The 65959-nt window shown below is 34.4% G+C and overlaps 2 protein-coding genes across 7 annotated transcripts; both read left to right on the forward strand.

Annotated features, from left to right (window-relative positions):
- Window positions 1–1151: 1151 nt before the first annotated feature.
- LOC111044737 (bromodomain-containing protein 7) lies at window positions 1152–26178 on the forward strand. Of its 4 annotated transcripts, none has more exons than XM_039422436.1 (14): window positions 1152–1294; window positions 3847–4168; window positions 5898–6042; window positions 9892–10154; window positions 10894–11091; window positions 11884–12017; window positions 15060–15174; window positions 16088–16271; window positions 17985–18120; window positions 18523–18782; window positions 21354–21512; window positions 23364–23533; window positions 24461–24663; window positions 25947–26178. In XM_039422436.1, exons 2-13 carry the CDS (start codon window positions 4010–4012, stop codon window positions 24650–24652), a joined length of 2115 nt encoding a protein of 704 aa, XP_039278370.1. In that variant the 5' UTR covers window positions 1152–1294; window positions 3847–4009; the 3' UTR covers window positions 24653–24663; window positions 25947–26178. The 4 variants fall into 4 exon arrangements, with proteins under 4 accessions (XP_039278370.1, XP_039278371.1, XP_022185646.1 ...); XM_039422437.1 differs by having other exon boundaries at window positions 1153–1294; window positions 3867–4168; XM_022329954.2 differs by lacking the exon at window positions 1152–1294 and adding an exon at window positions 1323–1609.
- A 43-nt stretch (window positions 26179–26221) lies between these two features.
- Window positions 26222–44172, forward strand: LOC111044735 (latent-transforming growth factor beta-binding protein 2). 3 transcript variants are annotated; one of them, XM_039422438.1, is made up of 7 exons: window positions 26222–26337; window positions 28176–28314; window positions 29777–29971; window positions 31263–31466; window positions 32687–32929; window positions 35725–35925; window positions 43846–44172. In XM_039422438.1, the coding sequence occupies exons 2-7, from the start codon at window positions 28215–28217 to the stop codon at window positions 44061–44063; spliced, it is 1161 nt and encodes a 386-aa protein (XP_039278372.1). In that variant the 5' UTR covers window positions 26222–26337; window positions 28176–28214; the 3' UTR covers window positions 44064–44172. The 3 variants fall into 3 exon arrangements, with proteins under 3 accessions (XP_039278372.1, XP_022185642.1, XP_022185644.1); XM_022329950.2 differs by lacking the exon at window positions 26222–26337 and adding an exon at window positions 26961–27638; XM_022329952.2 differs by lacking the exon at window positions 26222–26337 and adding an exon at window positions 27632–27723.
- The last annotated feature ends 21787 nt before the right edge of the window (window positions 44173–65959 follow it).

Genomic DNA, 65959 nt, shown 5'->3' on the forward strand with positions numbered 1-65959 from the left:
ACCATTTCGATAGAAACACACACACACACACACACACACACACACACACACACACACACACACACACACACACACACACACACACACACACACACACACACACACACACACACTTACATTAAGATTCAGGAAACTTTCCAGCAGAGTCCACCACCTCTGATCCACCGCAAGAAAGCCGCGCCGAACCGACGATGTCCCCCAACTAGCCTTAGCCCACAAACTACAGGCTGTTACAAGAAACGACTTGTTGTACATAGCAGTTCTGTGTGTTGGGACAGCCAGCGTTCCTCCATGACCAAAATCACCCAAATAGTGGTACTCTACTGCCAGATACTTAGGGGTTTTAGTTTTCAATATCTTATGCAGGAAGCACAAAGCATGATGTGATCTTCATGAGTTCAAGTCTGTTGAAGTATTCAGTTATGTCACGTCTCAGGTTGAAGATGAAGCGAACTAAGTAATTATGTGCACGCTGCATCCTCTGCAAAAGTTGAACTGTCATGTCAAGTGTCACAATGTCACAATTGCGTAGAACCTGGAGTTGAGTTTGCCTTGTATCTCCATTGGAAGACTGTTAAAGAATATTATAGCTTGTGTTGGGAAGCTGTTGCAAGTTCCAGCCAGTCTGCTGCGATGTATCTCCTGCTACTGAGGCAGCATGTCAGGTATTCTATTGATGTATATTACCTCTTCTGTGAAGAAACTCCCGGGTTTCCTCCATGTACATCACTGAGCGCAGTTTATACCTGCTGTACACAGTGAGGATTTCAAGACTCCTGAAGAGAGGCTGGCATCTATTCAATTATTGAAAAAAATAATTTCTTGCTTAATATAATATAATTTATAATTTTTTTAACGAGATTGAACAGTTAAAATCATATAAATGAGCCTGTATCAGCTACCACCTCTAGAAGTCATTGAAAATACAGAGGATCGGCAAAGTTTTTCTCCTTGCCACTATAACGTGAACCTTACTATAGTTTGCAAAATGCTCACCTGTAGCTCTCTAGCTCTAAGTTGGAATACTATCAAGAATATTGGAAACGGTCAAACTTTACAATGGAGAATTTGTTGATTCATCTCTGAAGTGACCAAAGAGGGTGGTCTGATGAGCTCTTGTTTAAAAAAGAGCATCGAACATCTCTTAGAAAATAAACTTTCTACTTCGAAAAAAGATCACTCAGAATCCAAAACATTTTTTGAAAATAAATAACTAGTTGAGTATGTTGACTGTCAAGACATCACTTGAGAATAATATTTTACAATATTATTATCGATTTTGAAATACTTATTGGTATGTTGGTATCAATATTTTCACTATCTTTCTTCTCACTTACTCGCATGTATGCTGTCATTCATATCTTTTTTCTCTTACATACAAGCTTCCCAAATTTTGTGTTGGGTTTGTTTGTTTGTTTTTGTTTTGCTTCGTGTTTTGTGTCCGAGTAAGAAATATATAATTTAGTTTTATTTATTCTTCAAATAAGGATTAGTACCTACCAATTTATGAAATTACATTGATATCAGGTAAATAACGTGGCGAATATTGGAGATGCATACGAAATGCTACCAAAGAAACACAAGAAGCATAAAAGAGAAAAGGGTGAAGGTAAGTCTTGGCATCATTTCTAAAGCTGCAGTCTAAATAACTTCTGTGGATGGATTATTATTATTGAATGTTGCATTCTTAAGATACAAATTAATTCCTATTAGTGAAAAAATACGTTTGGGCTTTGGTTGTGTGGTTTATGATTTTCCGTTACCAGTATACCAGTTGGCAGTTAGTGGATGCTCAAATGAATAACTTTTTTTAGTTAGGTTACCTGTACGGTAAACTGAAAGCCGGTTATTCTGTAATCTATTTATTAATTTTCCTTGGAATAAAAATTTTAAATTGAAATAAATAAAGATAGTTTTGAAAAAATTTGGTTTCAAGTAGAGAGGAGAAATTTCAGGCCTATAGTTTGGTTAGTCAGGTACCTTATTTACACGTTACTGTCTATCACTAGGAATAACATTTAAAATTTAATTAATATGAAATAATGTCCCAGTTAAATCTAATTAGCTAAGCTAAACCACAGTGTGCCATGTACCACAGTTCAGTTTTTAGGTTAGGTTATGCTAGGTCTTATGCATAATTATTATTATCAGTTTCTGCTATAATTGTTCACTTTTCTATCTTTATTAATGATTTTTCCATTATGATGTTTGGTCGCCACACTACGTTTTCAGATGTTAGTGTAATTCACGGTACTGTTCTAATAACTTTGAAGCACGTTGTTTCTTTAAAGTTATTCATGTTATAAATGAATTAATTCATCAGTCACACCTGTTGTATGGTATTTTGGAATGGGGGAGAGATACCAATATGAAGAAACTTTTTGTTTTACAAAAAAAGGCCATAAGGATCATTTGTAAAGTAGATAGTAGAGCACATTGTCGACCTCTGTTTAAAAAACTAAATATTATTACTGTTTATGCTATGTATGTGTTTGAATGTCTGATGTAGGCCTATACCAGAAAAAATCTATCCATCTTACCTATAAATAGTAATATTCACAATTCTTTTTACAAGACAAGCAGAAGCACTTAGATTATCACAGTGCAATTACCATTTAACTTTAAAAAGTTTTGTTGAATTTGGAAAGAAGTTATTTAATAAACTGCCTGCTTATATTAAAGAATGTGATATTAATAGTTTTATGGTTCCTGTTGAAAAGATTCTAATTCACTGCTGTCCATATGGTTATGAGGATTTTTGGTGATGTCTGTGTATTTTCTTAACTGTGATATAGCCTACCTGTTTTAAAAATGTTTCTTATATTATATAGAATTTGCTTATCTTTGTCTTATTTTTGTATATATTATGATGTGACTGTGACGACAATTAACTATTAATTGTTATATTTTAGAAATTTTTATTGAATTGTTGACTTTGTCTTGCATTTTTGTTAAAGTGTTCTGACAATAAATGAATCTTGAATCATCAACTGAAATGGATATTATAATAATTCATCAAATCAGTGTAATAGCTCATTCCCATCTCTTATCAACTTTGTCTGTGCCCGTTTTATGCAATGTACTCCACATTGAATGATGGATATAATATATTTCAAATTCTTCAACATAAATAGTCGTATTATCATCTGAAAAACTATAGATCCAGGCCATTCAGCTAACAAACTATAATTTGTAAAAAATAAGTTTCTAGGCGTATTGTATAAATTACAATTTTCTCATGTTAACACACATGTAGGCTAACTAATTATATTCAATGTGTTAGAGGTAATGCTAGAAACTATAAAAAAGAAACCAACCTCGAATGTATCCACAAGTCTTTGAGCACAGTATTATACAATATTGTTGTCTACGCTGATGAATTCTTTGGTTTTTGCTGACAGTCACTCATTTCACAAAAAAACATATTAAGATGATCTCCATTGTACTTTACTGACAGCCTGGGGCCATCTCGTGCTGCGCTTCCTCTAGCGTTGTCACGTTAAATATATTCACTCAGTCTTATGGGCTACAATGAGAAAGTTACAATCTTGCAACACCAGTAATTGGTCGACTGGAAGCTCAAGTCTTACTATCAAGTAATTTATTTAGGCTTTATTTTCAGTGTTGCAACTACTGAAGAGATCCCAGCATACAGAAACATTATTTTTTGCAAAATACATAATTAACAATAGGAGATTGGATTTATTCTTGCATAACTTTTAATAAAAAATATTGAAAACATTCAAGTTTCTCGTAAATCCAACATTTCATCATTTTATTTTGTTAGCCGAGGTTTTGTTTGCACATGCGGTTAGAATTAACATAGATTTTTCTTAATTTCAACAGATCTTGTCTGTTTCATAAAGATAAACAATTGAGCACGGAGAAGCCTGGTGGCCTGAAGTTGATACTGAAGGTTGGCGGCAGTGGTGTGTCGACGCCGGAACACAGCAACGATTCTGTGGCTTCGGGCTACGGACCCCCCCTACCCAGCGAAGACTCGTGTTCAATGCATTCGATGACGTCACTCGTGTCGCCCCATTCGAGGCCCGGCATGCTCGCCCTCGACCCCCTTGCTGCCGCCGAGCAGCGACTGCACAAGAAGGCCAAGAAGAAAAAGAAGAAGAAGGAGAAGGACCGCGAGAAGAAGAAGAAGCATCATCATAAAGTGAGCAAGCCTTCATTTTACAAAGCTTATCATTCAGGCTATCTATTAAAGCTTATCTATTCATTGAATAAAAGATATAAAAATAAATAATATTAGAGGCTGAATTTGTCATCATGAAGTAAGTGTTTATAAAAACTTGTTATTGTCATATTTTATTTACTCTTTCTTGTGAAATAAAAAACATTCTCTCTTCTATACAGTTTAAATTAATATTATGTATAGGCTGCAGAGAGACCAATAATCTACGCTTCTGTAAACGAACTTCTATTTAAAATGTATTGTTTTTAGTCCAGTCAAATTGTTCTTTTTTCAGGTAACAGCATCGAAAGAATTTTTCTCGATGGTTCTATATGTATTTTGGGGCGCTGAATTCGAATTTGAAATTTGCTGACACGCCAGAGGGCGGCTTCACCCCCAAAACCCCCAAAATTTCGAACTTTTTTCAATTTTCTCATTTTATTTCGTAAACCCCCAAACGTTCTCAAGAAAAATCATTCTCGACAAAATTAAAGAGAATAAAATTTGCAATAAATTGAGTGGTCGTGCAGGATTCTACCATTTTTGGTTCCGGAGCTACGAATTTTCAAAAAGGGGTTTTCAAAATTATGCGAACCTACCACTTCTACCCTATACAACTTGGATATTTTTCTAGTATAGATAAAAAACCACACATCACATGAAAGAACAATTCATTATGAACAGGATTCCTAAGGAATTTTCAAATTTAGTATTGGGGGAGGGGGAATACACCCAAAAATAGAAAATCATGTCCTACAGCCAAAATACAAATTTTCGCCTTTTCAAGGCCTTCTTAACAAAAAAATACATATTTCGGCTGAAATCATCTCACGAGGGTTATTTTCTATGAGAATCACCCGTTACAAACATTTAATTTAAGTATTTCCTATTTGAATATGCGAAAATTTTTTGATACGTTAATCATTTCCACAGTCTCGCATATTCAAAGTTGCGTAGCCTATCTTGTGAAACACTTCATATAAAAAATCGAAAAAGTAGTCAAGTTTGTGGAGAATTTTCTCCTCTTTCCGCTCCCTTAAATCGTTTTTCTGATCTCAATACCGTTCAAAAGTTACAGCTAATTGAAAAAATGATTATTTACATTTTCTCATTTTTTCTGTGATTTTACTGTTATACAAGAGTCTCTAAAACGAGTAAGATACATGATAGAAACTTGCGATTGGTCTCAAATGAAAGAGAATTACATGCTTTATAAGCTACGTTAAACTCATCTTGCGTGACTGTTCATTATCGAAAAACTGTCGAGACTGTGAAAATGAGGAAGATATCGCAAATTTCTTGATTTTTGGAATCAAACTTATCTTACCTCACGATTATACTTTTACAAAATTAATTTACCTCACATGAAAGAGGAGATTCTGTTCTTCAAATCATTTCGGGTTACCGAGATACACAGTTTTGAATATAGAAATTGGTCATTTTTCTTTGTAAATATGGGCTAAAATACACTAAAAAAGGTTTTTTTGTGTTTCATCAAATTTCAGTTATGATACATGATTTTTAACCTCCTTGATGAGCTGAGAAGAATGAGCTGTAGTACGAGGAGATCTGATCATTCTGTCAAAAGTTATAAGTGTTTGAAGTTTATTTCAAATATCACTGTTAGTAAGCTATGTTTTATTGGATGCTCTGTTGATAAATGAGCTTGAATACCACACAACTTTGCTTCATTTTCTTATCATCTTGACAGGAAAAGAGAAAGAGGCCGAGGGATGAATCGAGCCAGGAGGATGTTAGCCTGGGAGAAGAGTCACTGCCTGAACCTCCCAAGCGGTTGGCGTTCGGTCACGATATGAAAGTCAGCCAATCATCCCCCGGGCACAATGATTCTCTTGGTAAATACTGTATTAGTAAATTACAAATCTCTAGTATTCATCATTCTGTTCATCTTTCTTCGTTTATTTGTATTTACAAATTACCAGTATTTGTATATAAGTTTCACTTTCTATCTATCTTTCTAAACGAAGGTTTCACCTTTATTGGGAAAAAATTCGACTGATTCATTGTCAATATTGTAGAAGCATTCCATTATTGAATAAAAACACACATATGTTATCAAATTCCTCACAGTTTTATTCGGTACACGACTATGGTTTCGTGACCACACCGGTCACATTTTCAAGTTGAAATTTGACAACATAATTATGTGTCATTTATTTGGGAAAATATCAATACTAAATTAGAAGACTTGAAATGCTTTTTTTGAAATAGAGAAAAGTTTGTTTTATTTATTGATACAAATAACGATCATACAATGGTTAGGCGGGAAGAACAACAAGACTCATCCCACAAATGAATTTTGTTAGATTATCGACAAAAATGAGGTTATCCAAGACATAATCTACTTGCATGAAGGGATCCGATCTGATCCATCCTTGTTTGAAGTGAATAATGTATGTTTGTAGAGTGGAATAGAAAATCTTGCATCTGGATTCAATAATGTGAAATTCAAACCATAAATTTCAAAAACAATAATTATTGCCGTAAAACAAAATCAATTATTGTAATAGGCTTCGTCCATAATATTAAGCTGGCCTCTGACGAGCGTTCCAAAAAGCAGAATGCACGGTAGCGTGCCATTTGAACAACGTGAATGTTGGAACTTTGATGGCTGATTGAAATTTCTATCGGGAGAATATCGATCGCACCAAGCCAACCTCCAACTGACACTGCAACTCCTTTTGAATAGGGAGTTGGCATGGAACGTGAAGCGGCAGAACTATCGTGGACGTGGAAAGACACAGCAGCAGTTACTGCATTTTGCTGTCTTGAATTTGTTTTCCTACATAAACTAACTGTTTTCACATTGTGTACCCCACAAATACTTGAGTGACATAGGATGGAGTGATTATGAATTGACTCACATTTCCACGGTTTTGGACCATTGCAGCCTGGAGTGATCACTCGTCAGTGGCCAGCCTTGCAGTCATATTTATATAATTAGGGAACTAATAAGGGTTTTTTTAGAGAAGGAGAATTCCCGTGTTGGTTCTCGAGGCATTCGATAGGGATTAAAAGTTGACAGACTTCTGTGCAACCAAGTGTGAGGCTAGAACTTCTTTGTTGATTGCTTTCTTATTCGATATACTGTATTGGGGTTTTGGAAACGAGACGGGGCTGCCGAAAGAATAGACAAGTAGAAATCTTAGTGACCCTCCAGCGGTCGCCTATAGATATTGAATTTCGACATTTCTGTGGCCTATTGTTAATGAATCACAAGTTTTCCACACGGTGGAATATATTGGTGGACTATTCTGGTTAGTAAAGGCACCATCAGCTGTAAAACAACGGTAGCCTTCAGTGATTGGATAAACATACACATTACTATCGATGATATGTATAAATTTAGTTAAACTAAGACTATTTATTTAATGTAAATAATGAGACTAGCACCATGAACTCGCCATAGCTCTGAACAACATGGATAAACATAGATAATGAATTATGTTCATAAATGATTGATCGGATAGCGGAAATTTAGAAAAAAGAGTGTAGTAGTCAAGAACCTTATAATAATGAAAATAATTCATACTTTTTGTAATGAATTAATGTTTCAACTTGAAATGCGTTATATTTATCAAGCTGTGTACAGAGCTACGTCCTTATGAAGCTTGCGAACAAGTTGAGTTCCATCAAATGAACCGTTGGGCCTATACATTAAACGAATAAAATTACAAGTTCGTCTATGCAATCACGTATTTGGATTAAAGTGTAGAAAAAAACAAGTTACAAGTCTTCAATGTTTGATTCCATTACAAACTGCTTGTTAAATAATCACTTTTCACTGTTCAAAAGCTAATAGCTTTTATTTATATAAATACCTGACTGCTATGTCGCAATTAATTGTTGAAAAGTTACAAGTGTTAGAAGAGAAATAAGAGATGAGTTGGTGCTCGCTGCCAGTGTGGAGGGTTATACCAGTCTCCTGTTGGTGACGGCACTTATCTGAGGGTTAATTCCTGTTTTGGGAAGTACCCTTGTCACACGAAATAGGGAAAAATGTCTAGAGTATACTAGCTTATTTTCCTGACAATTAATCAAAGGATTAATTGTACTATATTTCCTCAGGATCAAGTAACTCGATGATGGGTTACTATTGACCTCTGAAATGAATATGATATTAGCAAATAAATAAGCTATAAGCAAGGTCGAACACAGGGTCACTAAGGAACAACATGTGATGACAAGTTGCATTTATTTAAATTTACTAAATCATATAAGAATATTGTTTGTTCAATAATAATTAATAAATGAATTTGATAATGAAGGGTTAAGCCCATAAACAATATAATTTGAACTTTAAAGAGTTCTTTCAAGTTAATAAATTTATTAAGGATGAGCATGTAGTGCTTTCACCCAAGGGTTGCCCGACTCAAGTTTGGACAGTGTAACGTCAGAATTTTTACAAACGATATACCAGTTTGTCTATGGAAAATTGAGTCGAAGAGATTTTGAAGTAATAATAATATTATAAATCACTCACATTTATATGGACCCATAATATACGCGCACTCCCTCATGAAGATTTGTTCACTGCATGGCTGGCATCTTTCGTCAGGCTGCGTGGCATCATATTAGGCTTCATTATTTGGCTCGCGATTTTAATAATTGATAACTCCTTTTAAACTGAGACTTGGTAATCAAATTAAATTCTAACGTTACGGGAACTCTACATTAATTGAAATTTAGCACTCTTACATAAATTTAACAATGAAACATTTAAAATGACAAAAAATAACAAATAGGAGTTACAAACGACTCTCCATTAGCGTGCTCAGTTAATCTCTCTCTTTCTTCCTTCTTCTCAGAAATTGAGAAGCTGGGTTTGGGGAAGAAAAGGTCACATGACCAGTTAATGACCAATCACTGGTCAAAAAAACAAATCTACCAATAGGATGGCTACAAATGAAGAAAAGTGCTCAGGTGTGCCATATAGAATAAAAAAATAATTTTACAAATAAAAAATGAGAAAACAAGCAAAACAAATATAGGGGAACAATGAGCAGATTTTTCAGCAGGTCAGAGTATACAAAAAACAATATAATAAAATTGAAAAATCAAAGCAAGCAGTCAACAACCAGAAACAGACATGCCGGTTATCAGCTGACTGATAAGGTAGCCGGCTCAGTTGCATCGAGAAACTAACCCTTATTGTAAACAAACATTCATTATGCTGTTATAGGTTATTTGAAAATCATTTACAACTGTTTGCGAATCTGGATCTTAATAAATGAATATATCATAGATTTTGTTGTTATTTCAACAGCCAATAAAGGTGGGTAGTCGTAATTTTTAGCTTATTAGTATAGAAAGTTGCTTATCAAAGCTGTTTGGCGAATCTCACCGTGACACCAGCTAGAAGTTTCTTCCAGCAAAGAGAAGGGGTCACTTATGAGAGTAATGAGGCGGAATCAGAGAACAATAGAGTACGGCAGTGAAGAGTTGAGGGATGAACCTTTTTGAGCCTCTATGGAATTATACCCAGAGGACAGATAGTGCGGTCCCGTCTCTTTCCATAACCTCTCTATTATATTTGAATTATGAAAAGACTGCTTCTCCAGTCATCTACTAACAACTCGCTTGAAATAATCTTATATGTTTTTGATTTCCTAATTTATCCCCCTGATTATAGTAATCCAGTTTTAATATGTTCATGTGTGATGTGAGCTACGTATTGTTTTGAGGTGGAGTGGGTAGCCCCGGCCGCGAACCCAGGCTTTGTGTGCAACTACTGCGAATGCGACAGGAGCAGAAGTCACCTCTCCAGAAACTTCTGGAACATTTACAACGCCAGCTGGAGAAGAAGGACCCGCAGCAGTTTTTTGCATGGCCTGTTACCGACCAAATCGCTCCCGGCTATTCGCAGATAATCCTACAACCGATGGACTTCAGCACGATGAAATCGAAAATAGACGACCAAAGCTATGCAACTCTTACTGAATATATTGTGAGTATTGTGGAGGTGTGAGAAGCGTACAAAATGTTTTTTTTTTCATTTATCGGTAAAGACACACATCATAGAATGTTGGGGAGAGAAAAACAGGCTCAGATAAAAATTTTACTTTCCCGATTTTTCATGAATAACATGTTTCATAATAAGTTGGGATTATGTTTTCAACTACAATAAATCTTGGTCAAATTTTCAGTTCCAGAATGTATCAACTAGAAATTTATATGGTTGACGAACTTAATTTTTATAAACTATTCAACATAATAATAAGTCAAGTAATAAATCAAGTTAATCAAATCGAGACAAACAACACTAACTTAAGCCCTGCTCTCAAATGAATTTTGTAAGAATGTTCTGAGTACAAAAGTACTCAAAACTTCGTCTTTTTAGCATTATTCATTTAAAACTTGCAGAACATAAATTAAAAGCAAAACCGTGCTATTTGCATCAGTCAACTCAAATTTCAGCCAATATGAAATTCAGATATGATTGAAATAATAACGTCATAGGTTTGGGTGCCAATATTCTTAACTACCATCTTTGATTTGCAATATAGTTTATCCTAGTTGGTTCCCTCATCGAGTATTTTTGAGTGTGTGAAATTAATTATGTTCAATGTAGCTAGTGGTTAGTCGTAGGGAGTATAACGCAGGGGCAAATACATTGATATTTGGATCAAATTGAACAGACTTTACATAATCCACTACAGAGTTTTAAGATTCGTTTTGTGTTGCAGGATGACTTCAAACTGATGTGCGGGAATGCAATGGTCTACAATCATCCAGACACAATCTACTACAAAGCAGCCAAAAGGCTCTTGCACGGCGGCATGAAGATTATGAATCTAGAAAAAATTAAACAGTTGGCCCCATCTTTAGCTTTCATGTCACAAATTCCCAGAGATCAGTTGGGATTTGATTTGGGAGAGTATAAGGTATGTCAGGCTCCAAAATTTAGCCATTTAACATCCAACATTTGAGGTAGCAGTAGCTACGGTTTCTCAATCGGTTTCTTCTAATTGTGTTTGGTATGCAATATGTTGAAGAAAATATTAAAAAAGTTTTAGGTGCTGTGTAATCACGGTCGGTCTTAAAATTTGTCAACATTATAAGTATTAAAAGACATGTTGCATTGGGATAGCAAGAAGATACTAATATATTGTGGAATCTATCCTAAAGAAATTACATGAAACTGTGCTGCCTGGAGGAAAGACGCTTAAGGAACATATTTCGATCTCTAGCGAACCCTTGCGTAACATCTCGCGTAACGTTCATGATCAGAGCGTGTGCGGAGCGTGTTCGAGGCGCGTATATCTGTACGCACCTTTAGACATGTCCAATTGCAGTGACTTATCAGTGTGAATTGTGCCATAAGCAACAATGTGAAGTATTGCGACTAAACGTGTCTGATCATGTCTTGTCTAGACTAACTGGTGTGCTACCTCCTTTTAGTTATTCTGCATCTGCACTTTATGTTGAAGCTGTGGTTTTCCTATTGGCTAAAAATAATTATTGTAGCAAAATGCAAGATCACACAAAAAGTAGGCTATTTTAAACCTGATTGTAATCTATCAACGTTGGATTTTAGTGTTCAGAAGTACCTCATATAACTAATTCCTCGTTAAAATGTATTTATCTTCAATACCCTTCAACGTATTCGTGAATTAGACTCAATGTTCTCCATTGATAGCATAATAATTGAAACTGATTGCATCTTCTTTTTTCAGATGAAAGAGGAACATCAAGAAATGGATATAGATATCAAAGAAGAAAGTCAAACAAACATTGTTGATAATGCAGAAGATATGGATCAAGACGGTCCATCTACGCCGATAAGAAAGGGCCCCAACTATCTACCAGAGTGAGTTCTGTATTTAATTATCACCGATAATTTAGCTGAGACATACTTGATACATTTACGGTGAATGTAATAGTCACATACAGGATATTTGGAAAATAATACGCATGAGTTATGTGACATTAATCCTCTTAAATATAAAAAAATATTATTGTTGGTCACCAGAACTTTCAAATATATATTTATCTTGAGAAATTTCAAGTTGAATAATAGTCTTTTTCTACAACTGCGCGTAAAAAGAGAATTTACATACTCAATTCTCCTCGTAGAACAGCTTATTTCTGAGGAGGATCTACTTTTTCGCTCGCTAACCATATGCGCACGCACAGTAGATTCTCTTTACGCTCGCTAATCATTTGCGCATGCGTAGAAGAGTTTCTTTACGCTCGCTAATCAGCTGATGGTAAGCAGCTAGCCAAAAGTAGGTCAGATCTTAACCTAAAAAGTCTGTGATTGTACCGCTTCTGCACTATGCAGCCATGTTGGATATAAGTGAAGACGAATTAATATTAACTCCGCCGATATAAGTAATTTAACAGGTTTGGGCAGTTGTAGAAAAACATTTGTATATAATTCGCTCGTAATGCTTCTTTATCTCTCTTGCAAAATTATCACGCTCCGCATCGCGTCTCGTGATAACTGTTTTGCGCGAGCGATTAAGTCGCGCATTACGCTCTTAATACATTCTTAAGTCTTCATTACATTATTAAGTCTATTACTAAGTCATTATTAAGTCTTCATACATTATTAAGTCTATTTCAAGTCTTCATTCAACGTTAGACTACTTTGTAAACTATCTCATAAAAACCTAGTGACGTGTACTTTGCAGGCTATCGCATAAAAACTGAAAGAGCCGTTTTCCGAGCTCGGGATTCAGCTAAATTCTAGACTTTAACTAGCTTTAAACTCTGGAATTGGTTTTCCGAATCAGAGCGTTAATGTAGTCGATGACTCTAATAAACCCTGGAGTTTAGAGATCACGTTAGACCCTCGAGTTTATAATTTCGCTTTCTGAGTAAAGGGCTTATAAGTCCAGAACTTGAATTCGATTCTCGTCTCTTTCCGAGTCAAGGATTTATCAAAAATTGAAAAGTCTTGAACTTTAAACGCCGTGATTTAAAATCCTTGACAGGGGTAGGTTTTAAAATTAAGTCTGGACTTGAACTGAGCAACTTATCTCAGTTATTGTTTTGGAGTAGATGAATAGCCAAATAAATGTCTTTGAATACGTAAATTATTTGGATTAGTACATCTAAATTCATAATTTATAGTTTACAATTCTATTTAAAAATAAATTTCTATCAGAATTATGCGTAAAAAACTAACCTTATTTTACGACTGTGACATAACCTAAAAATTGTCAAGAAAATTAATACAAGGATTGCCTTGTAATATTTATCTTCCAATGTGAATGTTTCTAATCAATGTCATATTCAACATAATAATAATAATAATATAACAACAATAAATTGTCATTCCAGTTTTTTTTTTTCAAAAGAAATACGTTTTCCAACTCAATAGCCTATAAAATTTTTATTCCAAAATCATTGGCAAGGATCAATAACAGCATAACATAAAATTAAATGTTTATTCATTCATGTTTCAAGAGGTTAGGTTTTGCTTTGAATAAGCCTACAAATAAATCGAGATGTATTTTTACAAAATAGTCTGAAGAGTATGCTCATTCGAATAAGCCCGCTTCAATCAGCTGTCGCTCATTGCCAAAATACAATATAATATTGTGAATCTCCCTCATGTTTACTGCGTTATAGTCCTGGACACAAATAAGTCGAGAACTTAATAGACCCCTGAGTTTAGAAGATAAACCCGTGACTCGATCTAGACCCGAGTGCTTATTTTAGTCCTGGGCTCTGTAAGAACTAGACCAGAACTTATAGATCCCAAGCTCGGAAACCGGCCCTAAGAGTTTAAAATAAATTTTCATGCTCGAATTAATAAAACTGTTTTATAGAATATGAAGAGATGAAGAAGACAAAATGTCACATCGTGATGCATTTAAAATGAAATTAAATGGATACTATTTTACTGTTTAAGGGCCGGTTTACGAGCTCGGGATCTATAAGTTCTGGACCTATAGAGTCCAGTACTAAAATAAGCACACGGACCTTAATCGACTTGGGTTATGGGTTTATCGTTCAAACTCCGGGGTCTATTAAGTTTTCGACTTATTTGAGTACAGGAAATGAAGAATAATCATGAGGGGAAATTCACAATATGTTGCTGTTGTATTGTTGGCATTATAGCAGAACAGAAAACAGTTGATTGCAGCGGGATAATTCATGAGCATGCTCTCCAAACTATTTTATAACAATTATTTTGTGAAAATACGTTTCAGTTTCTTTTTAGGCCTATTCAAAGCAAAACCTAACCTTTTGAAACATGAATAAAATAATAAAAATTTCATTTTACGTTATGCTATTATTGATCATTGATCCTTGCCAGTGATTTTGGAATAAAAATTTTAGTAGGCTCAGTTTAATTAAAATTTTAATTGTTTTTGCTCAGTTAAATCTAGAACTTAAATTTGAACCCTAACCCAGTAGAGGGTTTAAAATCCCGCTGTTTTAAGTTCTGGACTTGTCAATTTTTGATAAAAAATCTACTCGCAAAGAGACGAGAATCTAATTAAAGTCCTGGACTTATAAGCCCTTCACTCAGAATGCGAAATAATGAACTCCAGAGTCTAATTAGATCTCTAAACTCCAGGGTCTATTCAAGTCCTCGACTACGTTAACGCCCTGACTCGGAAAGCCAATTTTCTGACTCCTGAGTTTAAAGTCGGTTAAAGTCTAGAACTTAGCTAAATCCCGAGCTCGGAAACCGGCCCTTAGTGTACGTTTAAGTGTTGAATTTTGCATTAACGATTCATTACTGAACGTTTATAAATTTAATACGTTTATTAATTCGAATTGATAAACTTGCTATAAGGACTCGTTCATAAATTGAATTAAACTATTTAAAACACTGTTTATTATGTTCATCACTGGCTATTAATAATATAAGTTGTTAACTTGAATGTTGCAGTAGCAAATTCGAAGCTATTCCGGATGACCTGACCCCGGAGGAGATTCTTGAGCAAGCGCAGAAGGCATCGAAGATGGCCGCTGACAAGCTTTCGCTCAAAAAGCCCGATACCAAGGTCTCAACTGATTATTTTGCTTTATGTTGGTCGATTTTTTTTCAAATTAGTCTATAATATGTAGTAGGAATAATAATACTTCCCTCTACAGTAGCTAAGGGAAGTATTGCTTTCTATAAAGTCGTCCGAGTTTCACTGCTATTCGAGCGTTCTCATGTATTCAAATTCTTTTATAATAATTATATTGAAAATATTTTGCAGGTTATTAAAAAAAACTAACTAGGGTTATATATTCTTTTAAAATAATTCAATCCATTAGATCCGTACTTGTTTATTCAATAGTAACGAATCTATCTCCTCCTGCATCACTTATTGCAACTAACAATGCGATAACATGCCCACAATAACCAATGACATGCTCTTTCTGCTCAGCAGAGCAGGAAATCATTAGAAAGCTTCACAGTTATACTATTTGATCCGATTTTACATTGCTAAACAGCCGTCAAACATTTTCTGTCTTAGCCAATGATGTATTACAATAACACGCGGTTTATTGTTATACATCTCCTTTATTAGAGTATTTATCGTTTCTAAGCTAGAAAATTTCCAGGTTCATGTTCAAATTTGAAACGTTCTAAATATTTTTATTCCGATTTGATTCATATTACACATGTTATTAGCCTAATCTAAATTAGGAAAAAAACTTGTGTTTTCTAGTTTTTTGTGTTTGGTTCAAAAATTTCAAGTTAATTCACATTTTGTAAATTATTCAAATTAGACAATATTTTGTGCAATTTTCTGTTATAATAGTTGTTTGTCTTTAATGAAAATCGTACAAATCAGAAATGTGTCACAAATAAGCATTCGACCTACTGTAAAAATTTAGTTCAGATCTTAGCCTGCTGTGCATTTCAGAAAGTTTTACTATTGTACATAATGTATTAACTAAATACCGGATGATAATACTCTTCAGATGGGATTTTTGAGGCAAAAGAAAGATGGCACAACTTCCCTGGCTATTCTTGTGCCTGGAGATGGCATCGATACGGCAAAGAATGAAAGACCTGTCTCACTGGGACAACTGGTCGGCAAACTCACTCATGGCTCTGGTACTCTGCACGGCTTCAAAGAGGACCGTAGAAATATCACAAAGACAGGTAAACTGAAGCATGTTTAAAATTTAAAACATTTTCAATTCATTCCATCTACCATTCTACCATATTATCTGGATTAATGACGATTATGGTGTTAAAGATGGAAAAAATTGTAATGTGAAATTTTCAGTTCAATATTATCATCAAAATTTATATAGTTCTGCTTTTTAAATGAGATTTTGTGTTTGAAAATAGTTTTCTTGATTTTAAAATCTATAAAATAGAATCACTGGAAGTGAAAGTGCAAATTTTTTGTGAGAAAGCATGAAGAACCCAAGACATAACCTATAAACTTCAGTGTTGATAGGAAATGACATTGGGTAATACGGCAAGGCAGAACATCCGAAAGGATCTCTGTGCCGATAAAAGCCATAAGAATAAATAGATAAAAATGGTGTTAAAGATCTAGATTGTGTTACATTACATAGTGCTTACAACAATAAAAATACAAAAACGGGATCGTTCAAAAAACAAACAGTAATCTAAAAAGTATGTCTAAGCTAATGAGATAAGCAAATCAAACTTTAGGTCAGACTTTCTACTCTACTTGTGTCTACTCGGTGGAGTAGAAAGCTTTCCTCTTGATTCAGTTACCCAGTATTGACTTGAATTTCCCCAAGGGTACTGAACGGGCTCTGTCGGAAAGGGTGTTGGAATGAGTTCAATACTCACATTTTGACTTATGAATTTTAGTTAGCCGAAAATATTTTGAATCTATTATTCAAAATAAATAACTTTTTGAACTGTGTAATCTCCTAAATTTGGAAGAAAAATAACACAACAATTGCATAAGTATTTTATCTACCAAGTTTTCACATCAGTGTTGTTTGTTACATAAATAAATAAGTAAATCATACTACAGTACCTTCTTAGTATGGAAAATAATAGAATGAGTTTATTGAAAAACAACTCTTAATTTGCTGTTCAAAAAAGATTTAATTTTTTGTTTATATTTTAAATTTTATCTATTTAGTTACATAAATTTTGATTATATTATAGTTGTTAAATATATTGAACTAGCTTAATGAATAATATCAAACATACTTTATTTTGTAACTACGGCTTGTAAATAATAATTCAGTCACAATGGAGCTAAATTGGCTACAATGATAACATGTTTGTCCAATTGTAATTTAAATAATTTAGCTAACTTAAAACTTGAAAAAATTAAAAAGAATGTTGAAAATCTTTCACTATTCTGTTTTTCACATTTGGAAACTAATCAATGAGATCATTATCAAAATTAGTTTATTACTGTCTCTACAATGTTTGTTGCTGTATTTTGAATAATATGCATTCTGAACATGAATTTTACTTTGTACTTCAATTGGATTAGGCACTATTATCACTTTATACATGATGACATTTCGATTAATTACAGAAATATTGAGCCCGTTCTGGGAACATGGAAAATTGTCCAATTCACAATTTACCAGGTAAAAAGTTCCGCGTCCCATGGGAAAATTCTGACAGATTCTGTACCAAAAACTAGTTCCAGTTCCAAATTCTTGCCCCACAGTCGAAGCCTGATGAATTGTGAGTTCAAATTTTCGTTCCATGGGAACATTTTGCACCTGTCACGTGATTGAACAATTTACCACTGGAATTAGAACAATTTACAACTTTTACGTGTTCCTAGTCCGTGCCCAATGTTGGTAATGGGGCTACTCCTATCATTTTATGATCTACATTTTCCATCGTTTTTGCGCATTTCAGTGAAGCCTTTATACTATGGTGCGTTTGGATCATATGCACCCTCCTATGACTCAACGTTTGCCAACCTGACCAAAGAAGAGTCTGACCTTGTCTTCCAAACCTATGGTGATGAAACTTCGGTTCAATATGCTGAAAGGTAAACAAAAAATCTGTAATCTGCCTCTTTGAAAATATATTTATTTTTGCAGCCCTGTTGCTCAATTTAAACTTGAAAGTGTTCTAACTATCAATCACACAATTCAATGAAAATAATTTCTCATGGATACCTTGGCTTGAAAAATTAAATATCAAAACAAATAATTATTTGCCTGAACAATGCTTGAAACTAGTGATTGGTTACTTACTGATTTTATCGATAGGGTGTTTTTTGATAATAGGTAGTTCGTTTTCGTTGGGTTTCTTCCAACTATATGTTTTATCAATCATGATAAGGATTTTCTATAAAATCTATCAAGCGGAAATAATTTTACATTTTCATTAGTTTATCATATTTCTCAATTTACTAACTGCTCAACCGCTTGCTTTAAATTGATTGCAGCATTCTGAACTTTGCCAAAGACTGTGATTACACTCTGACGATGGTGGATAATCTGCTTGACTTGCTGACTGGTGGCGATCATCGCAAAACTAAGAAAATCCTAGAAGAGAAGAAGAAGTTCAGAGAAGAAGAGGAGAGATTGAGACAGATGATGGAAGCAAAACCTATTCCAGTGCCTCCAGCTAATGTCAAGATTGAAATATCTCAATTAAAAACTCTTTCTGATTTGGGTATTGAAACAGATTTCTTGGATTACTTTGGTAAGTATTCGATAATTCTTTCCATTGTCAATCCTGATAATTATTTAGAATCTCAAAAACTACATTCATATCCTTATCTGTATTGTCCAGTTAAAACCTATCTCTACCGTACGGTACCGTGAATTGCGGCATAAGATTTGATTCATGAAGGATTTTTATGAATTCGAATTTTCAAGACAATTATAGCCAAAAAAGCTCTAGTTTCCCAACAACTATTAATTGTTAGATCAACTACAGTAGAGCACCGATTATCCAGACATTGGTTATCCGGACGTCCGCTGAGTGATATAATATATTAAAATCCCTTGAAACTTCACCACCTATTCTGTATTTTAAGCGGCTAATTGGTTTGTCATTGTCGCAATCAAGGTGCAGTACAATATTTCAATAAATAAAAGATTTGGGTTGGCAGGCCTGACTTTCTGTTGTTGGCTACAGAAAGTTTTAGCTCTGTGTTTTTCAGTTATTTACAAAATCATTCTGTTTTGGGTCTTGTTTTTTCATCTTATTGGATGTATGAGTGAATGGTTTGTGTAATGTTTTTAATAAGGACGATCTTACGTGAGTACAGCTTACCATAGAGGAAACAATAGTAGTCATGTAGCCAAGTTTTTTATTTTTAAGTGCAATTAACTAGGTACCTAGGCCTGTCCAAGGGCATTATTCAAAGGATTGCTCTGTATCAGAGATTGCTGAAAGTTGCCATGTTTTTCGGAGCAGTCTGTCTGTTAACAGAGGAACTCCCTAAAATATAAAGTACTGGTAGCTATATTATCTTGTTTACTCAAATCACTGTTTATCAACAAGACTGGCTATTATCAGTATCATTGGAATGAAGGTCAATGTCGATTCAACTGCCAAAAATCTCAGCTATCTGTCATCTGAGCAGAGCTCATCGTACTGCATGCTGCATGCATCGTGAAGGAATTGCTGCTATGAACTTATGAAGTATGAACTATGAAGTACTTATTTACTATCCCTGGTATCAAGATTTAAGAAAACATCAATCATGAAGCGGTGTGGGAAGCTGAAGAACACGAAAATATTTGTGGCCAACGATTTGGATGAGAAGTCCCGGGAAAGACCTAGGGAGCTCAATGGAGTAAGTAAGAAAATCCGAGATTCAAAGTCGACTGTTAAAATGAGAAGGGAGGGCCTGAAAATTTATGGTAGATTTTTCACGTATGAAGACGTTAAACGGGATTTTATGGAAAACAAAGAGCTGAAGGATGGACTAAATAAAAATGATAAAATAGATAAGAAGGAAAATAAAGATGCAGAGGAAAAACAGAAAAAGCACAGGAGAGAAGAAAATCCCGGACAAACAGTAAAAGTAAAGTTCAGTCAACGAAACAAGAGCCCTAGATCACTCAGTCTTCTCGTCTCTCAGGTGAATCATGATCCGCAATTGTCAGCCCACCCAGTAGAAATATAAAAAGAACATGGATGAACCATCAAATTCATTTGAAATGAATGTGATTTATTATTTCTGATTTTATGAAATTCTAGAAGACCTTTATATTCTCCATTTGACATTAAGCTCCCTGTTCATATTCATGTATGATGAAGCGCTGTGTATTCAAAAATAATAACAAGGCAGAATAATGAAGACATGAATTGGCAACCGGTTGAAAGCACATCGATGGCAGAGCAAGTGAAGGGATGATCTACGGAGTGGAAATCTGCTAAAGTATAATTTATTCTTTACAAAGGAAATTCGGCATACTTGTTCCCAGTGTGGTAATGAAGCGTCCCAGTGTCTAAATCAAGCCCAGTGAGTAGAACAATAAATTCCAAGTGCATACTGTAGGCAGGCAACGTACTATCTATAACCACCAATGAGTGAATTCAACTACTAGAGAATAACTTTTATTTTCATTTCTCTAATTATGCTGCCAACCCACCCCAAATGTCACTCAAATGACCCGGGGCATCAGCCAGCGAAATCTAGGTGAAATGTAAAAAACAATAAAAGACTTGAAAATGTATCTGATTATTTAATTTTTAATCTGTTTTTCTTGTAATTATTTCGTAATCGTTTGTCATAAATAAAGGCATTCTATTATTATTATTAAATAAAAGATTTGAGTTACTTTAACTTCTTGAATTACATAACATAGAGTCTTTAACTAGAATATGAATTGAAGATGAGGGTATACAAGTCATATTACATACAACACGTACTGCTAAGTACTGTAGGCCAGAATGTACAGTTTCAATTACGTCTACACTTTAGAACTAGGGTAAAGTCGAGTTAATATCAACTATCTGGATTATCAGTTATCAGTACACTGTCATCAATATCCAAAGCATACTGTGATATAAAGCGCCTTATTATGTACTGTGCTTGTTTCTCTCATCAATAATCGGTGTTCTACTGTACTAGAATAGGTTTTTCTGATAGGTTCATCAAAGCTTGCTTAGCAAAGAAAGTACTTTGAATCATTTAGTATTACGTATTTAACATGACAATCAAAGTTTGTGTTTGCTTATGTAAAGCTGAAAATTAATGTTCAGTCACAACTCAATTTTTACCAATGATTTCAATAAATTGTTGTTATTTGTTGGCAGAACGATCGTGGAAAGAGGAATGCATGATGCAGGATTGCCTGGACCAGACGAGTGTGCTGTTGGAAAAACTGCAGCAGGTGCAAAATGACAGACTCAGCGCTCCCCCGCCTCCTCATTTGAGCAATGTAATGCAGCCCTCAGATCAAGAACTCCAGTTAGGTAAGAACTTTACACATTACCGAATTATTAAACATTTGCTTGTGCACTTCGCTAATCCGTACCAATTGTACTATTATCATTTAAGAATAAGAATGAAGAAGTAAGTCAAGGAATCTTAACTAGTTCAAATCTCATGACTTCTAATCAAAATAAATATATTTCTTCTAGGAAAATCTCTCGATTATACCTATTTCCTATCAAACCATTCAATTAACAAAGAGCTGATACATTATTAAAATTGATAAAATTTATGCTTGGTATGCTTAATTTACGGTTTGATTGTAAACCTTATACCTGTTTTCGGCTAAACCATTATGTTGCATCACAAGGTAATAGTGCATAAATAAATGAATTGCTTATTATTCAATAAGCATGAAAAATGTCATGTAGCCTAATCACACTAATATTATTTCATAATATGTATATATCATTATCGTACATAATATACGGGGGGGGGGGTTCAAAGGTACCATTTTTTGGTTTCTCGCATATAACTCGAAAATTATGCATTTTACAAACATGACTATCCTATAAGAAATTAAAGCTTACATAATTTCCTACAGTATTGATCTCACATTTTCTCTATATCTCTTTCACTTTTCGAGATATCCGCTCTAAAAGATGTGAAATTTATGGAAAACACATTTTTCTTCGAATTTTTGCTATTTTTTCTCTTATACCTTTTTTATATCGATGGGAAATCCATGCTGATCATGAGCTTATAGAGCATCAAATTCTCTTCAATTTGATGTATCATTTCACAAGTTTACGCACATCCCCACGACTGTTCCAGCAGCTTCAGTGTTGAGTGTGAGATCTTCAGTTATGCAAAAATAGACCAATTGACAAAGGAATTTGGAGAGAATGTTTTGAACACAATTTTTGACTTCGCAGCTTTGTTGGGACCAGTTAGGGGGTGAACATATCAAAAGTCCCCATCACTACCCCATGTACTAAAGGGATGAGGATGGTTTAAAAGTTGCATTTTTCAATGTTTTGCTTACACGCTCATATTTTGTCAAATTGAAAAGAATTTGATGCTCTATAAGCTCATTATCAGAATGGATTTTTCCCATCGATATAAAAAAGGTATAAGAGAAAAAATAGCAAAAAATCAAAGAAAAATATGTTTTTTTCAAAACATATCTCGAAAAGTGAAAGAGATATAGAAAAAAATGTGAGATCAATATTGTAGGAGACTATGTAAGCTTTAATATAGGATAGTCATGTCTGTAAAATGCATAATTTTCGAGTTATATGCGAGAAACCAAAAAATTGTACCTTTGAACCACCCCTTATCACAGGGGGTAGGGGGTGGGGACTTTTGATATGTTTACCTCCTCACTACCCCAAACAGGACTGCAGGGTCAAAAATTGTCTTCAATAATATTTTCAAAATATTTTATTCTGTTCAAAATACCAGCCAACAAATATTTTTCATTCGCAATTCAAATCTGAAACGCGCGAACTGAAGTCAGCCATTTTTGGTAATCGGCCAGCTGATAATTGTTACAAATTTTGCGCAATCGGCAGTGCCAATCAGACGACCAGTTTTTAGGTTTTAGATTTTAGGTTATGTTGTAAAAGAAAACATTGTCACCAATAACGTGAGTTATCAAAATTATTTGATTTGCAGTTTCTATAAAAAAATGTAGATGTAGGAAAAATGTTGTGTACGGTACATCACGAGCGAAAAATACTTTTTCTCCCTCAGGGAAATTGTTGCCCTCAGGGAGAAAAAGTGGTACTTTTTACTCTAGATATTCAAATAACTATTGTAGAATTTTTAAGAAGATTTATGATTAGATAGATGCAAGGGTCCTAATATTATGTTGTGTTGTAATTTTGCAGCCGATAAGATAACAGGAAGCCTGACCGAGTTGACGAAGCAAGTGATGCCTGGTGCAGTGGCCCCCGTCGCTGCCATACGAAAGGCCATGGGCATTGCCCCTCAGCCCCCTCCACCTGTCCAAATGCCCCCCACCACCACACCCCACTCACCCCTGCAAACAGCCGCAGAAGTATGTGCATACTCTTATTAATTGATTTGCTAAACAGTTTGCCGTATTTCGATCACTTATTTGCTAAATTATGTGTTAAATATTTTGTTTCTTTCCATTTCACTTAATCATTATGTAGTGGCTTTCCAACTTTCGTAATTATTTTTTATTCAAGTTTTATTGCTTATCCGAACATAAACATTCATTTTCCAGTTGTCAACTAACATTCATTTATAGTATTTCATTTTTCATTTTATGAATACTCTATTTATATTTCAGTTTCTTTTAAATTTCTGTAAACTTGGTTCTATTTTATACTTGGTGGTGGCTATAATTTTTATATAATGTCTTCTACTCTTCATTCATATATGAGAATTGCTGATTGTCATGACAGAGTTGGTGGCAGCAAAACTAGCCTCACTATTTATCCAGAATTAATACTGAAAATATCTTGATTTATAGAATATGTCGAATATTTAAGTTGTCCTTATTAATCACATGTAGTTCACTGGGAATTTCAGAAAGTAATATTCTGGAAAAATTCAAATTTTAATTACGGTACCGTACTGTTTTCATTATTGGGCTAATTGAGTATGGTACAGGGAATATTAAAAAATGTGAATTTAGGCTTATGAACTGTGGGTCGATATCATTTAATATCGTAGAACTATGCAATTCTCATTAAAAATAAACTGATTGTTTAAAATAATAATTTCATTACACTCTCCATATTGTGGAGAATCGAAGAGTATCATAAGAGTACATTGAACATGTAATGATTTGGCAAACTGTTTTAGAGAAGGATAACTATTGTTTCCTAACTAACTAAATACGACCAACAACTATGGAAGAAGAAAAATGTAATTAAGTAATTCGAAAAGTTCTGTCTATTGCTTCATTAGGTCTTGCCAGAGGCTGTTTGAGAAATGATATGTTGGTTATTTGCAGCGACCGACGTCTGTCTGCCTGGAGACGAGTGGTGGCAGTGAAGAAGTGGGCACCAGCAGTGAGGACCCCGAGACAGGAGTCGGCGTCGACCTGGAGTCCGAGCTCAGAGAGTTTCTAGAGAGTGACACGGCGCTCAATAGTTTCCCGCTGCATGACGACAAAACCATCGAGGAAATGCTGTCTGAGTCATGAACACCAGTCAGGTAACTCATTCATCCCATTTATTTATTTTTCAACAACCGCATGATTAGTTAACCTCATGATTTTCCAATGGTTTTCGAGTTTGTCAGAACAAATCTTGGGGGTATTTACAATGTTTTTCAGCACGCTCAACTGTATTCGTTAATCGCTAATAGTTATTAAAAATAGTTATCAAAAATGTCTAGTTGGAAGCCAGTGTTGTCTCACTTAACTAAAAATTAGTCAACTTGACATAACTAAAAATACATCTTGTTTTCAGGGTTTAGATGTAGGCCTAGGCTTCAGACTGTAGGAATTGAGTTTCAATCTTAGTAACCTATTTGCCAACATGATAACAAAATGTACATTTTGTATTTTTAGGTTATAGATGTTGTAGGGACAGTTAGTAGGGTATTTAAAAATTGAGTTATAATCTGAGCTAACCTTTGAGAATATACCGATAACGTAATTGATAAACTACAATACCAATCTAGACAGTACCTACCAAAGCGTTAATTGTTTTGTAAAATCGCTTGTACAATAATTCGATTACCAAAACCTCATGATTTTCCAATGGTTTTCGAGTTTGTAACTATCAGAACAAATCTTGGGGGTATTTACAATGTTTTTTCAACACGATTAACTGTATTCGTTAATCGCTAATAGTTATTAAACGTCATAGAAACGTTAGACTGTCTAGTTGGAAGCCAACTAAATTTAGACATAGTGCTCAACCTACTACTGAAAACACCTGCATTCTGACCATATTTCTCTTGTTCGACCAAATAAAAATATTCTTTCGAAAAACTTGATTATATCTTCACTCAAGCTATAAGTACTTTACTTGGTGTAAACCGCATGTAAATTAACTAGATATTTTGTCCTCAGTGTCAGTTTTGATTAGGTATTTTAATAATATTGAAGAATGCAAAACCTATTGGTAAGTGAACAACATATTCAACAACTGATACAAGCTCTTAAGGCTGATTTCAAGGCTTTAATAGCCGTTTTAATTACTTGAACAGGTTAGAAGTTGGAGGACGTATCCACACAATTCAAGTTGTATGCGTCCAGTAACTAGAACGTCTACTGGAGTCGTAAAACTAGGAATGAGATTAAGTCACTTCATGCTTGTCCACTGTTTCTAGTGGACAAGTGAAACTACTTTTACCATTATCTACTTGTAGCTATTTTCCTTTTCCATAGTTATCTAATCTTCCATGATTATCATCAACATTTATTCATTGATTTTTTTTAATCTCTGAACGAAATTGTTTCAAGACTCCATCTGTGTTTTTTGTTGCAGATGAACGCTGCTTATGTGGAGAACGTCTATGACGATTATAAGTAGTTGTGAATTCTGGTGAAAACAATTCAATGTGGACATTATTTTTAAAAGTGTAATTGAGAAGAGATATAATGTGGCTCTAATATTTTATATGTGTGTTGTGCTATCTATGTGATGTTTCAATTTTTCAAGTCATTACACTCTACTTTTCAAATAATAATAGTCGAATATTATTCGCAGTATTCAATGATTTATTGATCTCCATTGATTTATTGATCTTGTTTACCTATCCATTCGTGTCTCACCCTCACATCTCTAGTTTGTTTCTCTTTTCCTATTCATGTGTAATGGAAATTTGGAGGTTTAAGTGTGAGAGAGGACCGGCTGCGCTCTAAAGTCACTGTCACAGGTAAAAAAAACATGAGGAAAGTCAGTCTATAATATGGAACTACTAGAAACAATAGTACGAGTTGTACAAAACAAGTTGTTTGTTCTTCCATGGTTATGCAGTTTTAAAAATTCTGTATGAATCTTGTATAAGAATACGTATAATGAAAAAAATACGTACATGTTATTTGTTTTTTGAAGTGTGAATTGTTATTTCAATAAGTGATAGTGGCTTAATCTACATTTTGATTTGGTCTGTAGTATAAATTTGAGAAGAAACGTTTTTGGGCATAAGCCTGTTGTGGCTTCTAACATAAGTGTAATAACTTTACGTGACTTAATAAATAAATGAATAATGTAACAAGCTCCTTTACCAAATGCAACTATAGTTTACATAACGGAACCTCAAAATAACAAAATCCTCTACGTTACGAATTTTGTCACATGAAATTTCAGAATTTTGCTGGTTTATACCTCTATGTAACGAGGAAAAATGCAGGAGACAAGGATGAGGTGGTTTGGACATGTACAGCGACGAGAGGAGGATTATGCTGGACGAAGAGTGCAGGATTTGGTTTTGGATGGTGTGAGAGGACGAGGTAGACCTAGGATTAGGTGGGGAGATAGAATAGCGGCTGACTTGCGGGAGAGTGGTTGGAGGAGAGAGGAAGCATTGGATAGGGCTTTGTGGAGAGGCAGACCAAGAGAAAGGAATGCCGACCCCATTTAAATGGGATAAGGCACAGCCAAAGAAGAAGAAGATACCTCTATGTAACGAGATCTTCTGTAGCCAAATTTCTCTTAGGCTTATCAACTACGTAGCCTACAATCCCCTTCACATTTTTTGAATGCTAAGTGATATAGCCTTAAAAACAGAATCTTATCAACTGGTAAAATTGAAGAGCTTTATACTACTCAGTAAGCTGAAACTTCAGTGTATTCAAAGGAAATTGAATTAGAAGATTATATTTTTTTCCTAAAGATTGAGCCTAATCAGTGATGTGTGGGGCTATGGTGGTGAGTTTATAAGGCCACACGTTTTTTGGTACACACAATAATCAATTTAACTTACACCAATCATCCGATTTACGCTTGTTAAACTCTATGTTTACATGTTTAGAAAATTCTGATTGAAAAACTAATGAAAAACGTTGTTGCAGCAAGATTGTTTTAATAATCTTCTGAGTTTTATGTGTTTCCTTCCACATGAGTGCATCAAGATACTAAAATAAATTGATCTAATCTTATTTTATGACTTTTCAATTTTTCATTCTTAGTCTTTTATATTTTCGAGTATTCCTTTGAGCATTTTCAACAAAAATGGTATGTTTTCTGATCAACCTTTATTTCATTCTTTTTAGCTGCCTTTAATAATGATCATCCATAATGATAATACTTTGACATACTGGTATATCATATTACTTAGGATATCTCTGTACTATCTAAAAATGCATTGAATGAGGAAATCATATTATATAAAACTGTTATTAGTTGAATTATAATATACATTATATTATTCAATTATCATTTAAAACTATTATTATATTCGGCTCTGATATTGTGGAATGTATTATAATACTCACAGTAGCCTACTCATATTACATATAGTTCGTATTTTGCCTATTTTCTCAGAAATAATTGACAAGTCATCATTTTTAATAAACTCCATGAAGTACTATGTTATGTTGTACCTATGAAAACTACAACTGTAATATTTCAAATCTCTCCGAGATGATAAGTTCGAAGCAATGTAATTAGAATAGAATGTATTCTAGGTACATTGTCATCCAATAGAATGTATTCTAGGTACATTGGTTTGAACCAAGTAGTATTCTAGATGTAATTGGAATTTCGTTCCAGGTGCAAGTTCTATTCAATGGCGATGTAGTAGTCGTGCTCATGTTATTATTAGTTCATAAAATGAGTAGCCTGCAATCTCCTGCATCGCATAACATATCCAATTCACATTCCATTGATAAACGACAAGAATTACGAAGTGGTGAGTAAAGACATCGAATGAATCTTATTATTTTGTCTGTTTCTTTGTACCGCAGTTACAATCGCAGTTATGGACCGATTTGGTATTAAAGTACTTCGAAGCAAGGCGCAGAAACTTATGTATTTAAAATTTTCAAATTCATCCCCGTTTCAAGATGGCGGCCCTTTATTCGGAAATTTTACCCTAAAAATCAACCTAACTTCAATACTTTATCGGATCAGGTTCAAATTGGGCTCATTCTTCTCAGCGCTTCAAAGCGGTATTATTTCATGTATCACATGTTCAATTTTTTTATTTTTTGGATTATTTCCCCCCCCCTCACCCAATCCAAGTTACAGATTTTTTATCTTTTCAACCGTGCTTCCGAGCTCAAAAGTTTAGAGGACCTCTATTCTTCAGCGTTCCAATGTAATCTTATTTCATATATCACATGTTCAAAATTTTTAAAAATTTAGAATTCGATAATTTTTAAGTCCCAAATTTCAAGTTTCAGACTTTTTATCTCTTCAACCGTGCATCCTAGCTCTAAAGTATAAAAAACTTCTATTTCTCAGCGTCCTCCACCGATCCTATTGCATATATCATCATACTCTAAATCCTATTTGTTTGTGTGTGAATATGCGGGCGTGTGTGAGAAGTGATGTTAGTGAGTGTAGCGAGTTCCACTGTTCTCCGAACTACTAGTTGACCAGAATAAGCACTATGCCTATGCTAAGTGATAATGATGAGCTGATTCAATATAGTTGATCCCGATTGGTGCAACCCAACGCACAATGCTTCACATGTTATTTTTATTGACATTAATCGTTATCTAATAAACATCATTATATTTTAGAGATCAGTTGAATTGTAATCCATTTGAAACCGAAAATTAACTCATTCACTTAATTATTTGACGTGTCTTAAATAATTTATTTTTCAAATAAATCAACTAGTACTCCGATGTTGACTTTTTAAAAACACGGTTATGTTATATACGTGTTTTAAATAATTTGTTTTTCAAATAAATCAACTAGTACTCCGATGTTGACTTTTTAAAAACACGTTTATGTTCCGGCCATTTTCAAGGATCGAAAAGACAACCTGAAGCTACTATATGAACCTTGCTAATGCGATGGCACCGACATGGCCGGATTTTCAGATAACTCGTTTATTTACATAAAATAGATTCAATTTGGGCGTAAGGAAACTATATTTTGCACTATTGGTGTATAAGCCACTATCGACAAGAGTCAAATTGAACGGAAATGTCAACTAAACATTGAAATCTGATAGCATAATTAGACCAGATTTTGAGGAGACCGCGTGGAGGGGTACCTGGTTATCGATTATCGAGCCGACAGGTTGGAGGGATTAACCGATTAGCGCGCTTCGGTCGTAGTTGATTCATTCGAAATACTATTGATAAGTCCTTGAAAAACACATCAGTAATTTGTTGATCATTCATTTATTGAACGGACAGAATACGTGGCATGCAAGGCGGCCGAGGACTGCGAGGAGCATCACGACTGCCAGGCACACGTGTGCCGCAACCCGTGCCACTCGATCGACTGTGAGCCAATACGGGCGGGCACCCGCTGCCGCGTCGAAGCACATCGCCCCGAGTGCAAGACCAAGGAAGAGCTCATCAATCCCGAACAGTGGGACGCAACACCTGGTCAGTTATATTAGGTGATGGTCTTCTAGTAGTTGCGAAAATAGCTATTTATGTATTAAGAGCGTAATGCGCGACTTTATCGCTCGCGCAAATCAGTTATCACGCGAAGCGGAGCGTGATAATTTTGCAAGAGCGATAAAGAAGCATTACGCGCAAATTGCATACAATTTTTTTTCTACAACAGCCCAAACCTTTTTAATTACTTATATCGGCGGAGTTACAATTACCGACTTTTTAGGTTAAGATCTGACCTTTTGGCGAGCTGCTTACCATCAGCTGATCAGCGAGCGTAAAGAAACTCTTCTGCACATGCGCGAATGATTACCGAGCGTAAAGAAAATCTACTGCGCATGCGCGGATGGTCAGCGAGCGAAAAAGTAGATTCTCCTCAGAAATAAGCTGTTTTACGAGGAGAATTGAGTATGTAAATACTTTTTTTACGCGCAGTTGTAGAAAAATTATTTTTTCAGTCATGATTATTTGATCGAGAATTTTACAAAGTTTATATTTTCTAATTCTATCAAATTTAGAAACTCTATAGTTTTTTTGAGAAAATACAAAAATTACAACATTGTGTTGAGTAGAATGAGAGTTTAGTATAAAATTCAGAATTGAGATATACTGAGAAAATTATAGAGTTGAATAGAATGAGAGTCAGTACAAAAAATATCGAGTTAAATATAATGAGAGTTAGTATAAAATTCAAGTTTGAAAAATGTCTTCCCTTTTAATGTTATATTACAGTCGTGAGGCTCATTGACGGCATAAATAATAATTATTGATTTAGGCTATGTGGGAGCCTCCCGTAAGGGAATCCCCACTAACGAAAAGCACATCAAATTTATTGCCAAACTAATAGAAATTTATGAACATGAAAAAAATGCATTTTATACATTGAGAGATACACAAACGAAATTACAAAACCTTTCATTAAGAAAATAATTACAATTAATAATACAACAAAACAAAGTTTTTGCGCTAGCAACAAGTAAGTCAGTAAGTATTCAATTAGAGAAAAGTAGAAGAAAATCATTTTAATAATATTATTATTAAAGAATGAAGAAGGCCGTGTATTATTTAAACTCTATGTACCGGTTACGCAAAAGCCGGTTGAATTTTAACCGTGATTAGTTTCATGAGAACCACCAATCAGAGAAGCCTTCTTTTCGAGAAATCCTTTAACCGGCTTTTATGCAAAAAAACCTAAATTATGTAAGTGTGGCGTTCATTATAGTAAGGTAAGTTATATGTATAAGTAAGTTATTACAGAGATTTGTTGATGTGGTTTCAGATTGTGCAATGAACGACGAGTGTAACTTCGAGCAGTGGTGTTTGAACGGCAAGTGCCAGGAGGCGTGTGCCGACATCGACTGTTCGTCGTGGAGCGATGACGGCATCTGCGCCACCGAGAACCATCTGCCCGTCTGCAAGGTCAAAGATGGAGATTGGGACGAAGAACAAGTAATACAGTTGGAGACGGAACAGAGAAATGAGGGTCAGTCTAGATTTTTCCCATGGAATTATCTGTTCCAACTGTTCATTTGTTCAATCGTCGTATTTACAAATTTATCTATCTATTTAATTGCTCATTCATTCATTTATTATGAATTCAGTTCGATAAGAAATAAGAGTTGAAATCTTCCTCCAAAAACGATCCACCGCATAATGCTTTTAGGTCAAATCATGTACTACCGTCAACATTATTCATTCAATTATTATTCACAAGACAAGGGAGATGGCATTGGTAAAAATGGTCTATGATACTTGTATCCAAAATGGCGGCTGATTGAAGTTTTAGTTTTTAAATAAATAATTGATAAAGTTCAATCAGCCGCCATTTTGGATAAAAGTATCATAGAACATTTTTATTGATGTCATATTTCTTGTTTTGAGAAGGCATTTGAAATGATGTATCACACAATGGGCTTTTACATTCAAAATATTTGACTTACAACCCCTCATTTTCTTTAAAAACTAAAACTTCAATCAGCCGTCATCGATGCCATCTCTCTTGTTTTAAAAAATACCTTGGAAATGATATACTACACAATGGGTGTCTACATTTAAAATATTGTAGTTACAACCCCTAAGCCACTCCTTCATGATGGGTTGAAATTCAGTTGTATGTCAAAAGGTAGAGTATTCGACCAATAACTTATCCTGAAAGTTACAGTATTAATTATCTACAACAGTCTCCAACTTATTGAAAGGCTCCCATACATATATGACTCACTCTGTATATATTTTACAAAGCATCTTATCTTCAAATAATTCTCATCTCTAATGTTTGGAGATCTAAATTGATAATTACATTCATTATTATTATTATTGATAATAAAGCCCACCAAACCCAGTGAATGTGATCACTGTGTAACTGAGCTAGTGAATATTAAAAAATATATCAATTATTAATAATATTAATTTATGACAAGCAGTCTCATTAGATAAATTTGTATGTATACTGTATTTTTAGTGAAGTAATAATAGCATTCCTTGATGGTCCCCAAAAATGCATCTATTAGAAAATAGTTTGAGTCTAGTTACGTTAGCCTGAATGTTACAAGATGAATACCGCATCATATTATGTATGCATTTTGTTGATTAAATGATGTCAGTTGGCAACTCAGCTATACAAGATTAGTCTAGGTTTAGCTAGCATGAATGTTGTATGATAACAATACCGCACCAGAATTATAAACTTTTGTTTATTTGCAGGAGATCTGTGCAAGAGCACCCACGAGTGTGCTTTCAATCTGGTTTGCCATACTGGGCTGTGCAAGAAACCGTGTGATCAGTTGACTTGCTTCAGTGACAGCATGAGTCATCTCAATCTGCCCTATCTGCTGAGCCCCGACAAAATACCACAAGATGCTGAGTCCGACCACAAGTTCAGATGTGTCAACGAGTATCATGTTGTCAAATGCATTAAAAATGTACCCTATAATGTCGCTCTCTTTGGTAAGATTATCGTTACACTATATTCAACTTATAGACTCTATTAGATTACTTTACTCACATATGTAGATAAAAAAACATTTGCTTGTGTTCTATATAATATTATCATAAATAGTCTGAATATGATGAGTTTAGAGTTGAGCTTGCCGCTCACCAAATATCGCTGTTGCCAGATCGTGTGAAATTGAGACTTACATCCTTGCCCCTGTATGGACAAAGTTTCATTTTTCATTCAAGTTCATTGAATAGTATTCAATGTGAATGTATAGCCTATAATATTTAACTTGCCAACAGTGCTGGTGTAAGGGTGGCCACTAACGACAGGACAAGTGTGTCGAACATGTGTGAACTGACGTGTCTTCAAACGAGAAGGACATTCACGCTAAAGAATTCAAACAAAACCCTCTGACAGCAGCTTCTAACATAAAATTCACAACAAATAACAGTAAATAAACCACTCGAAAGTTACAAAAAAATATAATGATACTATAATAATTTAGCCTTGAATAGAGCAGCAAAGAAAAATAAACAACAAAAACATAGAATATACAAAAACCTTACCTTAATAGTATATTTCGCACCTAGGGCCGAAAATGAGATATTTCTGGCTCGAAATCGGTTTTTAAGTCCGAGGCCGTAGGCCGAGGACAAGAAAAGATTGAGAGCCGGAAATACATTTTTGCCCATGGTGCAAACGCTATTTTTCGCCACACCAAAAAAAAACTTCCCAATATATAAGAAATTAAAAAATAAATAAAATTCAAACAGCCTATTTTGATAGTTTGAATCTTGGTTATGACAACTTTCACTGTCAATTAATTTCAATATTACTAATTAATAATTTACAATAGTGACAATATTTTTATACTATTAATTATGTCGAATAATTGTTTGAATTTTTATAGCTCGCGCTTTGCGCCTGGTGCAATATCTCATGGATAGATGGATGAATAGAATTTTCATTACTATTTTGAAATAATGTGATTAAAAAATTAATATAATTGCATATTTCACAGTTTTGTCTCAAAATATATCTAAAAAATTGATTGAAATTCAAATTACGGTAACTAATATAAAAAATAGCTAATAAAAGTCGAAATTCATCGACAAAAAAAAATGTCACTGACCGAGGTTCGAACCTAGATCATGTTTGTAATTCACTGAGCTTTGAGTTCTGATGTATTACGCCTTTACGCTCTCGGCCATTGCATATATTAAAGAGGCCTGTAAGTCAGGTAACGTATGTAGGCTACTATAATATAGTGTATAGCGGCAAACTTGAAGCCGCTTTGCCGGCATTTTCACAACCAAATATTGCTCTGAAAATAGTTAAATCATAGAGAAAACATTCGAAGATTCAATCTTGAGTGGGCCTAATGTTTTCTCTATATGGTTTGATATTGAAGAAAAATGATCTAAAAGTTTTAATAATGAATTACGGAAAAATTACTAGGAATTTTTCAGTCAAGGCTGAGTTTCACCAGTAGGCTTACCTTAAACTTTAGATCTCTGCTGTATTTTCCTATTATTATTGTTGATTGTATTGCATTAAGAAGTGGAATTCGATAATAAAAAATAAACAATTATTACTCTACCTCACTTTTAAATATTGATACAATTATTGTACTTTGATTTCAAATTCGATTCTTCACTTTTAAATACTTGCGATACATACCTTTCTGACAATGGACAATGCAGCCAACATTATATTGTTGAGGCTATGGAGATATCATCGTATTCTATTGTTTGATATCAAAAACACAATAATAAATATTAAATTATGAAACAGTAATTCATAAAATATATTATAGACATGATACCGCGATTCACAATACATAATTATATAGATTATTACAGTCGTTACGAGATTATCTCTATGATTTTTGTGAGATCGGACACGATCAGCTGTTATTCAAGGTCATTTTACAGCCCTAGGGCCGTAAAGTTTTACCGGCCTGGTCGGAAAACAATCACTTTCGGCCTCCATATGACGCACGTAAACAGCTCATTACATCCAAGTGTGGCGAAAACACTTTTTCGCCACACTGCACAGAAAGCAGCTGTTTTCCAGTCCCTACGTAGATCTGAAAGACCTTGTTTGCAGACGACTCTCGTCTGACGTAAGAAAAAGGTTTCTTTTCCGGCCTAGGCCGGAAAGAGTACTCTTTCCAGCCGCCGCTAACATGGAAGTCCGTAGTTAATAAGTCATCCGCTAGATCGGGCAAGTGTCAACTTTCTTCATCTGAAGTCTCCATTATTTCAGTTCGAATTTCGATTAGAACTTTCTAATTCAGCATTCGCTTCGCAACCATCTTTATTCAATTATTTATTGTTGATTAGCGCATTCCAAATTTTCAAAAATGCTTGAAGATGACGACGCCCGTGATATTCCAAGTGAAATTTTAAAAGAATCGGAAATCCTGACTGCAAATCTTCTACAACTAAAATCAAGAGATAGGTACGATAACGAGTATTCTTTATTTATTTTGTCAGTAATACCTGTAGTGTGGCAAAAAAATATCGTTCGCACCACGGGCAAAAATATACGAATGAATCTAGAGGCTAGCCATTCACGATTGTATTTACCAATTCAATTTTGTTGTGTTATGTAATTCATTCATTCAAATGTGAATTCTTCTTGTTTTATTAAATTGTTTTTCAAGAGGTAACGATACATGTCCTTCAACATAACCATGGTTTGAAGCGATTTTCAACTTGCGGGGTCTCGTATTCGAAGCGTGAGTGAGTTGTTGCCAGCAGTACAGATGAACACTGATCATTGGTTGATTGTTGGGCAGGTTGTGAATCAAACGAGCATTGCGGCGAGCACCAACTTTGCGTGAACCGCAAGTGCACTGACTCATGCAAGTGGGTGGACTGCGTGTCGTGGTCGTTCGATGGCTACTGTGACGTCATCGACCACTACGGCGCTTGCAAGTTCGAACTTTTTGGATCCACCGAAGATGAAATTGAAGCTGTTGCTAGTCAGAGACGTCAAGGTAAATTTATTTGCTTCGATTTCTATGTATTTCAAGTTATAAGGGATAGGACTAGTCATTTTTTACCAGCTCCAAGCTGTCATTGTGGAAATTACTAAGTATTCTATGTAGTAATCTCCATAATAATGATATTTATAATTATGATAAACAGTTTTTCAGTTACCATAGCTTCTATAGACCTTTATATAATTTTAGATGAATAGTAAAGTAGCTAAATCCTACGCTACTGGTGGAACATGTGAGGGTGAGTCATTGCACCCTAATTCGGCAGTGTCTTGAGCTATGGAGCTCTATGACTGCTCAAAGTAATAACTGTGCTGAAGTTGGGGGTTCCTGATATATAAGACCTTTAATAGAACTTGGCAATTTTATTTTTATTCATTTTTTTTCAATTTCATTTTATTCTCTGATTTTTCTTTTTCTAATTCAATAATTTCTGATATTAATAATTCTAGTTTAATTCTCATTTCATTTTCAAAATATATTTTTAAAGTGAAAATATGTATAAAAAATATATATATATATATGTATTTTTTGCCAAGTCTACTTTTTTGGGAGAATTGGTAATGGAGAAGGGTTCTCTCCTAGGGAATTTAGTACTGTGAACAGTGGCTGACTGACAACCAGCTGTTGGCACCTTCACGGCCCAACTGCTCACTGTCAATCAGGCCACCATTGTTGAAATGGGAGTGGCTTTTGGGTATGAGCTGGTCGTGGTATTTCGTACATCTGCCTTATTGATGTACGCCACGAGATAGAAGCTGTATCATGAAGCTTTCGAGATGTGAGCTGAATGAAGTTGAGTAATTGAGGGGTACTGGCATATTCATAGAGTAATCTGTTATTCACAGTGTAGTGAAAGTTGCAGATGGTTCTGATGAGTCTGTTTTTAAGGTCAAATATACGTTTTCTATTGGTCTTTGATAGATGTGGGAACCAGACTGGGGCGGCATAGGTCAGGTATGCCCTAAATACTGTGCACATTATGCGGCAGTCATTTATCAAACATTTATAATTTTCATAAACTTTGGTACTTTTCAGTTAGTTGAGGTTGGACCCTTTTCATTATGAGTAAATCTACTTGTCTTCTATACAGCACAATTCATACTATCCACACTGCGTTTTACAGTATTACCACCGTCATCTTGACTACAGACCCTAAAGCTATTCGTAGGCAGAAGAATTTGAGACTAAAATTTACTGATGTCAGAGCTTTTCATTACGGCTCTTTCCTCTTACCATCAATTTATCAAGCATTTGAAAATGTAAATTGATGGAAAGTGACTTGGGGTGAGTTCATGTTGGATGAGTGATGATCAGTATAGCATTAGATGTAGAGAGAGACAGAGAGAGAGGGGGGGGGAATTTTTCCCTCAAAGGGAAATTATTTCTTCCCTTATCCGATAGTTGATAATCGATATCCACCCTCCTCATCTATACAGGGGGAGGAGAAGGAAAAATCTATTTGAGAGAGAGAGAGATATCTCTCTCCTTCTTCATCCCCCTCGTCCTCACTGGGAGAGGGGGAGAGAGAGAGAGAGAGAGAGAGATAGGGAGATTAGATTAGAGAGAGAGAGGTGGATTGATTGATTGATTGAGTACTTTATTTATTTAGATTACAATATACTGGCTTATACACTTATATACAATAGCTTACAATACAGCAAAATTATAGATGAATTTACATAATATAGACTAAGAAAATAATTATTGAACTGTATATGATATGAAAAAGTAATTTGTAATATAATAACTATAGATATTATATTGTTATGCATCTACATAAATTGGCGGAGCTTTGGACATATCAATGTCCATTCTTCGGAAAGAATATTAAAAAGATCCTCCCCACTAACTCTCTACCAAAACGTTAATTTCGTTATTTAAACTAAGGATTTATTTATCAATGGAATTATTGTAAAAGTTTTAATCAATATAAATATTTAAGAGAAAAAAAAACAGAAAATTGATAGAGTAAAATAATTATATAGGTAGATAAGATCAAATTATTGATTAATAAAATGAAGTAGGCTGAAAGTAGATCAGGGTAATCAACTTTAAGTAATATACAGCAGTAGCAGTGGATAATTAAAATAACATGAGTTTATATAATATATATACAATTCATTCTATAACAGGTTTAAAGGTTTGTATTTGTGGGATGGGTGGGGGATGGCTGTCATGTGATCGTTCTAGGGCCAGACAGTTTCAGTCATTTGTTCCAAAAGATGTATTTTAAAGTCAGGATGAAGCTCGCTCGGCTCTCGATGGACCTGATAGAAACAGGAAGTGCATTCCGTGCACGACAGGCACTGACTAAGAAGGATTTTGTGAAAATAGTAGTTCGATGATTGGGTATCCTTAAAGTACTTTCTCCGGTTCTAGTATGTGAAGCATCTATCCTCCTACCTTCAGAGACAAATTTGAAATCATCTTCAAAATAGTTCGGATTACCGTATTTCAAGATATCTAACAAGCTTGACTATTCGAAAAAGCCTTTGATCGGGAAGCTTTAATGTTGAACTAGCAATGTGGGCTGGGGTGATATGATCATGGCGTTGGAGAGAGAGACGAAACGTAGACAATAATTTTGGCACCGCTGTAGTTCATCATTCAGAGTGACTTGCATATCGTTAAGAACAGAATTACAATACATTGAATGTGGGAAGATGAGAGATTGAACCAATAATAATTTAATGTTTCTAGGGAGAATATCGTGCATTTTCTTTAATGCATGCATGGCTGAGAATACCTTTTTACAAGTTTTGTTCACTTGTTCTGACCAGTCAAGAGTTTTATTCATATTGATGCCTAAATTTTTAACTGAGCTACAGTAAGGAATGTCATTACCGTCTACACTAATTTTGTGAATCGATTCAAGGTCAATATTGTTTATAAGACGAGAATATCCAATTATAATGGGTTGTGTTTTGATGGGATTAAGTTTTAGGCCATTTTTCTTTGTCAATTCCACTATCGAATTGATATCCTGATTCATTATTCCAACTGTTTCATTAATTTTTGTTATGGGACAGCTTAAATAGATTTGAAGGTCGTCTGCATAAGTATGGAAACTGGAGAATTTGATAATGGAAGAAAGGTCATTAGCATACAAAGTGAAGAGGAGAGGGCCTAAAATTGAACCTTGTGGTACTCCATGCATAACGTTTTTCCAAGTAGACTTTTTGTCACCGACAGATACACATTGTTTCCTACCTAATAGATAGGATTTAAACCAAACTAACGAGTTGTGACTGAAACCAAGAATAGCCAACTTATTCAGAAGGACTGTATGATCAACAGTATCAAATGCTTTAGAAAAATCAAATAGGGTGAGGATGGTGCATTTTCTTTGGTCAATAGCTAACCTTATATCATCAGTGACACGAAGCAGAGCTGTCTCAGTTGAATGGAATTTTCTAAAGCCTGATTGAAAGTTATGAAGCTTACTATTGCTGTCTAGAAATTTTACAACTTGAGCATGAATGAGTCTTTCCAGCACTTTGGACAATGCAGGTAAAATACTGATTGGTCTAAAATCCTCAACTTTATTGGGTGATGGAACTTTATTTAGAGGGCAAACCAGAGCAAACTTCCAGTTTTCAGGGAAAATGCCTTCTTCAAGTGACTTGTTGAAAATGTATGTAATGTTTGGTAAAACAGCAAATAACATCTTCTTGATAAATTCAATAGGAATTTTGTCTACACCCATAACATTACTATGAATACGTTGAATTGCTCTGAAAGTGTCTTCTTCTGAGATTGGATGGAAATGAAATTGATCAGTAATTGGTAAATCTAAGTTTGTAACCTGCTCTTCAAGATCATCGATATGATTAGCAATGACAACTTCGTCGTGTTGGTTAGAGTGTGAAACGAAATGGTCATTTATATTGTTCAATGGTAAGTCTATTTGTGGATTCGATTTCTGTTTGCCAAGCCCGAATTCTTCCATTCCCTGCCAGAGTGATTTAGAGTATTGTCTATTGTTTGTCATAAACGAATTCAAGTACCTAATCTTTGAGTTCCGTAATTCCTGTTTAACTCTATTTCTAAGGCTCCTATACTCTATCAAACTGTCCAAGTCAAATGTCTTTTTAAATTTTCTATGTGCTTTGTCTCTACGTCCCATCATCTTAAGTATGTCTTCAGTCATCCACGGTACTCATCGTTTTCTATTAATCCTCCTTGTCACATAAGGTGCATGTTTGTCATACAAAGTCAAAGTCCAATTCTCGAAAGTCTTGACCATGTCATCAACTGAGGGTAACGCTTCAATTTGATGCCATGGAGTCTGAGCCACATCAGTCAGGAAGGTGGCTTCATCAAAGTTTTTGAAGTCTCTATAAGTGATAATTTTCTGTTCTGGCTTAGGTATCTTATGGGAAAGTACACAGTAGATCAAATCATGTCCAGAAATAGCTGGGACTGGGATTTGGCCTGCTTGAACAACCTCGTTAGGATCACTAACAATGAGAAGGTCAATGAGTGTGTCAGATACATTAGTATGATGAGTTGGATCAAGAGGTAAAATAGTCATGTTTAGGCATTGGAAAATAGTAGTCAGTTGAAAGTAGTCAAAGTTACAATTTGTCATGTTCAAGTCGGTGTTCATATTCCCTTTAACTAGTATATGGCTATAACAAGGCATAAGAGTAAGCAAGGCATTTTCGAAATCTGTAAAATGACCTATTTTTGGTGGGCGATAACAGATACCAACGAGTAATTTATCAGTACTAGATAAGGATAATTCAAGTAGCATAAACTCTGGTCTGGAACAATACTCTTCTTTGATGTGATTAAAACTTTTGTTTTGATACCATCTTTCACATAAATTGCTACACCGCCACAAGCTTTATTTAATCTATCATTCCGGAAAAGATTATATCCAGGTAATGCAACGAAATTTGATGAAATACTAGGCTTCAAAAATGATTCGGAAATTCCAATTATATTGAAGTCCTGAAAACTGAGTTCATCAATGTGGCAGCTGAGGGATTGGACGTTACGGTGAGCAGCCTTGAAAAGTTTTTTTGGAAGAGTGGAGCTTATTTGCTAGAAACATACCTGCGTCATTATTACTATTATTGAAATAATCATACCTACTTGAGGGCGAGCGAGCTGACGTGTCAGTGAGAGGCATCATGGAAGCAGCAGACCAATCGTGAACCGACCTCAGAACGACACATGACGGGGAAAATGGGGATGAAACTGATAAAACTTAACCTAAATGAAAAAGTCTCTTGATTCGAGTGCATCCTGTATGCCTTGACAGTTCGGCTCCCTTCACTATTTGAAAACAATAGTTCAAAAAATTCACTAAACACATCAATAAGATGTAGATGTTGTGATCTGTGGAGTCACGGTGATGAATAATTCACCTAATGGTGAATAAGATGAAGATTGAGGAAGAACTGGTAGTGGGAGATCTAGTCCAAGTTGAGATAGAGCGAGTAGGTATCCAGTAGTGGAAGAATCGAGTCCAAGTGGAGGTAGAGCGAGAAGGTATCCAGTAGTGGAAGATCGAGTCGAACTGAAGATTGTGCTAGTAGGAATCCAGTAGTGGAAAGATCGTGTCCAAGTGGTGACAGAGAGAGATGAAATCCAGTGGTGGAAAATCGAGTCCAATTTGAGATAGAGAGAGATGGAATCCAGTAGTGGAAGATCGTGTTCAAGGTGGAGATAGAGCGAAAAGGGATCCATTAAAAACTGCAAAAGAGAAGAAAAAGCCAGCAGAAAAACGAAAGATCTTTGAAGAAAGTTATCAATTGAGAAAAGATACATAATACAACTGATAATGAATAATAGTGGGATGGGAGAGGGGGGAGGGGGAGGGGGATAGAATTATACAGGAATGGATTGACAGGAACATCTACTTTAAATTAATCTAATGAATAAGAGTTTGAGATACATTCGTGTATGTCTAAATTTTAGGATGTTGAGGATATGATTTAATATTTTTGTTTTTGTTTTGTATTCTTTCTTTTCTTTATTACTATTGTGATTTTATTTTGTATCATGTAATTACGATTCACATCTGCACTCAGGATCTCCTTTGCAGGTTGTTATTAAACTTTATTGTCGATAATAATATAGTGTATGTAAATTATGTATCTATTTTGAAGAGACAATAAAGCAATTTCAATTTCAATTTCGAGCAAAAAAGTGCGTTCAAACTCTCATATTATAACTACTGATACTAGAAACAATAATTATGTTCATGTTGGAGCACTGTAAATTGCTCTTATCGATAAGAGCAGCGATAATCGCTCAGTTCATTTTCTCAGCTAGTATTGAAGATCAAAACATTGTTTACAATTTAGTCCAGTCAAATGGTCGTTTTTTCAGGAAACAGCCCCTAAAGAATTTTTCTCGACGGTTCTATAATGTATTTTAGGACGCTGAATTCGAATCTGAAATTTTCTGACACGCCAGAAGGCGGCTTCACCCCCAAAACCCCCAAAATTGCGGACTTTTTTTCATTTTCCCATTATATCTCGAAAACCTTGAATTTTTCGAGAAAATGCATTCTATACAAAATTAAAGATAATAATATTTCCAATAAATTGAGTGGACGCGCAGGACTCTACCATCTATGTTTCCGGAGCTACGAATTTTCAAAAAAGGGATATTTTTAAGGGTTTTTCAAAGTTATGCAAACCTACCACTTCTACCCTGTACAACTTGGATCTTTCTCTAGTAATGATGAAAAACCACACATCACGTGGAAGAAAAATTAATTCTGAACAGGATTCCTTAGAAATTTTCGAATTTAGTAGAGGGTGTTTTATATACCCAAAAATAGAAAATCATGTCCTACAGCCAAAATACAAAATTTCCATTATAATACCTTTTCAAGGCCTTCCTAACAAAAATAAACCTATTTCGGCTAAAATCATCTTACGAGGGTTATGTTTTATGAGAATCACCTGTTAGATACACTTATTTTCAGTATTTCCTAGTAAGGGGGAACGCATAAGGATACATCAAGTATCAAAACTTCAACACTTATAACTTTTGACAAAATGATCAGATCTCCTCGTACTACAGCTCATTCTCAGCTCGTCAAGGCGGATCAAAATCATGTATCATAACTGATAATTGAACAAAAATTAGAAAATTCCTCCTTGAGTGCATTTTAGCCGATATTTCCATACACGAAAAAATGACCAATTTCTATATTCAAAACTGTGTATCTCGGTAATCCGAAATGATAAAAAATTGTGCTAGGACTTGATTTGAAGAACAGAATCTCCTCTTTCATGTGAGGGAAATAATTTTTGTAAAAAAATAATTGTGAAATAAGACACGTATGTTTCAAAAAATCATGAAATTTGCTATATTTTCTTCATTTTTACAGTCTCGACAGTTTCTTGAATCGTTATATAAATTAAGGAATTCTCCAAACACATTCCTATCAACGTTGATAGGATGTGAACAATTAACGTTTCTCACATTCTCGGAGAATGAATGCTTTACAACATTTGATGAAATTGCAGAAATTCTTCTGAATCAACTTTCACGAATTCGTTTATAAAAATGAAATTACTTGTTTATCAATTTGTTTATCAAACTCAAACTAATCAACATTTGAGCGCAACTGGAGTCGCTGCTGTTACAGCGCTAGTCTCATCTAGTGTTGCTGCTTCAGCATTGTAGCAGAGCGCTACTCTCTCCTATTATTGCTACTCTTATCGCAGCTAACTGCTGTCACAGCATGAACGTGTCATGCCTGAGGCTGGCAACTAACAGTAGAACATGCATGTCATACATGTTTATCATGCATGTTCTACGTAAGTGTTCGTAGTGTACGTAAGTTACCCATAGTGGCAAACATTAGAAAACAGCCTCTGTTGTTGAAATTGTACCCATAAAACAGTGACTAGCTGGTAGCAGTTGAAACGTCACAAATGATTGCAGGTGCGAAGTGTATCAACACGTTCCAGTGCAGTCATCACCTGGCGTGCATCTCGGGCCGCTGCTCTGACCCATGCGACCTGCTGTGGTGCATAGGAGAGGGCGCCTACACCCCCGCCCGCCTCGTGCAGAAGCGCCTCTTCCCCATGGAGTATAACTTCAACGAAAACTACAAATGTGTTACTGAGCACCATCTTGTCAGGTGTGATCTTGGAGGTTGAATACGACTTAAACCCACAAAACCACACTGATTTCTGTGTCTATCTACATTCCAATTCATAGACAAACATGATTGAATACAATCCGCATTAAAACCCGTGATTCAACTGATCTTTGCTTTTTTGACATGAATCCTTAATTTTTTAATCAACGTGCACTAAAATTATTGAAACTGTCTCCCCTACATTAGAACTTTTTTCTTTTTAGCCTTTTTTAGGCCTGTATTAAATATTTATGGTTTTAAAATTTACAAGAAAAAGGTTCAAATTGCAGCGGTGAGAGAAGGAATGAGTACTGCGCATGCGCTCTGTATGTCCCCCAATCTGTTTTGCAGTGGTCGCAGGCAGCCAACCTGACGACCTCATCACTATAGTGAGGTCCACGTTATAATGGCAGTGAAGAAAGATAGAACAGTGTTGCCGAATCTCTGCCTTGTCACTGCCTTCTATAGAAGATAGGTGATAACGGTATATGGCATATTTGATGTAATATCAACTGTTCATTCTTGTTTCAAATAATCAATTATATCTTATTCGTCAAGAAAGTATATTCTTCGATTATAAATTAACAAATTTTCATGATTGAGATTAAACATTTTGCAAATTGATTATACATCTACATTGTTGAAAAACGATCTGACAAACTTCCGGAGCGAGAAAAGGATAGCACTCTTTGTATTGTCGAATGATAAACAAGGAGAAGAACGTCATTTTTTGCAATCAATACTGCCGTATTATAACGTGGCTCAACTATAATAGCAGTGTGATGTCCATGTATAGGCCACTATCAGCAATTCGGTTCTATGCCCTGCTGGGCACCACTAGTGTCCAGTGTTTTTATCATGTTTATTTATCCATGAATAATTCAAAAATCATACAGGTTATGACCGGGAGGTATATTATTATCATTGGAAACAGTTGTATTGTTTAATCAACCTAAGCTATCAACTTTAATAGTTGAAAACTTACACAAATATTTCGTGTGATGCTATGATATTATGCTCAAGCTATTTATGTCATTTACATAATTCAGCTTCGCTTGTATTATTTATTTGGGATGAAACTAGATACTAGTAGAATTCACTATTCAATTTAACTCATTTCCAAATGAAATTACAAATTTGTACAAAATAGTTCAGTTACAATAAAATAATAAATATAAAGATGAATTACATTAGTATTTTGTTTTAAAATTGTAACTACATTGAAAAGTAGAATCCCCCAAGAAGACTTACGTCTGTGAATGGGGGAGAGTTCGTAGAAGCAAGCTAATAACAAAAAAGTAAATAAAGAGTGAAATAGTTATAAGCAAAATAATATACAGAGTGTTTCAGAAGTAGTGTCGAACATTTTAGGGTATTGTTCCTGGATGATAGGAGTCTACAAATGTCGTACTTTAAGAATCCAAAACTCAGCGGTTATCCTTACCGTATAGCTGCCATTTTGTTTTTTTCACTTAGTAATTTTAATCCTAAGAACGAAATGATGTATTGATATGAAATTTGACATGAATATTTATGCTATAAAGACTCAACTTTGAAAAATGAAATAAAACATTTTCTATGTAAATTTTCAAAATAGCGGCCATTTTAAATTTTTGGTTGCAAATTTCACGAAAACCGTTCACTTAACAGAAAACTTACAAGAGACAAAAAAGTTAGCAAATTTTATCAAGATTTCAAGGATACCTCATTTATTAAGATTGGTCGGTGAATAACAGAGAAATTAATTATTTTCGTATTGCATGCATGACCACTTTTCACAATTCAAACATCAATATCACAATTTAATGCCAATTTTATTTAAGATGAAGCTTTGAAATTCGGTATGGCTCCATATGGCCATCCAGCTGATTTTACAATGTTTTTCAGAGGATCTTGTTTGTTCATGATCATGCATACTGTATGAAAATAATTAATTTTTTTGATGTTATTCTCTGACGAATCTTAATAAATGAGGTATCCTTGAAATCTTGATAAGATTTGCTAACTTTTTTGTCTTTAGTAAATTTTCTGTTGAGTGTGCGGTTTTCGTGAAATTTACAATAAAAAATTTAAAATGGCCGCCATTTCGAAAATTCACATCGAAAAGTTTTTATTTTATTTTTTAAAGTTGAGTTTATAGCATAGATATTCAGATTAATACATTCAGATTAATACATCATTTTTTTCTTGAGATAAAAATTCCTAAGTGATAAAACAAAATGGTAGCTATAAGGATAACCGCTGAGTTTTGGACACTTAGAATACGACATTTGTAGACTCCTATCATCCTGGGACAATACTGCTTCGTATACTGCGTAATATGTTCGATACTGCTTCTGAAACACTCTGTATATACTAAGTTGACCTAACATACTGTATATGCTAGTATATGATAGAGTGCAATCTACTAAATCAATCTACTTGTCAATCTACTAACCTTGACCAGCGAAAGAATGCCCCCGGCGGAGTGGAGCAATCTTAGGCTGTACTAGCTTTTCTGTACTAACTCGAACCGTCCTAAAAACATCAGTCATAAAATAAAAAATATCTCCAAAAACTTCATAAATATTGAATTAGTGATGTAAAACAGGTCAGAAATCGTTTTTGTTCAGTACTTTTTTTGATAAATTCACTCATTTTAAAGATAAATTTCATTTTTGTCAAATTAGTTATTTTCATTGAAACCCCATATTTTTTTGTTTACAACTCTTCTTCAATAACTACTGAACGGAATAATTTTTTTTTGGCATGCATAATCCTTGATTCTTCTTTAATATAACTATTCTTCAGAAAAAATTGTTGGTTTTCTTAATAATGGGACATTTCTTGGATCAAGTTAATGAATTTTGATTGTAAAACACGAAAAAGTTAGTAATCGACAAACTTTTTTATGGTTAGAATAAACTACACACATGCATCGTATGAAATAATTATAACATCCCAAATTTATTTTCTGTAAAAGAATTGTCAAAATCTACTGAAGCGTTTTCAAAATAGATTGAAATTAATTTAGCTCTCATGTCATAAAGTGCACGCAGTTGAGTATTGGATAGAGAGTTGCCAAGATATAATTTTCTAACGGATAAAATCACACTAGAAATGAGTTGGATGTTATACAATATCCATGTATTTGAATCAACATTGAAATAATTTTCAATATAACTTCAATCACTCACCCACATTGTGTATCTTCAAGTTAGGTCTAAACATCGACCAACTCTGCACAGCCCAAGTCACTATCCTCTGATGTTTCACTTTCATTCGAAATTTCAGCCTCAGAATTATCAGAACATTCTTCCTCTAATCCTCCCAAAGAAATGATAAATTCGTCAACAACACTTTCCATTAGCCCATCCTTCTCCCAGTAATTTGCTTCTAATTTTTTAACATGTTCTTTTAACAAAATTCTTTTCCTCATCACATTTCTCAATAACATGTCTAATGATATTACGCGCTTCACTGTGCACTGTTTGACCACTCTTTCTAATTCCCGACATTGTTATAAAGAAACTAGACAGTAACTAAAACTAATAATCTGTTATATCGGTAACTAGCAAGAACCCGTGCTTCGCAAGGATCTACTTTAAACTTGACAAAATGAAAACTTGACGTAATGAAATTTTGAAGAATTGAGAATAGGCCTGTAACCATCCTTGGTTAATTAAGAATCTATAAGCAAAATTTCAAGTTAATTAGTCCAGTAGTTCAGACGTGATGATGCGTCAAACATAATTTTCCTATCCCGTACGTGCATAAGCCACCTCTTTACTTTATATAATATATAGTTAACGACTGCAAGAGATAGGACTGTGGAACAGAATAGTGGTGAAACTATGATAGCGCCAGAAGTGTCTCAAACACAATAGTAGGTACTACATGAACTTTTTGAAAGTGATTTGAAAAAATGTTAAAACAACATAACTGAATCCTTATCATTCACCTTTATTTAGAGAGGCTTTTGTTTGAGCCGAATGGAAATCTATTTATAAAAAAATGAATCTGTTTGTGTGTTTGTTCCCTGTAGACTTGAAAACTACTTGACATAACGGCATGAAACTTTAAGAATATGTTGTGTGAATATTGGGGATGGTTTCTGAACATAAATTTTAATAGGGGGGCTAATAATAATTATTCATTAATCCATTTTACAGTGATAAACATCTCACCCTGTGATAAATTATTGTGTAGCTACTGGTATTAAAACGGGAGTTGAAGTGTAGTTGATTGGTACCAGCTGTTGATAATGGTTCCTTAGAAGACCTATACAAATAATTATCACTCCCCTATCATTGAGAAACTGGAAAATGTTAAAAAAAATTATTCACCTAATGAAAGAGAGTATATATTTATTGTATAGTATATATGTATAGTATTCATATTGCATTTATAAATTACTGGAGAATGAAAGAATAATTTACAATTTTTTGAATTTAGCTTAGCTTATATTCATCCTAAAATGGAAAGAATATGGAATTCTGTGTGATTCATCGTACATCGCATATTTCCTGGACCATATATATCGACAATCTACAGCTATGAAAACATTGAATATTTTTCTATGAAACACTGATGTAACCTTTTTTTTTAATTGAAAACTTTACTGATAGATATTACTACCAATTGATTGAGAAGAATAATATGTTTTCGGAATAGTGGATGCTGCATGACTAAGCACATAGGAAGTCCGTATTGAGATGTAAATGAACATGTTGATTGTCAGATAAATTTCATGATTCACCAAACAAAGTCAAGTGTAACATGAGATACATTGGCGGTACGAAGTTCGCTGGGTAAGCTAATTGTAAATTAAGCTTTATTATAATAGACAACGCTGAAAAAAACTCAATCACCAGGAATACTATAAATCTATGAGGGACCAGTAAGCCATTAATTTTGAGTAGTTCAATTACTTCCATTATGAACACTGGATACATTATGGAAAATCAATACATATGAAATTCATTAGCTACCGTACAGAATAAAAAATTTTTGATTGCAGTGACCCCGACTACTGTATTATGAATAACCATTCGAATCAAATATAAGGAATTACTCGCATCTCTCATCAACTCGTAATTTTTATTCACAAAATATTAACAAAAATTATATATATTAAGTTATATTTTTAATGAACTCACGGCTAGTACTCAAGTTTGTCTTTTTCTGGCCGTGCTACAAATAAAAATGTAGGTATATGTCTGACATTTTGTTTCTGTAATCTTGTTGTCTATTAAGAAAGTTTTCTGTGTGATTCATCGTACATCGCATATTTCCTGGACCATATATATCGACAATCTACAGCTATGAAAACATTGAATATTTTTCTATGAAACACTGATGTAACCTTTTTTTTTAATTGAAAACTTTACTGATAGATATTACTACCAATTGATTGAGAAGAATAATATGTTTTCGGAATAGTGGATGCTGCATGACTAAGCACATAGGAAGTCCGTATTGAGATGTAAATGAACATGTTGATTGTCAGATAAATTTCATGATTCACCAAACAAAGTCAAGTGTAACATGAGATACATTGGCGGTACGAAGTTCGCTGGGTAAGCTAATTGTAAATTAAGCTTTATTATTAATAGACAACGCTGAAAAAAACTCAATCACCAGGAATACTATAAATCTATGAGGGACCAGTAAGCCATTAATTTTGAGTAGTTCAATTACTTCCATTATGGACACTGGATACATTATGGAAAATCAATACATATGAAATTCATTAGCTACCGTACAGAATAAAAAATTTTTGATTGCAGTGACCCCGACTACTGTATTATGAATAACCATTCGAATCAAATATAAGGAATTACTCGCATCTCTCATCAACTCGTAATTTTTATTCACAAAATATTAACAAAAATTATATATATTAAGTTATATTTTTAATGAACTCACGGCTAGTACTCAAGTTTGTCTTTTTCTGGCCGTGCTACAAATAAAAATGTAGGTATATGTCTGATATTTTGTTTCTGTAATCTTGTTGTCTATTAAGAAAGTTTTCAATGTGATTTTTTATGGTAATAACATTTGAATTTGAAAAAAAATTATCAACAAACTCCTAACCAGAGAAAACCTTTGTGCTCTGTTCTAATCGGAGTGTATGAGACTCCATATACAGCTGATAGAAGGCGCAAACCGAACTGGCCAAGCATACAACGATGGAACAAACACGTGCTAAGCTCGTACTCTCAATCAACGCAAAATCAATTCGATCAGCTGATTGATGAAATTGTTTTAAGCTTTCCAATGATTACAACATATTTTAGAATATCATGTGTCAATTATCTCAGTTCCATATGGAGTTCACCTTACCATAAGCTTACTTAATAGGATCCTTTTTCATCCTTTGAAATCCTTAGAGACAAAATATCTCAAAATCCGTTCTTAGTGCGCATCTAGCATGTTTGAAGAATATTTTTGCAAAGTTTTAAGTCTGTAGGCCAATTAGTTTGAGCTGTAGTGTGATTTTACATCAGAATTTTCATGCTGTGCAATGAACGGTTAAAAAGTGAACATTTTGGTGGGCCCAGGTCCCTCATGGGGGGGGGGATTTCTAAAAATCCTTTCGTAGTGGATGTTTTGAGGCTACAATAAACAATTGTGCGAAATTTCAAGTTTTTAGGCTTAGTAGTTTGGGCTGTGGTGTGATTTCAGTTTGTCGGGGCTTAGCCTTTTAGATATAGGTAGAAGAAGAAGAAGAAAGATTTTTATGTTGCTTTGGCCTGTGATCTGTATAAATGTCCTGTAACAACTAAAGGTGCGTCCACACATGCCGAACCGAACCTCGAACCGCGCAGCAAACCGTGCATTCCTCCGAACATCTTGCCTTTCAACGAACATGAACATAATTATGTTTCATAATGTTAAAGATCAGCTGTTAATCATTCGCCGTACCGTACTCCGAACCATTCGCCGTGCCGCTTGCCTCTGTTCTAACTGCTCGCCTCACCTCACTCTGAACGCTGAACTTTCCAGCCAATCAGAGCCCTCGATTACAATTCGCCGTGCAGCTCGCTCCCCAATATTTTGGCTATCCATCACAAGTGGAAAACATGCGAACATGAATACAGAAGTATGGGCAATTTTTTATTTGATTAAATTTATGTTTTGAAGAATTCATTGTTACGAATGATAAATTGATAGGAGCTTATAAATATTTTCTAATTCAAATGAAATAACTTCTGAAAAAAATAATGATTGGATAAATACCAATATTGAATTATTGTTGACCAAGAACTCAGTACATCGACAATTCATTCAACTTAGTTAATTCTGTATTGATGAAATTATAATCATTTTCTCTATTGATAATCAATTTCATCAACTAACTGAAAATAGTACTCCAATTTCCATGAATTTATTAATAGAATATTATATAAATCTAAAGTGTAGGTCATATCTAAATTCACAACTAGAGTTCGATTCTTGTTGGCAAGATAGATGTTATTCAATGCAGAAAACATTGTTATTTTACTAAAAGATAGGATAAAATGAATAGTTCTCTTTCAGGGGGAGTTTTGACAACCCACAAAACTCATTTTTCATTTGAAGAAATAATATCAAAAAGGTGCATAGGACTTTACTTTTTTGTTCAGCTTGCCAAAATACCCCTCATTTCAATATTAAAATTTTCGACTGACTGTACAGTGAGTCAATCATTCCATCAAGGCTTGAATAATTTTGAAATTTTAATTAAATAAAAATGGTAGAGAATAATTATCATGTAGATATCAACACCTTTATTTAAAGGCATATTAACTGCATGCGTTTTCATATTGCCGATACAGCATTGATAAAACTGTAGACGTTTATTTAGCAGTCTCAAAAAACTGTTCTAGCTGAAAAATTAATCATACATGCCATGTGTAGGCTTATACATTGCATCAGGAAAACGAAGTTCAAAACTATGGTTTTCATAAACATATGTTTATGCAGCTGTTTCACATTCACCATTATAAATAAATTATACAGAGTTTGGGAAAATAAAAAAAATATTGATTACCAAAACAATACTATTATTATATTAATGATAGTAATTGATTATTAAAACAATACTTTTATTATATCAATAATAATAATAATATTATTATTAAACATTTCTATCAATTATCAGAACAATATTATTGAGGTTAGGTAGAATCAGGTAGAAAGCAATAATAGAACAGATGTTCTTTTTTGAATTTATTTATATTTATTTCCAATGATATGTTAGGATATCACATGTCAATATATTTATTATCTCATTTCCATATGGCACTCACCTTACCATGTTCATAACCTTACTTAATAGGATCCTTTTTCATCCTTTGAAACCCTTAGAGGCAAAATATCTCAAAATCCGTTCCTAGTGCGCGTCTAGCATGTTTGAAGAATATTTGTGCAAAGTTTCAAGTCTTTAGGACAATTAGTTTGAGCTGTAGTGTGATTTTACATCAAAATTTTCGAAAAATGCCCTCTCCTGGACCCCCCTGTGCTCCTGGTCGAAATTTTTCTGCATAGATTTAATTTTTTTCGTAGCTGAACAAAAAAGTTCCTCATGACTTTGCTGTGCAATGAGCGGTTAAAAAGTACACAATTTTGGGGGGGGGCAACTCCAAGAGGGGGGCAAATTCCTGAAAATCCTTTCTTATTGGATGTTTTCAGGCTACCATAAACAATCGTGCAAAATTTCAAGTTTTTAGGCTCAGTAGTTTGGACTGTGGTGTGATTTCAGTCTGTCGGGGCTTAGCCTTTTATAAGTATAGAGATATAAGAAATTTAATTTGAACTGCGCTAATTCAATTTGCACTCGCTCATTTCACGAACTGAACTGAGCTGGAAGCCGTGCAGCGACCTCTATTCAAAGAAAATGTGTAATTAATAAGTAAACATGCTTCTATTTATAAACAGGATTTCTTTACATTGATGAATAATACTTTAGTACTGAAAAGCTAACAGCGGAAGCCATTAAATATTATTTCTTTTATGCATAGCCTACCCAACTGATAGATAGGCTATTATATGAGCTGCACGGAGAAAGAATTCCAGTATAATAATTGAGCAACATATTTATTTATCTTTTATAATTCGAGAACCCTTTAATCAATTTCAGTAATTCTTTCACAGAAAATAAGTTTGGGATGTTATAATATTATTTCATACGATGCATGTGTGTAGTTTATTCTAACCATAAAAAGGTTTGTCGATTACTAACTTTTTCGTGTTTTACAATCAAAATTCAGTAACTTGATCCAAGAAATGTCCCATTATTAAGAAAACCAACAATTTTTTCTAAAGAATAGTTATATTAAAGAAGAATATCAAGGATTATGCATGCCAAAAAAAATTATTCCGTTCAGTAGTTATTGAGCAGAAGAGTTGTAAACAAAAAAATCTGGTGTTTTACACTCACACAACTTTCCTTGCTCATATTTTTTGAAACTACGATCAGACTTTTGTATATGTGTATTTATATAATTGTTTTCAGAGTACTTTTTCCTTTGTGTAAATTGTGAAATTCGATGATTTTTTTAAAGTCGTCAAAACAGCTGTTCTACATATGAAATATCTCGAAATGAAATATATGAAATATATTATAAATAATATAAATATTTTTATGAACTGCGCTACCTACCTATTTCATGCACGAGAAGGAGGTTACAAAGTCCATTTCTCAAGGATGGGGTGGACCCCCCATTAGTTTCCCAGTAAGGAGACTCATGCCAGTTGATAGAGCTGATAAATAACTGTACAGAGTAATTTGAAAAAAATCGGTCAAGTTATTTTGAGAAAATCGTGAAAAACTTGTTTTTTTTAGTAATTATCCGCCATTTTTCTCAAGAATATTACGGAACTCCTGCAATTTTCCCAGAAATGAGACTCATGTCAGTTGATAGGGCTTATAAATAGCTATCCATGGTATGAATTTGAAGAAAATCGTTGCAGCCGTTCTCGAGAAAACCGTGAATAATATGGTTTTTAGTGATTATCCGCCATTTTTCACAAGAATATCACGGAGCTCCTGCAATTTTCCCAGAAATGAGACTCATGTCAGTTGATAGGGCTTATAAATAGCTATCCATGGTATAAATTTGAAGAAAATCGTTAGAGCCGTTTTTGAGAAAACCGTGAAAAACATGGTTTTTTAGTAATTATCCGCCATTTTTTCCGCCATTTTTTCCGCCATTTTGAATTCAATTTTTTTGAATTTCTTATTGTCAGATCCTCATGGTATAAGGACCTTAAGTTTGAAATTTCAAGTCAATCGGTTGATTAGGAATGGAGTTATCGTGTTCACAGACATATATATACACACACACACACACACACACACACACACACACACACACACACACACACACACACACACACACACACACACAACACACACACACACAGACCAACACCCAAAAATCGTGTTTTTGGACTCAGGGGACCTTGAAACGTATAGAAAACTTGAAATTAGGGTACCTTAATTTTTTTGGAAAGCAATACTTTCCTTACCTATGGTAATAGGGCAAGGAAAGTAAAAATACGGGGTTTCAATGAAAATAACTAATTTGACAAAAATGAAATTTATCTTTAAAATGAGTGAATTTATAAAAAAAAAAGTACTGAACAAAAACGATTTCTGACCTGTTTTACATCACTAATTCAATATTTATGAAGTTTTTGAAAATATTTTTTATTTTATGACTGATGTTTATAGGACGGTTCGAAAAAGCTAGTACAGCCTAAGATTGCTCCACTCCGCCGGGGGCATTCTTTCGCTGGTCAAACAGTACAGACTATTGCACTTCCCTACCGCTGTTTTTGTCATCATTTGTGAAGAGTGCATAATCAAGACAAAGTACTCAAATGGAAAGAAAGAGGACCCAAGACCGTGACGATTTATTTATCAAATTGTAGAGATTGCAGAACCGCTTCGCCAAGCATAGGAATGGAGTAAGCCCTCGGTTCCAGCCCAACCTATACCAATCAACCATTTAAACAGCTTCCTTTTATACACCACATCGCTGCAACTTGTCACGTTATTCTTTATATTAAAATAACGATTAGCCTCCTGCTTGGCATCAGTCGGTAAAGCATGAGATTTGATATAATTAGGGCGTGGTTTTCTAATAGTATTCAGTCTTAAAAAATCTTGATAGGCCTAGATATGGGCTTCTCCAATAACTCTTGTAATTCAATAAATAATAAATATATATATATAAATGATACTTATACTATAGTGTTGAGGAATAAAAAATAAATTGCACACCATGAAAAAGTTATACATATATTACATAAATAATGCAAAGATCAGTCGAGGCAAAAAATATATATATAGAGCGATAAAAATATAATATAAAAATAGAACAATATTTGAAATCAATAAAAATATCACAGGCTAAACTTTATATTCTAGATTTGTGGCACGAATCATTACCATGTGCCTTTATCTTGAAATCATATGCATTCCTTTGCATGTAGCTGTGACATGTACTTGCTAATACTTGTCGGCTTGGATAATTCAATCAAAAATATGTGCTCTAAGATCAGCTTGATAAATTAGCCACTAATAATCCAAATATATCTATATATTAAAATCTCTAGTATTTAGAAGATTTATTTGTATCGAATATATATTTTTATCTCAGGGTGTAAGATTCGGCACCTGACGGAATAGGTAGAGCCATTCATCTAGTGAATTAGAACTATGATAAATTATCGCAAATTGTATTGCAAAAATTAAATATTGTATGCATACGTTTGATAGCCTAGATTTCGTACTTCTTTGATTAAATAGAAATTTCTAAAAATATTGATCTATATATTTTTCTTTCAATTAAATACCTTTAATACTAATTTTTACTTGCGCAAGTATTACTCTTATTAATTTCTCAATTTATAATAACCCTTTCGGCGAGCTAGCTTTGATCATCAGATTATTTCGAAGCACTAGGGCGCCCATCACTAAATTCAAATTTAATCACTCACGTGTCGAAAATCTTCTTGTAAGTCGCCGATATCGATCCAACTCCATGCGGTCCGGGAATATGGTAGCCGGAATCGTCTCCTCCAAGGGGTTATAAATTTAATTAAAAATGAAAAATGACTTCTGCTTCACAATAGCATCACGAAGTCTTCTTAAGAAATTTAATAATTTACTTTAACTTTAACTTTTACAAAATCATTAGTAAGGTACTTCGCTCTAAAATATTTGGGGTCCTCTTATGGTGGCATCTGGCTGGCGAGTGCTGGTTCTTCCTTCTCAAGTTTTACAGATTCTCTTTCCGACTTTCAAATTAGCATAAAATTTAAATATCTCAATCCTCCGCCATTAAATTCAAATAGATCTTACAAAAAATGCCAAAATATTGCTTAGATTATATGATTAATAATTTCTTTGCATTCGAGCCATATTGATAACGTAGATTACACAAATTTTTACACAAAATCTAGTACATTTATATAAATATATATAAATATTTTTGAATTGGCCTACAGTTGCCGCCTATTAACTGCCGTTTTACTATTGGTGCATGCAAATTTTATTCGGTATTCATGCGCCTGGTAACTCTTACTTCCTGAATACATTAAATTATTTTTATTTGGTTTTTTATTTATGCTCTTTGCATGCTAGTTAATATTCTATACATTAATATTAATTCCATGCTACCTAATAATTAGCCACGTGGACGGGTGTTTTTTCACATTGCACACCATCCGAATGCAATAAAGCTCTGCCAAGGGGTTTTGGTCAGATTCTACGTTCTTCGGTTTGATCGATCTCTAGGTCACCGATCTGTGAATACATCTACCTAACCTCAATCTTCAAATATTTTATAAATAATATATTTATGAGTAGTAAACTTTCTTCAAATCCTTTTTAAGTTCTTGTACCATTTAGCCAGAACAAGCTGATGCTATCTTATCTTGATTATTATCTGCTTGGCGATATTAGCCAATTACTTTATTTTTAGACCTATTACTATTTCTGTTAGGGTTTTTTCCTCTACCCAAATTTAAATATGTTACACGCGCCTCTGGGTTTGAATTCAAAATATTTGAGAATCACAATGTTTTTAATGAAAACCCACCCTTCAAATACACTGATATACACTATACTTTATTTATAAATTATACTCTCCTACTTCTATCACATTTCGCAGTCATATTTGCTGCATCTCCTTTATACCTTTATCAAAAACAATAACAAATTCTCCTCCTCAACACACATAAAAATATCATAAATATAAACTTCTAAACGTACTCCTCCTGACACCATTTACAACACAGTAATTTTTGAATTCGCCGCTTGCAGGGCTGCCAACTTAACTACACACATTTCATAATTCTCATAAATGATTCCTTTTAGACAATAATTTCGATTCATAAACTTCTGGGCTTATATCTTATAGTATTTCTTAGGTCTTAATATAAATAATTTTCTATACATCAGGTACAATACTTTCTTTTGCTAATGGCTCTTTGGTTTTGGTAACTGGTATTCACTTTAAATCTTTTCAGGTAACAAACGTGGCATAATTAAAAGTAATAAATATAAAAACATATAAATAAATATATCGACATTAATAAATATAATAAATAACAATAATAAATAACTCTTTGGGTACAGTACTTCTTTTTATAAACATATGTTCAACAGATATTACATTCATTTGATTTGGGTGGCTTTGGTCAGCTGTTCGCTGTTCTACAATTCATAGTGTTTCATGTTACATCAGAATTTGCTATCGACTTTCATAACTAACCTAACTGCTCGATTTTTTCTCTTAAAAAGGTAATTAACAAATTTTAATTTTATTATCCCCGCTTGTGTCCTTTTTTATCTGATGTATATAATTTAATTACATATTTAAAAATTATTCTTTTTCTTATTGCAGGCTTCTAACGGCTGGAAGGAATTAAAACACTGGATTGTTGCCATGCGGTCCTATGCCAAGATTAAATTTATTAAGGAAGGTCAGTAATCGGTTTGATAATAATGTTTTCCTTGATTTCTTATCATATTTATTTCAAATTCTGACGATATTTCATGTAGAATTGTTGTGATTTTTCCCGTATCTTTGGGCTTTCTTCTTGTAGCTATACTGTAGGCTGGTTGGGTTATCTGCTATCCATTTGTTGATTGTTGAGGCTGTCCTAATTGATAATTTTTCACTATAAATTTAAAGCCCTTGTATCTGGTGTATTCTTTCAAATAATTCCAAGCTTCATTTATGATAATTCCTTTTAATCCATTCTTATTCCAATCATCATGTAATTTTAATTCATCTTTCCTCTTATGTTCATTTAATATTCTTGATCTCGGCTCATTATAACTCAATAGGCTTACAACAATAAACATTTTTATAATATTAAATTTCCAATTATCAATCATAGATTCATTTAATAACAACAATACAATATTTTTCCTCTTATCCCCAACACAGTATTTTATTAATATCACAGCCATGGTAATCCACACAATACAATAAATCAAAACACTAATTAGTTCTTTAATAATACAATCTTTCCACATATAATAGCCCGGTACTTCCATTTTATTAATATAATTTTTTATTGCTTCCATTCTTCTCAAACACCGTTTATCCTTTATTAGTTCCCACAAGTAATCCATTTTGTTATTGCCCATGCACGAATCCATATTATTCCTATCAGTTCCATTCTTATTCCAACATGAATCCATAATAGTTTCGTAAGCAGCTCCGGTTTTGTTCCAATTATTACTTCCATTTTGCCGGTCACATCGTCGATCATAGCTTTTAAAACGTATGTGCCGCGGATGCACGCCGTCGGTCCGCTCCTGTCCTTCTCGGTGTCGGTCCGTTATCCTCCTTTGCCTCTTGAAGCGTGCATGCGGCCTCCATCGGCGCGCGCGGTTCCTCCGTTTCTTCCGCCTCCGGGCCTTGCGATGCATCTTCTTCTTCTCCCGTATGCCGTCCTCTCCGTCCTGATGTCGGCTGGGTGTCCTCGGGCGCTTGCGTCTCCGGGCCTTACGGTGGTCGCTCCTCTTGTCCTGGATGCCGTCCTCTCGTTCTTCCATGGGGTCCTTGGTTTGCCGTGTGGTGATATGATGCGCGGGTGTATGCTCTGTGTGCGGATGCATGGTGGTGGTCGAAACAGGTAGTATGGTGGCGGTCAAAACAGGTAGTATAGTGGTGGTCTCCTCCTGGTAACTTTTTATATTATTTATTAGTGACTCTTCGGCGGCGGGTTGCTCTTCGGTGGGGAACAGGATACTTAAAATTGGTTGTTGCTTGCGGCTGGGTTTTGATGGTAGGCTGCCTTGTATTGACTTCTGTTTTTCTAATATTTTTGGTGAATCATTTCTGAATGTGGTGTATGACGTTGAAATATCCTGCTTTTCTTGGTTTGTTTCATTTGGGCTTGTGCTTGTTATATCGGGGGTATCATATAGTCCTGGTTTATTAGCTGTAGCTTTCTGTGTATCTGGTGGCGGGTTGTTGGGTGTTGGGTTCTGTGTTTTTTGGTGATTTGATCTGGACGCATGCTCTAATGTGTAGTTTGTACTTATTTGATGAGGTGGCGGTTTGTAATTTTTGTCGTAATTATTCTGAGTGTTATCATTATTTGTGTTAAATCGATCACGGCCATAATAATACTTTCTTTCATAGGTTTGCTGTGGATAATGGTTTGTTTGACGATTCTGAAAACTTCTATTATTCCAGCTGTTATTTTGATTATGATTATAGCGGCGTTTAAATTGAGGGGTAGATCGTGAGCGATCATATGGTACTGATTCATAGGCTTGGCTGGTGTACTGATTAATTTTTGAATTAGGTTGATTCTGTGCATACATTTGATCTGACCGGTGATTTGATATTGCCATCATAGATTGTATATTGTATAAATAATCTATCAGCTGTTTGCAACTAGTTATTGGCTGTGTAGCCAATGCTGTTCTGACTTGGAAAGGTAGCTTTTTTACGATTATATTTGCTAAAACTGAATCACACATTGGCTCATCTAATTGAGCATTTTTCAGTTTAAGGGTATTAACAAAATTGATGGATGTGTCGTCTGTCCTAGAATTAAACTCACAAGCAATGATATTGGCTAGTGCATCCATTTGTCTATTTTTACTCCAATATTGTTCCAGGAAAGCTGCACTGAACTCGTCTAACGTCCTGAATTCGTGATTATGGATCTGGAAGAATATCAGAGGTTCACCGCTTAACAAACTGGATAATCGAAGACGCCAAAAATTCCAAGAGGTGGGTGTTAATGATTGAACTAGTTTTATCTGATCTATAAATTCTTTAGGTTGGAGATAGCGGTCTGTATTGTCAAAACGGCCTAATTCATTGAAACTGTGTAGTGAATCAAACGTTGCTTTGGGAATAGGCTCTATATTCTCGTGCGGAAATTGATGTATTTGACTTTCAAGTTGTACCAACTTCTCTTGGGCCTGTTTCCAATGACTAGAAGCTTCTGTTTCATTATCTACTACTTCGGCATTTAATTCAGATGAAAATAATTGCTGTTCTCCAACGGCTGTCTCCAATGAATTAAGTTGTACTTTGTTTTGATTTATATCAGAATTTAGGTGAGCTATTTGTGTAGATTTACTATTCTGTTGTTTATTTATGGAAATAAGTTGACTATTGTTCCTGTTTGTAGCTATTTCATGAATTTGTGAAGTGTTTTGTGCTGGTAGGTTATCTATTCTTTCCGCAGTCTCCTTACCCATTCTTACCGATGTATCCTTCAGTGATTCCCGCATTTCCTTCATTTCCGCCTTTAAGTTCTTCATTACTGTGGTCATTGTTTTTTCTAAACTATTAGAAAATGACTTGATCATCCCCTCTACTATAACCCTCCTTATTGCTTCTTGGGAGACATTTAACGGTTTATTACTGTTCACAGGATTCTTGGCGGTGATTGAAGATATCTGGGCGTTGGACTCCATCGCGCCCCCCTCAGCGTCGATCTCCGCTACTATCGCCGTCTGCAGTGTGTCTGCTACCTTACTTTGCGTGGACGAAAAGAGACTCATATTTTAAAAATGGATTAAGTGTCAAGTGTTTGTTAAAAAAGTGAAAGTTTTGGCCAACAAGGCATTAATAAGGACACAAATGAGGATAGGCCTATGGACATTACAAGCCAGGTAACCTATTTATTACTTAAGCTCTTATAATATAATAATACTATTCATTGATTTCTGACTAGCAGTTTAGGCCTATAAAATATAATAGCTCTCTCTATAAAATATATTTTCTTTTTTACAATAACAATAATAAAAAAATTTTCTTTAAAACATATAATTTCTCTTTATTTAAAGCTCTTGTTTCCCCAAAAAGTAATACAAATTTTCCTTCGCCAGTTTTCCTCACAACTCGTATAAGTTATCTATCATTTTCAATATGGTTATTGACTTAATTCCAAATAATTATTCAATGAGCTTGGCTCTCATCATCAGTCCCACGTTGGCACGGCATGTCTTTCTGTCACGTTATTCTTTATATTAAAATAACGATTAGCCTCCTGCTTGGCATCAGTCGGTAAAGCATGAGATTTGATATAATTAGGGCGTGGTTTTCTAATAGTATTCAGTCTTAAAAAATCTTGATAGGCCTAGATATGGGCTTCTCCAATAACTCTTGTAATTCAATAAATAATAAATATATATATAAATGATACTTATACTATAGTGTTGAGGAATAAAAAATAAATTGCACACCATGAAAAAGTTATACATATATTACATAAATAATGCAAAGATCAGTCGAGGCAAAAAATATATATATAGAGCGATAAAAATATAATATAAAAATAGAACAATATTTGAAATCAATAAAAATATCACAGGCTAAACTTTATATTCTAGATTTGTGGCACGAATCATTACCATGTGCCTTTATCTTGAAATCATATGCATTCCTTTGCATGTAGCTGTGACATGTACTTGCTAATACTTGTCGGCTTGGATAATTCAATCAAAAATATGTGCTCTAAGATCAGCTTGATAAATTAGCCACTAATAATCCAAATATATCTATATATTAAAATCTCTAGTATTTAGAAGATTTATTTGTATCGAATATATATTTTTATCTCAGGGTGTAAGATTCGGCACCTGACGGAATAGGTAGAGCCATTCATCTAGTGAATTAGAACTATGATAAATTATCGCAAATTGTATTGCAAAAATTAAATATTGTATGCATACGTTTGATAGCCTAGATTTCGTACTTCTTTGATTAAATAGAAATTTCTAAAATATTGATCTATATATTTTTCTTTCAATTAAATACCTTTAATACTAATTTTTACTTGCGCAAGTATTACTCTTATTAATTTCTCAATTTATAATAACCCTTTCGGCGAGCTAGCTTTGATCATCAGATTATTTCGAAGCACTAGGGCGCCCATCACTAAATTCAAATTTAATCACTCACGTGTCGAAAATCTTCTTGTAAGTCGCCGATATCGATCCAACTCCATGCGGTCCGGGAATATGGTAGCCGGAATCGTCTCCTCCAAGGGGTTATAAATTTAATTAAAAATGAAAAATGACTTCTGCTTCACAATAGCATCACGAAGTCTTCTTAAGAAATTTAATAATTTACTTTAACTTTAACTTTTACAAAATCATTAGTAAGGTACTTCGCTCTAAAATATTTGGGGTCCTCTTATGGTGGCATCTGGCTGGCGAGTGCTGGTTCTTCCTTCTCAAGTTTTACAGATTCTCTTTCCGACTTTCAAATTAGCATAAAATTTAAATATCTCAATCCTCCGCCATTAAATTCAAATAGATCTTACAAAAAATGCCAAAATATTGCTTAGATTATATGATTAATAATTTCTTTGCATTCGAGCCATATTGATAACGTAGATTACACAAATTTTTACACAAAATCTAGTACATTTATATAAATATATATAAATATTTTTGAATTGGCCTACAGTTGCCGCCTATTAACTGCCGTTTTACTATTGGTGCATGCAAATTTTATTCGGTATTCATGCGCCTGGTAACTCTTACTTCCTGAATACATTAAATTATTTTTATTTGGTTTTTTATTTATGCTCTTTGCATGCTAGTTAATATTCTATACATTAATATTAATTCCATGCTACCTAATAATTAGCCACGTGGACGGGTGTTTTTTCACATTGCACACCATCCGAATGCAATAAAGCTCTGCCAAGGGGTTTTGGTCAGATTCTACGTTCTTCGGTTTGATCGATCTCTAGGTCACCGATCTGTGAATACATCTACCTAACCTCAATCTTCAAATATTTTATAAATAATATATTTATGAGTAGTAAACTTTCTTCAAATCCTTTTTAAGTTCTTGTACCATTTAGCCAGAACAAGCTGATGCTATCTTATCTTGATTATTATCTGCTTGGCGATATTAGCCAATTACTTTATTTTTAGACCTATTACTATTTCTGTTAGGGTTTTTTCCTCTACCCAAATTTAAATATGTTACAAACTCTCAGCCTCCCTGATTAGTCCAGTCACTATATACATTGGTGCTTGCAGTTTATATTGTAGTTCTGATTTTTTAATATACTATTTGGATACATGAGAGAAGTCCAGAACCAAATTCTTCATGCAAAATTTCCTATATACAAATTTGCAAATTTTTCCCTATATGCAAATTTCCTGTGCTATATACAGAGTGGTCATAAAACCTCGTATTTTCGGTTCATTTTCCAGTTTCTCATGATCTCATGACCGTATATCATTGTGCAGAATATCACTGTGAGGGCAATATAGATGATGATGATGGTTGAAGCTAAAAATTAAGTGTTTTTCACAATACAAAGAGCGTTGTTGTCAGGTGTACCTGGAAATCTATATGAGATAGAGCGCTCTACCTAGTCTCGGATTGTAGAGCACAAAATTACGCCCAGAGTGATTTTTAATTTTACATCTAGATTGTAGAAATCGGGATATATTGTTGATCAAATACTGAATATCATCAAAATTGAATTTTTTCTTAAAATTTTACTCATTTTTGAAAAATCATAACTCGTCAGTACTCATTGGAGATACAGAGTTCCAAATGATCTCATTTCATTCAGAATTTTATAATCTTGAAAAAAGCAAGAAAATTTGTTTCTGTCCGATCACTGGATTTGGCGGAAATAGCTGAAAACTGGAAAATGAACCGGAAATACAAGGTTTTTGGGCCACTCTGTATATAGCACAAGGAAATTTTGCATGAAGACTTGGTTCTGGACTCCTCTCATGTATCCAAATAGTATACTAAAAAATCAGAACTACAATATAAATTGCAAGCACACCCCCTTTTTTATGTCTATATTGACTGGACTAGATATCATTAGGCCAATTTCTATAGACGATTTGTGCTAGATAGTGAGGAGACCTAAGTTCTATTTCGTCTATTCTGAGTTAAACTGATAGTTGAAGTCTATTCTGAATATACTGTTCGTTCGATCAGTTTTAGCTCGAACTGCATTGCATTTTTTAAAATTTAACAAGTCTATTCTAATTAAATATTTTCAATCCATGTATAGTCTGGCTCAGAATGTATTTCCAGATGAGCTAGAGTTAGCGAGGGTTGTACCAATTCATAAGAAGGGTTCTCGCCTGGATCCTAACACTATAGGTCAGTTCTGTCAAAAATATTTGAGATCATATTAGCTAGCCAATTGTATGAGCTCTGTGAGCTGAATTGTCTGTTTGCTGACACTCAGTTTGGGTTCAGGGCTGGACGGTCAACAGTGGGGGGAGTTGAATTGATCATTAAGAATAGCCTATGTGATAATTTTAAAGGGGGGAGCCTTGCTGGGCTGACGCTCTGTGATATCAGAAAGGCTTTCGACACCCTGGATCATGAAATCTTGCTATCTAAGTTGATTCTCTATGGTGTGGTCGAGTGCCCTCTCCAGCTTCTACGCTCATACTTGGCGGGGGGGGGGGTGCGCAGGCTATAGTGGTATAGTGGTAAGCTGGTAAGCTCTCACAGGTTAGAGCCCTGAGTTATGAGGTGCCCCAGGGATCTGTGCTGGGACCCCTTCTGTTTCTGATAATGATAAATGATATTGCTCATTCAGATCATAGGATGGTTTTATGCTATTGCAGGCTTGGAAGAACGCAGGTTAGCTCGACTTATATGGTAGGATCCTCAACAAGCTACCCATTACAGCAGGGGCTCTGCCACTGCCAAGCCTGAAGAGAATTTTTAGGCTTTTCCGTGAGGATCACCCGTTTTATGTGCTCAATAAGTTTTTCAGTTGTGAGAGTGCTGCTTTGGAACGGTATTTTGCTTGATGCATGCTCTTGCCTGTTTAAATGCATGTTTTGTTCTCTTTGATTGTCTTTGACTTGTCTATCTGTGACCACCCGATGTGGTTCACATTATGGACAGAAACAAACATGATAATACATGATAATAGTACAGGGTTCTTCAGAAGGTATCTGAAATATACTATGGCTGATTTTCCCCAACAAATTGGTCAAAATAGTTCCTGTAAACATGAGTTCAGAAATGTTTTTCTATATTGAGATTCACTCGGAATTATAATCATTTCTTAAAAATAACATGCTTCTCATTCTAACTGACAGTTTGGACGAGGTGAATGTTACTAATGTAACTTACAGAATCAAACATTTCAGCTATCTCAGTGAAATTGGTCAACTTCACTGATCAAATTCCACTGAATCGGCTGACACTCTTCACCATAGTAAACAGTAATATTACTGTTTTTTTACATTGCATCTTATTTACACTATAGCGTTCGAAACAATAAATTTTTTCTATTGTTTTGACATGCGCTGAATCTAAATTTCCACTTTTCAATACTCTAAAAAAATATATAATTTTCTTGATTTAACCACGCTGATGATAAAAATCAGGCTTTCGTTGTCTGCTTACAGAATTTATTGATTTGAAGTGTGCCTTCTCAATACGTGTC

This window comes from Nilaparvata lugens, chromosome 2, assembly GCF_014356525.2.
Source record: "Nilaparvata lugens isolate BPH chromosome 2, ASM1435652v1, whole genome shotgun sequence".
In the NCBI taxonomy this organism is placed as follows: Eukaryota; Metazoa; Arthropoda; class Insecta; order Hemiptera; family Delphacidae; genus Nilaparvata; species Nilaparvata lugens.

What these genes read in the sequence shown, in the direction of transcription:
- LOC111044737 (XM_022329953.2), top strand. Translation starts at nt 1,564, where the DNA reads ATGCTACCAAAGAAACACAAGAAGCATAAAAGAGAAAAGGGTGAAG. An exon ending in TCAAAAAGCCCGATACCAAG is followed by an intron (nt 15,175 to 16,087) that starts GTCTCAACTGAT and finishes AATACTCTTCAG; the next exon opens with ATGGGATTTTTGAGGCAAAA. An exon ending in AGATCAAGAACTCCAGTTAG is followed by an intron (nt 21,513 to 23,363) that starts GTAAGAACTTTA and finishes GTAATTTTGCAG; the next exon opens with CCGATAAGATAACAGGAAGC.
- LOC111044735 (XM_022329950.2), top strand. An exon ending in ACGACAAGAATTACGAAGTG is followed by an intron (nt 28,315 to 29,776) that starts GTGAGTAAAGAC and finishes TTGAACGGACAG; the next exon opens with AATACGTGGCATGCAAGGCG. An exon ending in ACAGTGGGACGCAACACCTG is followed by an intron (nt 29,972 to 31,262) that starts GTCAGTTATATT and finishes ATGTGGTTTCAG; the next exon opens with ATTGTGCAATGAACGACGAG.